The sequence below is a fragment of the Ovis aries genome, chromosome 6 (genome assembly GCF_016772045.2).
Source record: "Ovis aries strain OAR_USU_Benz2616 breed Rambouillet chromosome 6, ARS-UI_Ramb_v3.0, whole genome shotgun sequence".
NCBI classification, from domain to species: domain Eukaryota; kingdom Metazoa; phylum Chordata; class Mammalia; order Artiodactyla; family Bovidae; genus Ovis; species Ovis aries.
The window spans coordinates 85,077,669-85,147,804 of record NC_056059.1 but is presented as its reverse complement, the minus strand read 5'-3'; the positions used below and the strand labels follow the sequence as shown (position 1 = coordinate 85,147,804).

Here is a 70,136-nt window from a genome sequence, read left to right as displayed (position 1 = left end):
AGGAGCCTGGCAGGCTACAGTCCATGGGGTCCCAAAGAGCTGGATATGACTGAGCAACTTTCACTTTCATATTATATTATATCATAACCACACTTTAGATCAGCATTTCTCATTCTTTTGTCTCTTTCCTCAGGAAGCTATTGCGTCCTCCCTCCCATAACACTTACATGTAAACATTCAATCCTTTATCATGACAGAAAATATTATAGACATTATTTTCTTTAAACCTAGGTCCACTATGACTGAAATAAGCAGAAACAATGAGCACAAGACAAAAATCATGTAAATTTTGTAAAACCTGGTGAATCAAATGAAAACAATCTGAAGGTACTGATGAAAACTGTACCTCAGAAAAGCAGTTTATTATCAAAATGTCCAGCTCAGGGAATGAGTCTTGTCTCTTTGATCAAGGGGACCACCATCCACAACATTTAAACAACATTCATCAGCCTTAGGCATAGTTTATTTTAAAGAAGAAACATTGAGGTTTGGGAATTATAGGAAAATTTACCAAGAACTTCTCATAGAACCCACCTAGATAACTTACACATATTTAAAGAAAACTAAAACTAACAGAAAGTAAGAAGGTAGAACAATATGTTTCCATAGTAGAAAATGTTTTTAAATCAAGCATGTAGGCTTACAAAAGTTTCCTCAAATCTACACAGCAGCACGGGTAATAGATAAAGGTTGGTAGTCACTGTGCAATAAGAAAGACTAAAAATCTCCAGTGAAAAGTCTGGCACTCCAATATGAAAATAAATGAAAAGTACAAACAGGAAATTCACAAAAGCGAAATGGCCAATGACATATAAAGGTGGTATGGAAAATCTGGGAAATTTAAATTGTCAACAAGTAATATTCCTGCAAGTAATTTGTAGAACAAATAATCTGGGAGGACTAATTTTGAGGGAGTATAATATGGAAATACCATTGAAATAAAATTTATACACACTGTTTTATATAGTAACTCATTATCTAGTTATATGTCATGCAGAAAGACTTGTACATGTTCATGATTACACACTGAATATTCCCACTAGCACTTAAATGGCTATCAATTTGTCAACACACTAATCTACAACATAGATATGAGTTATACAGCCATGAAAGAAAACAGTTCAATTATGGGCAATGTTGTTAAATACTCCTCGTGTCACATTACTAAACAAATAAAAAGTTCCAGAAATTCTAAAAAACATAAGCATGACACTCATCTTTGGAAATAAAATTAAACACATTGTATGTAAATATATGTAAATTTGTAGACCACAGAGGAAACAATCTTTAGAATCCACTGAATTTCCAATAACTTCCAGGTGTTCAAGGCGGTTTTAGAAAAGGCAGAGGAACCAGAGATCAAATTGCCAACATCCACTGGATCATCAAAAAGCAAGAGAGTTCCAGAAAAACATCTATTTCTGCTTTATTGACTATGCCAAAGCCTATGACTGTGTGGATTACAATAAACTATGGGAAATTCTTCAAGAGATGGGAATACTAGACCACCTGAGCTCACTCTTCAGAAACCTATATGCAGGTCAGGGAAGCAACAGTTAGAACTGGACATGGAACAGCAGACTGATTCCAAATAGGAAAAGGAGTATCTCAAGGCTGTATATTGTCACCTTGCTTATTGAACTTATATGCAGAGTACATCATGAGAAAGGCTGGGCTCAATGAAGCACAAGCTGGAATTAAGATTGCCAGGAGAAATATCAATACCCTCAGATATGCAGATGACACCACCCTTATGGCAGAAAGCGAAGAAGAACTAAAGAGCCTCTTGATGAAAGTGAAAGAGGAGAGTGAAAAGTTTGGCTCAAAGCTCAACATTCAGAAAACTAAGATCACTGGATCCAGTCCCATTACTCTATGGCAAGTGGATGAGGAAACAGTGGAAACAATGCCTGACTTTATTTTCTGAGCTCCAAAATCACTGCAGATGATGACTGCAGACATGAAATTAAAAAACACTTACTCTTGGAAGGAAAGTTATGACCAACCTGGATAGCATATTCAAAAGCAGAGGCATTACTTTGTCAACAAACATCCATGTAGTCAAGGCTAAAAGGTTTTTCCTGTGATCATGTATGGATGTGAGAACTGCACTATAAAGAAAGCTGAGTGCAAAAGAATTGATGCTTTTGAACTGTGGTGTTGGAAAAGACTCTTGAGAGTCCCTTGGACTGCAAGGAGATCCAACCAGTCCATCCTAAAGGACATCAGTCCTGGGTGTTCACTGGAAGGATTGATGTTTGAAGCTGAAACTCCAGTTCTTTGGCCACCTGATGCAAAGAGCTGACTCGTTGGAAAAGACTGATTCTGGGGAAAAATTGAGGGCAGGCGAAGAAGGGAATGACAGAGGATGTGATGGTTGGATGGCATCACCGACTCAATAGACATGGGTTTGGGTGGACTCTGGGAGTTGGTGAAGAACAAGGAGGCCTGGCATGCTGTGGTTCATGGGGTCACAAATAGTCAGACACGACTGGAGTGACTGAACTGAATTTCCAATGAAAACAATTTAAATTTTTATTCTATACTTCTTCATTTCTGACCTGTCATAATAATCTTTTCATTTATTTATTATGTGATATTAAATAATTAGTGAAATAAACATATAGATTCAAAATATTCAGTTCTTATTATCTTAAGATATTAAACCATAAGATTTTCATATCATGTTATCAATGTATTAGTTTCTCTCAATCCTTGAATTGAGGACTTCCATTGGTCTAAGGGGCCCCAAGGGCTCAGTGGTAGAGAATTTGCCTGCCAATGCAGGAGATGCAGGGAGACCTAGGTTTGATTCCTTGGTCGGGAGATCTCCTGGAGGAAAAATGACTATCCACTCCAATATTCTTGCCTGGGAACTCCATGAACAGACAAACCTTGTTGGACACAACTGAGTGACTGAGCACGTACTTACACTGGTGGGTCCAATGGTTAAGATTCCAGCTTCCACTGCAGGAAGCACATGTACAATCTGTGAATTAAGATCCCCATCCCACATGCTGGGGCCAAGTAAAATAAAATTTTTTGATGCAGGATCCTTGGCTGGTGTACTGGGATAGCCCGGAGGGGTGGTGTTGGGGGGGATGTGGGAGGGGGTGTTCAGGGTGAGGAGCGATGGTGGAATTACCGTGGCGGATTCGTGTTGATGTGTGGCGGAACCGATGCAGTGTTGTGGGGTGGTTGGCCTCCAATTGAAATAAAGAAATTTAAATTTAAAAAACAAAGCTACTGGAAATTTAGCACACTCTTCAATTCGTCAAATAAGGACGCTTTTTTTTTTTTAGAACACCTTATATTTATAATTCCACTAGTTTTTAAAATCTTAACTCACATAATCTACTGATTTTACTGTGGTTTTAACAGCAGTATTATATGCATTTTGCAATAGTTAAGGGACCTCTGCTGGATTACATCTATACTTATAGTGTTTTTGAGTCATGACTACAAATACTCTGCCAGCTCTCCCTCAAGTACTCCCTCTCTTGAACTTTAGTAACTCTAGAGGCTGTCTCACAAGTGTTTCAGCCTAGCCTCCAAGGCTCAGTTACGGAGCACAACACAAACCTGTCTCTGCCTCTCTGTCTTGGTCGTTCAGCCTGTCTATGTCTCTATCTATCTATCTCACTATCTCCATTTCATCTCTCTGTCTGCCCTACTCACCGTAGGTCTGTAACATACTCCAAAAGTTTCCCATGATAAATGACCACTTGTGGAAAGATACATACACATGCCTAAGAAGTCCCAGTAGTTCCAGCCCTCCAGCAATTTGTTTCCATTAAAAGCGGTCTCCAGAGCTCTCATGGCTATAGGCCCCAGTCACCATAAGACTGGGAACCACCTGAGAATCTGATTACAGAATCACCTGAATGAGCCCCACCAACACTTTGAACTAGTGAGAGATAAAATAAAATAAGTACTGTCTTCAAAGGGCAGTTTTTGCACTAATGCAACCTAAACAATAATCATGCTTTTATCATAATATCATAGTGAGGATATATCTTAATAATGGGAAACTGTTAATGTTACATTTTGAAAGTAACTATAACCCAGAAAGGGAGTCCCCATACCATAATGGTTAAGAGGTCACACTCTGAACACAGACAGTGTGGATTTAAGTCACTGAAATACTACTACATGAATCACAATATTCATAGCAGCATTATTTACAATAGCCAAAATATGGAAGCCAAGTAAGTGCTCAACAACAGATAATTTTCTTAACATGTGGGATGTATATACAAAGGAATATTACCTTAGAAAGAATAAAGATTTGTCATTTGTAGCAACATGGATGAACCTAGAAAAGATATTGGGTGCATATATATTTATAATTGTTATATCTTCTTCTTGGATTGTTCCTTTGATCATTATGTAGTGGCCTTCTTTGTCTCTTTTCACAGCCTTTGTTTTAAAAGTCTATTTTATCGGATATGAGTATTGCCATTCCTGCTTTCTTTTGGTCTCTATTTGCGTGGTATATCTTTTCCAGCCCTTCACTTTCAGTCTGTATGTCCCTTGTTTTGAGGTGGGTCTCTTGTAAGCAGCATAGAGGGGTCTTGTTTTTGTATCCATTCAGCCAGTCTTTGTCTTTTGGTTGGGGCGTTCAACCCATTTACGTTTAAGGTAATTATTGATAAGTATGATCCTGTTACCATTTACTTTATTGTTTTGGGTTCGGGTTATACACCCTTTTCGTGTTTCCTGTCTAGAGGATATCCTTTAGAATTTGTTGGAGAGCTGGTTTGGTGGTGCTGAATTCTCTCAGCTTTTGCTTGTCTGTAAAGCTTTTGATTTCTCCTTCGTATTTGAATGAGATCCTTGCTGGGTACAGTAATCTGGGCTGTAGGTTATTGTCTTTCATTACTTTAAGTATGTCTTGCCATTCCCTCCTGGCCTGAAGAGTTTCTATTGAAAGATCAGCTGTTATCCTTATGGAATCCCCTTGTGTTATTTGTTGTTTTTCCCTTGCTGCTTTTAATATTTGTTCTTTGTGTTTGATCTTTGTTAATTTGATTAATATGTGTCTTGGGGTGTTTCGCCTTGGGTTTATCCTATTTGGAACTCTCTGTGTTTCTTGGACTTGGGTGATTATTTCCTTCCCATTTTAGGGAAGTTTTCAACTATTATCTCCTCAAGGATTTTCTCATGATCTTTCTTTCTGTCTTCTTCTGGGACTCCTATAATTCGAATGTTGGAGCGTTTCATATTGTCCTGGAGGTCTCTGAGATTGTCCTTTTCTTTTAATTCGTTTTCTTGTTTCCTCTCTGATTCATTTATTTCTACCATTCTATCTTCTATTTCACTAATCCTATCTTCTGCCTCCGTTATTCTACTATTTGTTGCCTCCAGAGTGTTTCTGATCTCGTTTATTGCATTATTCATTATATTTTGACTCTTTTATTTCTTCTAGGTCCTTGTTAAACCTTTCTTGCATTTTCTCAATCCTTGTCTCTAGGCTATTAATCTGTGTTTCCATTTTGATTTCAAGATTTTGGATCATTTTCACTATCAATATTCGAATTCCTTCTCCGGTAGATTGCCTACTTCTTCCTCTTTTGTTTGGTTTGGTGGGCAACTCTCCTGTTCCTTTACCTGCTGAGTATTCCTCTGTCTCTTCATCTTGGTTATATTGCTGAGTTTGGGGTGGCCTTTTTATATTCTGATAATTTGTGGAGTTCTCTTTATTATGGAGCTTCCTCACTTTGGGTGGAGTTCTATCAGTGGCTTGTCAAGGTTTCCTGGTTAGGGAGGCTTGTGTTGGAGTTTTGGTGGGTGGAGCTGGGTTTCTTCTCTATGGAGTGCAGTGGAGTGACCCGTAATGGGTTATGAGACATCAAAGGTTTGGGATAATTTTGAGCTGCCTGTATATTGAGGCTCAGGGAGTGTTCCTGTGTTGCTGGAGAATTTGCGTGGTATGTCTTGTTTTGGAACTTGTTGGCCCTTGGGTGGAGCTTGGTTTGGTGTAGGTATGAAGGCATTTGATGAGCTCCTATTGCTTAATGTTCCTGAATTCAAGAGTTCTCTAATGTTTTCAGGCTTTGGGTTTAAGCTTCCTGCTTCTGGTTTTCAGTTTTATTTTCACAGTAGCCTCTAGACTTCTCCATCTATACAGCACCGATGATAAAACATCTAGGTTAAAGATGAAAAGTTTCTCCACATTGAGGGACACTCAGAGAGGTTCACTGAGTTACAAGGAGAAGAGAAGATGGAGGTAGTTAGAGGTAACTGGAATGAGATGCGGTGAGATCAAGAGAGGAGAGAGCAAGCTAGCCAGTAGTCACTTCCTTACGTGCACTCTAGAGTCTGGACCGCTCAGAGGTATTTACAGAGTTATACGGGGAAGAGGAGAGGGAGGAAGTAGACAGAGGTGACCAGGAGGATAAGAGAGAGGAATGAGTAGGGGAAAGACAAATCCTGCCAGTAACCAGTTCCTTAGGTGTTCTCCACCGTCTGGAACACACAGAGATTCACAGAGTTGGATAGAGAAGAGATGGGGGAGAAAATAGACAGAGGCCACCTGGTGGAGAAAAAGGAGAGTCCAGAGGAGGAGAGAGTGGTCAAGCCAGTAATCTCGCTCTCAGGTAAACTGGGGTAGTGAAGTTTGGGTTTTAAATGTACAAAATTGACAACAAAAACCCTAAGAGCAAAGATTAAAAATCTAGAGTAGAGGTTGGATTTTCAAAAATATAATATTAAAGAAAAACAGAAGGAAAAAGGAAGAAAGAAAAAAAGAATTATTAAAAACAAACAAACAAAACAAAACACCAACAACCATCCAAAGAGTATATATGGTGTTTGCCTTAAAAAAAAAAAAAAAAGTCTTTTTTTAAAAATAGTAATACTAGGTTATAGAAATAAAAATTAGAGGAGAAATAGAAGACTTAACAATTAAAAAAAGCTCAGAAAAAAAAGAAAAAGAAAGCAAAAAAAAAGAATGATTTTAAAAATATTAAAAAATTAAAATATATCTGGCTCTTCTCTGATGTTATGGGCCGTATGGGCTCACTTCCAAGGTGGTTCCCTCTGTTTAACTTCTTCTGTTTGCTGGTTTTTAGGCTCACTAGTTCAGTCGCTGTGGGGAGGGGGGATGCTGCAAACAAATAGCACTGTCGTGTGCACACAGTATCTCTGCCCCGCTTGACCTGTCCTTTCTCGCGGCGCACAAACCGCTCCGGCTCTACGATGTTCAGCCGGGAACCGTCTGGGGCCGGCCCTAGGCTGCGTGCACTTCCCCGGTCCAAGCCGCTCAGGTTCGGAGCTCAGGCAGCCCTCAGAGGCACAAATGCAGCTGGGACTGCGCTTTGTGCCCTTCCCAGGTCCGAGTAGCTCAGGAGTTTGGCGGCGCAATCGCCACGGCTTGTCACCTTTTCCGCCGCTGCCGCTCAGCTCTCTGGTGGACCGCTGGCGCACCTCGTGAGGCAGACTGTGACTGTCCAGCACCCCCAGAAGTCTTAGCAAAGGAGCCTGCTTCCAGTTAGGTAAGTAAAGTCTCTCCGGGTCTGCAATTGCCCCTTTCCAGTCCTTACGGCTCTGGCTGCCTGTCCCCGGTGGGGATGGTCTGCAGCCGGCTTTATCCGTTCCGTCCTTTGGTCTGTGCTCGGTCCTGGCGGTATCTTATGTTCGAGCTTTTCGTGGTAGCTATCCCACAGTCTGGTTTGCTAGCCCAAGTTAGATCATTCTGGTTGCGTGGGGCGTTCCTGCCCGATTCTTGCAAAGCACTGCAGCCACACCTCCCACGCGTCCCTGCCCTGCCCCCACTTCCCAATGGCGGATGCAGGCGTCTGTGCTGCTTTTCCGCTGGGGAGTTACTGGTGGGCTTGTAATCTCTTAGTTTTAATTATTTATCTATTTTTCCTTCCTGTTATGTTGCCTCTGTGTTTCCAAGGCTCGCCACAGACTCGGCAGGGAGAGTGTTTCCTGGTGTTGGAAACCTCTCTTCTTAAAATTCCCTTCCCGGGACGCCTTCCTTGGACGGAGCTCCCTCCCACCTCCTTTGTCTCCTTTTTCGTCTTTTATATTTTTCCTACCTGTTTTTGAAGACAATGGTCTGCTTTTCTGGTTGCCTGATGTCCTCTGCCAGCCTACAGAAGTTGTTTTGTGGAGTTTGCTCGGCGTTGAAATGTTCTTTTGAGGAGTTTGTGAGGGAGAAAGTGGTCTTCCCATCCTATTCCTCCGCCATCTTTCCTAACCCCCAGTTTTCTCTCTTTAGGTGCTTATTTAATTTATATGCAAAGTACATCATGAGAAACGCTGGGCTGGAAGAAGCACAGGCTGGAATCAAGATTGCCGGGAGAAATATCAATAACCTCGGATATGCAGATGACACCACCTTATGGCAGAAAGTGAAGAGGAACTCAAAGCCTCTTGATGAAAGTGAAAGTAGAGTGAAAAAGTTGGCTTAAAGCTCAACATTCAGAAAGCCAAGATCATGGCATCTGGTTCCATCACTTCATGGGAAATAGATGGGGAAACAGTGGAAACAATCGGGCTTTATTTTGGGGGGGCTCCAAAATCACTGCAGATGGTGACTACAGCCATGAGAGACGCTTACTCCTTGGAAGGAAAGTTATGACCAACCTAGACAGCATATTCAAAAGCAGAGACATCACTTTGCCAAAAAAGGTTCATCTAGTCAAGGCTGTGGTTTTTCCTGTAGTCATATATAGATGTGAGAGTTGGACTGTGAAGAAAGCTGAGTGCTGAAGAATTGATGCTTTTGAACTGGGGTGTTGAAGAAAACTCTTGAGAGTCCCTGGGACTGTAAGCAGATCCAACCAGTACATCCTAAAGGAGACCAGTCCTAGGTGCTCACTGGAAGGACTGCTGCTGAAGCTGAAATTCCAATACTTTGGTCACCTCATGCGAAGAGTTGACTCATTGGAAAAGACCCTGATGCTGGGAAGGATTGAGGGCAGAAGGAGAAGGGGATGACAGAGGATGAGATGGCTGGATAGCATCACCGACTCCATGGACATGAGTTTGAGTAAACTCCAGGTGTTGGTGAAGGGCAGGGAGGCCTGGTGTGCTGCAATCCATGGGGTCGTGAAGAGTCAGACAAGACTGAGCAACTGAACTGACTGACTGATGGTAGTTTAGAGTATCTTTTACTAACAGTATTTTGAATTAACATTATCAAAATGGAACATATCTAAGAGATCCAGTATGAATTTTGATATTATAATGGGGTTGTGGGCAGGAAAATAAACCATCAAATTCTGCTTTGTCATTTGTTCCTTTTCATTGAAGGACTCTTGAGGACACAGTAAACATACAAATATTCTCGAGTTAAATTTTAACAGTAAGTGCAGTAGCACAAAGACATTATGCAATAGTGATAAAAGACTGGAATGCATCGTGCAGACTGTACTTGTCAGATAATCCTGACCCCTTTCATTTCCCCCTTAATTTTAAAGTAGCCCTATCAGTGTGCTTTGTAGGGTGCTATTCAGAGAACGGATGGTCAGGGCTCCCTAAGAGACCTCCAGATCCCATCCAGACACAGTGACTTAGAGAAAGATAAACATCAGCCTCCCTGGTGACTTGGTCCTGACAAAGTCTGAATCAGGAAGATCGAAGAGAAGACGGGGTCCTGCCCTTAAGTAAGCTCTGTGCATGGTAAGGTCTGGCCCTTAATGGACTCTGCTTCTAACCTGTCACTTTGCTCCTTCTGATTGAGAAGGGAGAGGGACAGTAGGAAGGAATCAAACATAAGGAAAGTGGCACGGAAAAGATTCAGCAACTTCTTTCTCCATAAAATAGAGTGGTACCTTATTTTCTAATACATAAAATTCCCCTGAGGTCTTTTGGATATTTTGAACTACTTTTATAATTTGCTATCTGATATTGTGATCTTCTCCTAATGACCTATGCTGTTTCTTTGCTGATAGACTTACTTTACATTTCCAGAGCAGATAGAGGTTAAACACTATAAATTATAATCCAGTGTATGAGAATTGATTGGGAATTCCAAAATCTGTACCTTACTTTTGTACTGGGCATAGAAACTATAGATTGACACTGTCACTCCTTTGTGGTTCATTGTTAAAGTGTTCATGGTCAGCTGAATAAATTTTATTATCACAAAGTTGGAACTTTTTCAACAGTTTATTGATACTTACAAATTACAAAAAAAGGCTTCATTTGTAAATGTAAACATCATTTGTCTATGCCATCATGTGTGAATGGTCATGATTATATTCCATAGCTGAATGAATATAGTAATAAGTATGTAAAATGTAACTATTCCTACTGATGTCAGTGCATTAATAGTTATCGTTGCTTATGATCACGCATCCTTTCTTCCTTACATGCCATATGGAAGACATTTAATGTTATCTTTTAATCTCTTGAATTCTAATGCTATAACTTTAAACTAATTGAATAAGGTATTTTTGTTACCCTAATAGGTTCTATGGAGATATGATGGCAAAAAGCCAGACACCTTAGGACCCAATATTTGTCTGTATAACTGAATTCCCCAGAATGACCTTCTTGGTAAATATTGGCAGAACAAATCCTAAAAACATGATTAACAGCTGAGCAGAGTGATAGTACTTCAATAGGAAATAAACTTATCAAGTGTTTATTATTAAGACATTCAGAAAGAAAACTTTACTTCTGTGTTTTCACTCCCAACACTAGAGGGGAGAAGGAAAATATATCATAGTTGGCACTGTATTATACGTTGGTCATATCCCTTATGCCCCAAATTAAAATATCTTCATTTTGCCTGTAATTGCTTCTAACAGTGAGTGGCTTAATGGGTTATTGTTCTACCTCTGATTGCTTTCCTTACACCTATTGGTTCTCCTGTGTAGGAGTATTTTAAATACTACTGATAAATAATAGCTCCTTATTTATTACCAGTGACTCTCCATTTTCTACAGAAATAAAATCCACAATCATTTCCATGAAGAGGTAGCATATTTCTTAATAAAATGAAGATTCTCTTTTCTTTGGTTCCACAGTTACTACCATTACCCTTTCGGTGATTTTGACACCATTCTTATCAGATTAAATGACTTCCTTAATATTTAGAGAATATATTTCTGAATGCCCCCTTTTTATGCATATGTGGTTTCTTTTACCCAGAGTGCTCTTTAAGTTCTTCTGCCAATCTTGAATTCACTTGTGAAATCCAAGTGACAAAGCATTTCTTTCATGAAGTCTTCACTTATCTCTCCAGCAGACAGGAGTTTCTGGCCGTGAGTTCTGAAAGCAATTTAAATGCAGTTTCCTGTGTGTAACCATCTGTTATCTTAAAAACATTGCTTTTTACAGTGCCTTATAAGGCCCATTTCTTGTTTTATTCTGAATTATTATTAATAATTCTACTGAAAGTCACTCAATGCTAGATCATCCAAAAACCAAAGGCTTTATAACTCATGGTGGAATCAACGGCACTTACAAGGCCATCTGCCATGAAATCCCTATGGTGGGCTTTCCTATGTTTGCTGATCAACCTGATAACATCACCTGATGGCCCACAGCATGCCAGGCTTCCCTGTCCTTCACCATCTCCCAGAGTTTGCTCACACTCATGTCCATTGAGTCACTGATGCTATCTAACCATCTCATCCTCTGTTGTCTCCTTCTGCTTTAAGTGACCACTGTCATCAGTAGGCAGATCGTTCAGACAAAATAATCAATATGGCAACAGTGATCATAAATTATGCAATTAACCAGTCAAAATTAATTGATATCTTTAGAATTAATACATTACACTAAAAAAATCAGAACACACATCTTCAGTCTTTGCAAACTGCAGGATTTCTGCTGCTTTTTCATTTTAGTCCAGTACTTTCCCCAAATAATTTACATTGATTTGCAGTTGATCATTTATTGTTTCTGCTGTTTCTGTGAGGGACAATTGTTGTGACCTCATAACCCTCCATTTTGTTGATGTCACCTTATCTCTAATTCTGTGTCAAAGTGACTGCAGACACAAGAGTCTCTCACTTGCTATTGTTTTACACTAGTTAGTCTTCTTTCTCATAGAATATAATTGATGTGTGTGTACAAGATGGGTGACAGCACTGAAAAATCAATACTAAACACATTGTATAATGTTGAAATGTTCTGCACTTTGCCTTTTCACTTGATTTCCACATCTGCTGACTATTCATGTAATCTACTTTTTAAGGAATAGGAGTTATAATTTAACTTCTGGTTGATGACTTCTGGATACAAGCCTGAGCAATAGCAAAAGTTTACAGTAGTTATTTTTAAAGGACTGCATATGAGCAAGATGTCTATGAAAAGACTCTCGCTTCTGCTGCTGCTACAGCTGACTTGTTGCTTTAGCGGTGGGAGTTGTGGAAAGGTGCTGGTGTGGCGGTGGAATTTAGTCACTGGATGAATATGAAGACAATTCTGGACGAACTTGTCACGAGGGGTCATGAGGTGACTGTTCTGATATCTTCAGCTTCCACTATTCCTAATTCCAGCAAACCATCTACTATGAGATTTGAGACTTTTCCTACAACTTTAACAAAGAGTGATTATGAGAATTTTATAGAACGTCTTATTGAGGAATGGACATATGCGGCAAAAGATTCCTTTTGGTCCTATTTGTCAACAGTGAAAAGTTTATTTTGGGAATTTTTTGATACTACTTTAAGTATGTGTAAGGACGCTGTTTCCAACAAGAAATTAATGACAAAACTACAGGAATCAAGGTTTGATATCCTTATTGCAGATGCCGTTGGACCCTGTGGTGAACTGCTGGCTGAATTACTTAAAATACCATTCGTGTACAGTCATTACACCTCACCTGGCCATATAATTGAAAAGAATAGCGGAAGACTTCCATTCCCACCATCTTATGTACCTGTTATGTTTTCAGAATTAAGTGATCGCATGACATTCATGGAGAGGGTCAAAAATATGTTATATACGCTTTATTTTGACCTTTTCTTCACAGCATATGACAATAAGAAGTGGAATCCGTTTTACAGTGAAGTACTAGGTAAGTTGGGCTTCCTGATAGCTCAGTGGTAGAGAATCTACCTGCCAAGGCAGGAGACACAGGTTTGATCCTTTGGTCAGGAAGATCCCTTGGAAAAGGAAATGGCATTCCATTCCAGTGTTTTTGCCTGGGAAATCCCATGGACAGAGAAGCCTGTTGGGCTATAGTCCACGGAGTTGAAAAGAGTCAGTTATCACTTAGCAGCAAAACGGCTAGGTAATTCATGTTTTTAGTTGGTAGAATGAAGTCTTATTTTTCCTAGTGCCTTGGAAGTTGAGTTTGTCTAAATATAAATTCACAAAAATTTATCTCAAATAAGTGAAACAGTGAAATAAAAATATAAAATGACCCTCAATCTAACAAATATTATGCAAACACTTAAATTAGAGGGTAGGGTAAAGCCCATTACTAGTATCGGATACCAGGAAGTCATTTACCACAGACTGAAGTACCTAGGACATCTGCAAGTGACTATCCAACTTACAAAACTTCTTTTTTTAACTTAAAGTCATTAAGAATCTCATAAACTGTCTTGATAAATGAAGACATGTACATTGAGAGTTATACACATATTTGTAGTATAAGTATCCAGCTAGCTTTTAGAAATTGTTTCTGCTTATGTAGAAACAGATGTATTCCAGATATACTTTATTATCCTATACTATGCTATGTATAGATATATCAAGAAACAAACACATTCAAATATCGTGGCCAAAACATCCCAAGTTCCTTTACAAAAAGTATCTAATATACACACATGACAATAGTCTCATTTGATCAAACATTTGTTGTTGTTTTCCTTTTTACTTTCAGGAAGACCTACTACCTTATCAGAGACAATGGGGAAAGCCGAAATGTGGCTCATTCGAAGCTACTGGGACATTTCATTTCCTCGTCCACGACTACCAAATGTTGAATTTGTTGGAGGGCTCCACTGCAAACCTGCCAAGCCTCTGCCTAAGGTCACCTACTCCTCCTTGCTGTTCTTTGTGAACTTTGTGTTTTCAATAGGAATATTGTGTATTCTTTATTTAGAATGTTTGATTACAGGTAGTCAGATATGGGAACCTGGGTAAAGTGAGCTTCCACCTAGAAACTGATGTATTTCTGTATCAACACAACTATCTGAATTTCATTATCATTACAGAATAAACTAGAGTACATGGGACACTTTGATAATACATCAATTAAACTGCAATTTCGTTATTCACACATAGAGAAGCATCATTCATTAAAGGACACATAGTTCTATATAAAAATATATATTTCATATAAATAAAATGATAGCAATATTATCACCTGGTGATGCCATCCAAACACCTCATCTCACTATAATACGTTACATTATAATTGTATTATAATTATTACAGGATAATTTGTATATAGCATATTCCAGAAGTGAGTGCTAATATAGGCAAATGGTGTAGGCACAGTTTCTACCACCTGACAGTCCACCTGAAATGACAGAACACAATCAAGTTGTAAAAAATGTTATAAGATGGAAAGACCAGAGTGCTAAAGAAATATTCAGCATGAATCATATAATGTATCTCTGATTCACAGACAGTTACGAGATCTGAAGGATGCTCAGGAATAAACAGAGGAATAGGGCAGGGGTGGAAGAAGATATGGACTTCTCTCGTAGCTCAGTTGGAAGAAGATATAAAAGAAAGGTAGCTGGAGTAGTAATGACAGTTGCCAAAAAGTCCAAGTTTAGTTTGGATAGGAAAAGGCTGAATAAAGAAGATGATGCTATAGAGGTAAGTTGGAGACAGATAATTGTAAAGATTGGAAACATCTAGTTGGGGCATTGGGAAGAATATTGAAAGGATTAAGAAAGAAAGAGGTGATGGCAGTGGTTTGGTCTCTAAGTTGTGTCCGACTCTTGCCATCACAATGACTGCAGACTGCCAGGCTCCTCTGTCCATGGGATTCTCCAAGTGTGAATACTGGAGCGGGTTGCCATTTCCTTCTCCAGAGGATTTTCCCAACCTGGGAATCCAACCCAGGTCTCCTGCATTGCCGGCAGACTCTTTACTGACTGAGCTATGACAGAAACCCTGAGAAAGAGATAGTCATATATTATTAAAAATAAAAAGCAAGATGTCGTCACTGGGTTGGATTGTAAATGGTAAAGAGTAGGAAGAGACCATTTAGCAGATTATTGCTAGATATAGACAATAATGAGTGAAAGCTAGAATACAGTATTCACAGATATATCACATTAACTCGTTTTTTTCTTTATTTTAAATTAATTTAATTGGAGGATAATTACTTTACATTATTGTGGTGGGTTTTGCCATACATTGACATGAATCAGGATGATTTACTTTAAATAAGTTTAAATAAATCTCTAGGTTGGGAATGAAAACATACAGTTATATGTACATTCATTTCTATTGTTGGAAATGGGCATTTATTTTAGCTAGTGCTGTGGTGAAAAGCCTTAAAACTTACAAAAATACTTTAATATTTCATCTTCTTCATCTGATAGCCAAAACCTTAAAAATTCCTGACATTTAAAATCTTTATATTAAATGCTGCTGCTGCTAAGTCACTTCAGTCATATCTGACTTTTTGTGACACTATGGACTGTAGCCCACCAGGCTCCTCTGTCCATGGGATTCTCCAGGCAAGAATACTGGCGTAGGCAGCCATTCCCTTCTCCAGGGGATCTTCCCGACCCAGAGATCAAATCCTGGTTTCCTGCACTCCAGGCACGTTCTTTACCATCTGAGCCACTAGGAAATGGTAAATTATACTAAATCAGATACAATAAAATATATTAAAGGAGATACAATAAAAATGAGATACAATAAAATATTTACTTGGAAAATAACAAATATAATGAGATCACAGTTTTCTTGAAGATTAAAAAGGCATAAGCTAGGATTACAACTTTTCGGATATATATCATAGTGGATTATTTGATTATAGGAAGAGAATAAAGATTAAAATGACAGCACACGTTTTAGCATAATGTCTTCAAAGTCCACCCATATTGTCCAAAATGGCAGGATTTCCTTCTTTCTCGTGGGTGAATAACATTTCATTCTGAGCACATGTGTCTCCGTGTGTGTGTGTGTGCATATCTGTGTGTATCTATGAAACATCTTTAAATAATTCATCCATTGGTGGGCACTTAAGTTTTTTCCCTTAGCTAATTGTGAATAATGCTGCAGTCAACATGGAGCCCATATACCTCTTCTATATCCTGTTTTTATTTCCTTTGACTGTGTACCCAGAAGTAGAATTGCTGGATCATACAATAGATCTATCTTTAACTGTTTTAGGAACCTTCAATGTATGTTCCATAAGGGTTAAACCAATTTACATTCCCACTGAGAGTGTACAAGCATTCACTTTTCTCCACATTCTCACAACACTTTTCTCTTCTTGGTTATAGACTTTCTAATAGGGGGGAGGTAATATCTGATTGTGATTTTGAAATACATTTCCCTGATGATTACTGATGTTGAGTATCTTTTCCTATACCTGGTGACCATTTGGAAATCTTCTTTGTAAAGGGTCTATTTTGTTCATCTGCCCATTCTTTAATTGAATTTTGTTGTGTGAGTTGTGCATATATTCTGGATCTTAACGCCTCATTCAATATGTGGTTACAAAACTTTTCTTCCACTCTGTAGATCACATTTTCATCTTGTTGATTATTTCCTTTGCTGTGCAGAAGCTTTTAAGCTTGATGTAGCCCCACTTGTGATTTTTTCCCTTTTGTTGTGGTCTAGATGTCCTATACAAAAACATCATTTTCAGGACCAGTGTCAAGGAGTTTCTAACCTTATATTTTCTTTTAGGGATGTTATGGTATCTGGTCTTGTGTTTAAGTCATTGATACATTTAAGTCATTGATACATTGATACATTTTGAGTTGTTTTTGTGAGTGGTCTGGTTTTTGTTTTTTTCATAGTTTATCCAGTTTTCTCAGAAAAGAAAGAAGTGACTAACATTTCCACAATTGGTGTTTTTGTCTCCCTTTGTTGCTCCCTTGTTGACTATTAGTTGAACCCTGTATGCTGTTCCATGGTCTATGTGTCTATTTGGGGGCCAGTACACTATTTGAAATATTGAAACTTTGTGGTAAATATGAAATTTCAAGGTGTGATTCTTTGGGCTTTTGGTAATGTCAACATTTTTGCAGTATTAGTCTTCTGGTCCATGTCATATGATGACTTTCCATTTATTTGTGTTTTCTTCTATTTCTACAATTTCTTATAGTTATCACTGTACAGATCTTTCACGTCAGTGATTAAATTTATTTCTAGCTATTTTCTTCCTTTTGATGCTATTGTGAATGGGATAGTTTTTCCCAGATGTTTCATTATTAGTACACAGTAAGGAAACTGAATTCTATATAGTGGGAGCAGGCATCCTTGTTTTGTTTCTGATTAGAGAAAAAGCTTTCAAGTGTTCACTGTTGAGTATAACGTTAGCTTTGGGCTTGTCATATATGTTCTTTATTACATTGAGATATGTTCCTTCTATACCCTATATGTTGAGGGTTTCCTCATGAAAGAATGTCATATCTTGTCAAAAGTTTTTTGGACATCTATTGAGATAATCAAGTTATTTTATTGTTCATTCTATTTATCCTTGCATCACAGAGATAAATCTCACATGGTCTTACTATATAATTCTTTTAATGTGCTCTTGAATTTGGCTTGTTGATATTTTGTTGAGAATTTTTGCAACAATACTCAATCTGGATATTGACTTTAGTTTTATCTTCTTGCAATGTGCTTATCTATTTGGTATCATGATCATGGTGATGACCTTGTAGGATGACTTTGGAAATGTTCCTACCCTCCTCTTTAATTCCTGAGATTTTTTGAAGAACTAGCATTAATTATTCTATAATATTTCATAGAATACATCAGTGAAGCCATCAGGCCCTGGGCCTTTCGTGTGTTGATAGGTTTTTGATTACCAATTCAATTTCTTTACTTAGTAGGACTGTTCAGATTTTCTACTTCTTCCTGATTCATTCTTGGTAGGTTCTGCTTTTAAGAAGTTCTCCATTCTTCTCATATATGTATTAATAATTTCTTAGCTTATGATTATTCATGGTAGTCATGGGATCCTATGTAATTTTTCAGTATTAGTTGTAATGTCTCCATTTCATTTCTAATCTTATTTATTTGAGTCACTTTTTTTCTTGATTACTCTAACTAAAGGTTTTCAATTTTGTTTATCTTTTTGAAAAAACAGAGAAGGACAAATACTGTAATAAATCACTTGTATACGAAATCTAAAAATGCCAAACTTATAATAACAGAGTAATATGGTAGTTGCCAGGACTGAGAGTTGGAAGAACAGGAGAAATGTTGTTTAAGGATACAAATTTGCATTTTTTAGAAAATAAATACTAGAAATCTAAGGTGCAGAACAGTGAATATGCATACATGCTCAGTCATGTCTGACTCTTCATGACCCTATGAACTATAGCCAGCTAGTCTCCTCTGTCAATGGGATTTCCCAGACAGGAATATTGGGCTGGGTTGTCATTCAACATTTGGAATTATTCTAGTATAGAAAGTAACTTTTTTTAATCAGAAAGGATCAGGACCACAAAGCAAGATAATTCAGAAAAAATTCCAGGCAAATACGGATTCACCTGGAGCCTTATTTAGTTAGAACTGAATTACTCAAAAGCTGACCCGACCTGTGCTGCAGAAAGCCCTGGGCACCTTTTCCTCAGTGGAGCAGGTGCTCCCAGGGGGACTCATTGAAGTCAAGTTGAATGTCCTTCACGGCAGTTAGACATAACACATCCGTCTGTGACATTAATTATGCAAGCTCAGGACAAAGGCATCATATGTAAAGAAACACAGCAATATGGTCTCTCAAATAAGTAACTATACAAGTGTAAATTTGGATTATAAATAGAACTCACAGAACTATTTCATAGAACTTCCAAACTATAATACTTGACTCTTCAAGTCAGTAGTTAGTATTTTAGACAGAGTTTGGAAATTATGACAAAGTCTAAGATGAAGAATAGGATTACAGAGCTGAATGAATGCCATGAACTGATTCAGATCATATATTTTTTCATAGTGCTCATAGTCAGGAAATGAAATACTAATGAATACCTAAATAATTCTCAAAAAGTCTGTCTGGAATAAATAAATGAGTTAGCAGAATTATAATAACAAAGAACCAAAGGGAGTTGAATCTGGCAAGTAACTTCCTTCCAAGAATCTATGTTAGTAATTAACATCAAGACTAATGAAGAGTCTGAAGATAATATAGTTTAATAGCATCTCCTTGTCAACACTAGTACTGGCTCTATCTTATTTCCTGCTTATACAGAAACACATTTGCACAAATATATATAATGGCAGAAATGGACCTCATATCACCCATTCTTTTCCCAGGATCTCAAGGATAAAAAATTTTTTAAAAAAATTATAAAAAATAATATAAAGTCCCTCAAAAAATCTTTAATGATTTTTTAGTGTTAAATATTTATTAGTACAACTGACCAAAGTCCAAGATGTGAAGTTAATATGTTCAAGAGAATTGGGAGAGTGGGGTGGGTGAGGGAGGGAAATCACTCTATTAGCTAACTTTATAGTATGTAATAAGAATAATGTGTACTTTCTAATATAAAACCTGTCTACACATAGAGCTCAGTAATTCCTTTTCTGGGTTTATATCCAAAATAATTGAAATTAGGATCCCAATGAGATATCTGTACAACATATTCATGAAAGCTCTATTCACAGGAGCCAAGAGGTTTAAGCAACCCAAATGTCCATCAACAGAGGAAGCAATAAACAAATATCATATATACAAACAATGGAATATTACTCACCTTTAAAAGGAAATTCTGACACATGTCACAACATGAATGAACCTTACATTAAGTGAAAATAACTAGTCAGAAAAAGACAAATACTCTACAATTCAACTTATAAGAAGTATCCAGACTAATCGTATTTGTAGAAACAAAGTAGAATGAAACTTGCCAAAGGCTAGAGAAAGAGGAAAGTAGAGTTTCGTAATGGTCATAGACTTCCAGTTTTGTCGGATGAAAAAGATCTGGAGATTGGTTGCACAATGTGAGTATACTTAACACTACTATACTATACACTTAGGAACAATTAAGAAAGTAAATTTTATGCCATGTGTATCTTACCACAATATTTTTGTAAGAAATCTCTAATCTAGAGACAATTTCTGATTTTCTCTCTTTAGTTGCTTGTATCAATCCCTTCAATAATGTATGCTATGTTGCTGCTGTTTTGTGATGGGGCAAATTCTTTTTTCACAGGAAATGGAAGAGTTTGTGCAGAGCTCTGGTGAAAATGGAATTGTGGTGTTTTCTTTGGGGTCAATGGTCAGTAACATGTCAGAAGACAGAGCCGAGGTGATTGCATCAGCCTTCGCTCAAATTCCACAAAAGGTAGATACAATAACTTAATCATGGACAACTATTTAATAAGTCTGTGAAACTCTGTAAAGAGATGATTTTAGACATTTCCTATCACTTAGTCACTTGTTCCTTTTCTTTGAAGGACTTCTGAGGACACAACACATACAGATGCTCTTGGGAGTTAAATTTTAACAATAAATGTAGTCATGCAATATTGATTCAAGTCAAACAATTCCACTTTTCATTGTTTTTGGAAGTAGGGCTTAATAATTTGTAAGTTAAGAGAACATACTTCTTCAGCAGCACTAATTAACATTATTAAAAAATTATGCTGTTGTTGCTTAGTCATTAAGTCGTCTGAATCATTGCAATCCCATGGACTACAGCATGCTGGGCTCCCCTGTCCTTCACTATCACCCGGGTTTGCCACGATTCATGTCCATTGATTTAGTGATGCTATCTAACCATGTCATCCTCTGCCAGCCCTTCTCCTTTTGCCTTCAACCTTTCCCAGATCAAGATCTTTCCAAACAGTTACCAGGTGGCCAGAGTATTGGAGCTTCCGCATCAGTACTTCCAATGAATATTCAAGATTGGCTTCCTTTAGGATTAACTGGTTTGATGTCCTTGCAGTCCAAGGGATTCTCAAGAATCTTCTCCAGCACCACAATTCAAAAGCATTAACTCTTCAGCGATGCTTAACCTTCTTTAAGGACTTCCTGGGTAGCTCAGATGGTAAAGCGTATGCCTACAATGCAGGAGACCTGGGTTCGATCCCTGGGTTGGGAAGATCCTCTGGAGAAGGAAATGGCAACCCACTCCAGTACTCTTGCCTGGAAAATCCCATGGATACAGGAGCCTGGTAGACCAAAGTCTGTGGGGCCTCAGAGAGTAGGACATGACTGAGTGACTTCACCTTATCTTACCTCACCTAACCTTCTTTACTATCCAACTCTCATATCCACACATGATTACTGGAAAAAAATATCGCTTTCATTATATGGACCTCTTTTGGCAGAATGATGTCTCTGCTTTTAATATTCTGTCTAGATTTGTCATAGCTTTTCTTTCAAGAAGCAAGTGTCTTTTCATTTCATGGCTACAGTCACCATCCACAATGCTTTTCGAGCCCAAGAAAATAAAATATGTCACAGCTTCCACATTTTCCCCATATATTTGCCATGAAGTGATGGGACCAAAAGTCATGAACGTATTGTTTTGAATGTTGAGTTTTAAGACAGCTTTTTCACTTTCCTCTTTCACCCACATCAAGAGTCTCTTTCAGTGCAGTTCAGTCACTCAGTCGTGTCTGACTCTTTGCGACCCTATGAATGCAGCACGCCAGGCCTCCCTGTCCATCACAAACTCCCAGAGTTCACTGAAACTCATGTCCATCGAGTTGGTGATATCATCCAGCCATCTCATCCTCTGTCGTCCCCTTCTCCTCCTGCCCCCAATCCCTCCCAGCATCAGAGTCTTTTCCAATGAGTCAACTCTTCGCATGAGGTGGCCAAGGTACTGGAGTTTCAGCTTTAGCATCAGTCCTTCCAATGAACACCCAGGGCTGATCTCCTTCAGAATGGACTGGTTGGATCTCCTTGCAGTCCAAGGGACTCTCAAGAGTCTTCTCCAACACCACAGTTCAAAAGCATCAACTCTTCAGCACTCAGCCTTCTTCACAGTCCAAATCTCACATCCATACATGACTCTTGGAAAAACCACAGACTTGACTACATGGACCTTTGTTGACAAAGTAATGACTCAGCTTTTGAATATGTTATCTAGGTTGGTCATAACTTTCCTTCCAAGGAGTAAGCGTCTTTTAATGTCATGGCTGCAGTCACCATCTGCAGTGATTTTGGAGCCCCCAAAAATAACGTCTGACACTCTTTTCACTGTTTCCCCATCTATTTCCCATGAAGTGATGGGACCAGATGCCATGATCTTCGTTTTCTGAATGTTGAGCTTTAAGCCAACTTTTTCACTCTCCTCTTTCACTTCATCAAGAGGCTTTTTAGTTCCTCTTCACTTTCTGTCATATGGGTGATGTCCTCTACATATCTGAGGTTATTGATATTTCTCCCAGCAAGCTTGATTCCAGCTTGTGAGTCACTGAGCCCAGTATTTTACATGAGGCACTGTGCATATGTAAGTTAAGTAAGCAGAGTGACAATATACAGCTTTTGTGTACTCCTTTCCCCATTTTGAACCAGTCTGTTGTTTCATGTCTGGTTCTAACTGTTGCTTCTTCACCTGCATACAAGTGTCTCAGGAGACAGTTAAGGTGGTCTGGTATTCCCAGCTCTTTAAGAATTTTCCACAGTTTGTTGTGATCCATACAGTCAAAGGTTAACATAGTCAGTGAAGCAGAAGTAGATGTTTTTTTGGAATTCTCTTGCTTTTTCTACGATCTAATGAATGATGGCAATTTGATCTGTGGTTCCTCTGCCTTTTCTAAACCCAGATTGCACATCTGGAAGTTCTTGGTTCATGTACTGCTCAGGCCGAGATAAATGATTTTTGAGTATTACCTTGCTAGCATGTGAAAGGAACACAATTTTACAGTACTTTGAACATTCTTTGGCATTACCCATCCTTGGGTTTGGAATGAAAACTGACCTTTCCCAGTCCTGTGGCCACTGTTATGTTTTCCAAATTTGCTGGCATATTGAGTGCAGCACTTTAACAATACCATCTTCTAGGATTTGAAATATTTCAGCTGAAATTCCACGACCTTTCTTCACAGTAATACTTCCTATGGTCCCATTTTCTTCACACTCCAAGGTGTGTGGCTCTAGATGAGTGACCACACCATCATGGTTATCCAGGTTACTAAGACCTCTTTTGTATAGTTCTTCTGTGTATTCTTGCCACCTCTTCTTAATATCTTCTGCTTCTGTTAGGTCCATACCATTTCTGTCCTTTATTGTGCCCATCTTTGCATGAAATAATCCCTTGGGATCTCTAATTTACTTGAAGAGACTTCTAGTCTTTCACACCCCATTGATTTCTCTATTTCTTTGCACTGTTCATTGAAGAAGTCCTTCTTATCTCTCCTATCTATCCTCTGGAATTCTGCATTCAGTTGAGTATATCTTTCTTTTCCTTTCCCCCTTGGCTTTCACTCCCTTTCTTTTCTCAACTATTTATAAAGCCTCCTCAGATAACCATTTTCCCTTCTGGCATTTCCTTTTCTTTGGGATGGTTTTGATCGCTGCCTCCTGTACAATGTTACACACCTCTATCCACAGTTCTTCAGGCACTCTGTATATGAGATATAATCCCTTGAATCTATTCGTCACCTCCACTGTGTAATTTGATTTCTGTCATACCTGAATGGCTTAGCGGTTTTCCCCGCTTTCAATTTAAGTCTTTCTTCAATTCAAATCTGAATTTTGCACTCAGGTGCTCATGATCTGAACCACAGTCAACTCCAGGTCTTGTTTTGTTGACTGTATAGAGCGTCTATCTTTGGCTGTAAAGAATATAATTAATCTGATTTCAGTATTGACCATCTGGTGATGTCCCTGTGTAGAGTCATCAGTTGTTGGAAAAGGATGTTTACTATGACCAGTGTGTTCTCTTAACTAAAGTCTGTTAGCTTTTGCCTGCTTCTTTTAGTACTACAAGGCCAAACTTGCCTCTTATCCTAGGTGTCTCTTGACTTCTTACTTTTACATTCCTATCCCCATGATGAAAAGACTTCTTAATTTTTTTTTTTAACTTTTAATTCTAGAAGGTCTTGTAGGTCTTGCTGAAATCAATTGACTTCAGCTTCTTCAGCATTAGTGGTTGGGGCACAGACTTGGATTGCTGTGATGTTGAATGGTTTACCTTGGAAATGAACCAAGATCATTCTGTGCTTTTTGAGATTGCACCCAAGCACTGCATTTCAGACCTTTTTGTTAACTGTGAGGCTACTCCATTTCTTCTAATGGATTCTTAACCACAGTAGTAGATATAATGGTCACCTGAATTAAATTCATTGAACTTGACCATTTTAGTTCATGGATTCCTAAGATGTTGATATTTACTCTTGCCAAATCCTGCTTGACCATGTCCACCTACCTTGATTTCATTGGCCTCACATTCCAGGATCCTATGTTATTTACAGCATCAGACTTTCACCACCAGACACATCCACAGCTAAGCATCATTTCTTCATTGGCCCAGTCACTTCATTCTTTCTGGAACTATTAGTAATTGCCCTCCACTCTTCCTCAACAGCATATTGGACACCTTCTGACCTGGAGAACTCATCTTCCAGTGTCATATATTTTGTCTTTCCATACTGTTCATGTGGTTCTTATGGCACAAATACTGGAGTAGTTGTCCATTCCCTCCTCCAGTGGACCACAGTTTGTCAGAACAATCCGCTATGACCCATCTGCCCTTGGGTAGCCGTGCAGAGCATGGCTCATAGCTTCATTGAGTTACACAAGGCGCTTTACCATGACAAGGCTGTGATCTATGAAGGGGATTAATAAATTATAAATAAGCCAAAATATTTATCTTAGGTGATTGACTGCATACGTTTTCTTCTTTGTAATCAAAATGTGTAAAATTCTAATAATATAACTTCCCATTTTAACTACTTGGTATAAGTAAACTCTTTTATAGCAGTCAAAAATAAATCAGTAAATATTGACTTTTGAAAATGAGCACTAGCATATAAAGAAAGCAAATGAATATGTAGGTTATGTGTAATCTGCCACTGACTTATTGTATTAGAAATAAAACCACCTATCCATGAAAGAAAAGCTATGACAAGTCTAGACAGTGTATTAAAAATCAAAGACAACACTTGCCTGGAAAAGTCCATATAGTCAAAGCTATGGTTTTTCAGTAGTCATGTATGGATGTGAGAGTTGGACCATAAAGAAGGCTGAGTGCCAAAAATTGATGCTTTTGAATTGTGGTGTTGGAGAAGACTCTTGAGAGTCCCCTGGACAGCAGGATCTAACTGGTCATTCCTAAGTTAATTAACTTTGAATATTCATTGGAAGGACTGATGCTGAAGCTGAAGCTCCAATACCCTTGGCCACCTGATGCAAAGAGATGACTCATTGAAAAAGACCTTGATGCTGAGAAAGATTAAGAGCAGGAGGGAAAGGGAGTGACAGAGGATGTGTTGCTTGGATAGCAACACCGAATCAATGCATATGAATATGAGCAACTTCTGAGAGATCGTGAAGGATAGGGAAGCCTAGCATGCTGCACTCCATGGCGTGCAAAGAGTTGGACACAACTTAATGACTGTAAAGCAACAACAAAGCAGGGTTTTTTTTTTTTTAATATTTGAATTGTTCATTGAAAATCTCACTTGTCTCTGCCATCATGTGTACATAATTAATACATCAAACGTAGGTATTCCTATTTATGTCTTTGTATTACTAGTTACCATTACTTCATATGTCTTCATTTCCTTACATGTCATATGGAAGGCATGTAATTATACGTATCTTAGTCAATTTAGAAATTATTAGTATAACTTTGAAGTTCAACTCATAAAATAAAGTATTTCCTTTACTTTTAACAGGTGCTATGGAGATATGATGGCAAAAAACCAGATAACTTAGGACCCAACACCCAGTTGTATAAATGGTTTCCCCAGAATGACCTTCTTGGTGAGACTTGTCACAACAAATAATGAAAACATGAGTAACAGCCGAGCAGAGTGAGAGTGCTTCAACAGGAAACACACTTACAAAGCAATTATTAAAACACTGAAAAGGAAAACTTGACTACTTTATTATAATTTTCTTTGCTATGAGAAAAAAAGGAGAACACATAACAGTTGTCAGTTTATTCTACATAGTCACATCCCTCACAGCCAGAATCTTTACTTCAGCTGTAATTACTTCTCACAGTGAACTTTTCAATGATTTCCTGGATTGTTGTTCTGTCTCTGAATTCTTTCCTTATACTTATCATTTCCATTCTGTAGAGGTATGTTAAATGCTACTAAAAAGAAGAACTCTTCTGCCATTACCAATGACTCTCAATTTCCTATTTAAAAAAATGCACAATCATTTTTGTGAAGCAATAACACACTTCATGATAAAATTTAGCTTTTCCTTCCTCTGGTTCCAGTGCCACTACCATTATCCTTCTTTTCCCCTGACACCATTCCTATCAAACTAAATGACTTCACTATATCTTTAGGTGAATAAATTCTGGCATGCCCTCCTCTTTCTTTGCACATGTGGTTTCGTTCACCCAGAATGGTCTTTCAAGTTGTTCACCTGCCAATCCTGGATTCATTTGTGATGTTCAAGTGACTCAGCTCTTCTTTCACAAAATCTTCATTTACCCCTTCAGCAGACATAGCTGTTTCTTCCCTGAGTTCTGAAAGCAAGTTAAAAGCACTTTCAATATACATAATAATGTTATCTAAAAGATACTGCTTCTTCCAGTGCCTTATAATACCCATTTCTTATTTTATACTGTTATAATTAATAATCTTCCTGAAATTCACTCAATCCTAGGCCATCCAAAAACCAAAGCCTTTATAACTCATGGTGGAAGCAATGGTGTTTATGAGGCCATCTATCATGGGATCCCTATAGTGGGCACTCCTTTGTTTGATGATCAAGCTGATAACATCGCTCGAATGAAATCCAAGGGAACAGCTGTCAGGTTGGACTTGGAAACAATGTCAACAAGAGATTTGCTCAACGCATTGAAGGAAGTCATCAATAATCCTTCGTAAGTGTATATATATATATATGTATGTATATATATATATTTTTTTTTTTTTTTCTTTACTAGCCAATCTTTCTAGAGAAGTTCTAATCTGAAGGCGAGGGAGGCAGCCATGAGTCCTCACATAAGCACTATGAGGTGTAAGATTTGCTCAATGTTTTGAAAACAGACAAAAATAACGGGTTGCGAATGTCAGATTAAGTATTTTTCATGGTTTTATGGAAAAGGTTTGTCAGTGTTTTAAAGATAGTGGAGAAATTTTGAAAACTTAATCATTAGAATGAGAAGAACCATTGAAATTCTAATGGATTTAGAAGCATTGAAAACAAAGTTATTGTAGGGAACCATGAACAATATGGATACTCATCTGCCCACTTTACTTTCTTTCAGCATGTGAACTTCTCAAATGTTTTAAACTCTTAAAAGATGGTTTATTTTCAGTAAACCACCGTGACATAATCCATTTCAAATTCCAATTACATTTACTATTTTCCAAGTTTTCCATGCTAATATTTTGACTCCATCTCTGATAAATAATAAACAGCTATAACTTTCTACCACCCAGTTTCAAATATGTATATCCTATTTATAAATGTGGGTATATTCTTGGTGTGGTTTGTTTGTTTGTTTGTTTGTTTGTTTTACTGTGGTCATTTTGTCTTGTTTGGAAGAATTATAAAACCTAAACATAATTGACTTGGGAAGGATATGTTGATAAAAAAGTGAAAGTGTTGATTTCTCAGTTGTGTTTGACTCTTTGGACCCCATAGACTGTATCCCACTAATCCTCAGTCCATGGAATTTTCCAGGCAAGAACATGGGAATAGGTAGCCACTCCCCTCTCCAGAGGATCTTGCTGACCCAGGGATCAAACCAGGTCTCTGCATTGCAGGCCAATTCTTTACATCTGTGCCCACCAGGGAATCCCATATGTTGGGATATTCCTTTTTTAAAAAAATGTTACACAATTCTTACAGGTTATTTTCCATTTAAAGTAATTAACAAATAGTGGTTAAATTTCCAGTGTTGTATAAAACCTCCTTGAGCTTATGTTATTCCCAGTAATTTTGCCTCCTACTCCCCCACCTGTGTGTTTCTACTCCCCCAAATCTGGTATCCAATAGATTGTTCTCTGTATCTGCTAGTCTGTAATAATATTTTGATCCCATCATTCATAAATGGTAAACAATGAGAATTTTCTAATTTTCTCAATTACAACTATGTAGATACAGCTTATAAATGTAAACACTATAAATATACTGTAAATATAAACACTATATTCAGAGTTCTTTTATTTGTGCTCATTTTTGTCTTATTTGGAATAGGGAGTTATGTTGGGATATCCCTATTTAAAAAACACATTTTCTGAAAACAGAAGTATTTTATTTCCAAATCACTTCAGGATATACATGAATTTCAATGACACAATTATATTAATATCACAAATATGATGTATATATTCCCCCTTTTTGTCATAATGACTCTGTAAAGAAAGCATTTTGAGAATGTGTCAGTAATGGCAGCAAAATGCATTGTGTGTTTTATAAGCAGTGTTATTTAAATTTAATTTTAGCACAGCTGTTGTCCTACGTGAGCAGCATAAAAGCACTTTTTTCTTTTTTTGAGAGAAACAAATCTTTCAATTGCTGTTTTTATGTAAATGTACATATCTCTAGGATATTTATATGCCTTTTTAATTTTTAATAATGTAATGTTGGTGTCAAAAATGAAAATATACTGAATGTTCATGATATGCTACATGTTGTATTTAGTAAAACAGTGTTACTACACATTTTAAGTAACTTCTTTATTGTAGTCTATTCCTCTTGTATTAAAAATATATTTCCAGGATTACTGCAGTCTTTGCAAAAACCCAGTGCTCCTCCTGTGTTTTTGACAGTAAAGGGAGAAAAGTTACTTCCATTGTTATTACTACACTGCCATGTTATAGCACTTTGTGATTTAAGGTTCATGAGCTATATCTCTTTATTCTTCCTTCTTGGCTATTAGTCTGCCATTATTTCAGTAATAGAAACAAGTGTGTCTGCAATGCCTGAGAGTGAAATGTTGAGCCTTCTCCAGAAGGCTCCTGACAAAGAACCAGAACAACAATACAAGAACCAGAACATCAGTACTAGTAAGCATACACTGAGTGTCTACTGCATGCTAGGAATGCCTCTAAGAATCAATACAATATTCTCAAAATAACTAGATAAGATACTATTCCTAGCCATTTTATATAACAATGAAAATCTGAGAAACAGATTCTATCATAATTGAGCCCTCCAAAGTAAAATTAAAAGTTTAAAACATAAAAATGTTTTAAAATGTTAGTAAAATTAATTTTCTTAAAAAATCAGAGGAACAGAAGGATAAAAAGCAGCCAACAAAGTAAGAGTCAGGAATCAAACTGAGTCAATCTACTTCCACACTCTCAACCACCACTTCACTAATGTAAGACCAGCCCTATCTGGACATGTCTCCAAACCTCATCCCTGATTTACCTGCTATATCTAGATTATAACATTTTGAAATACATCTACCAGGTCTATTAACAATTCTTTATGAGATAATTCAAACTTTGGACAAACATATTACGAATTTCTTTTCTTTCCCTTTGGGACAGCTTGTTCCATTCTTTAGAATGCACAATCTTGTTCTTTCCCATTTTCTTTCTTTTCTTTGTAGCTTGAAAACTGTGCATTTAAGGAATCCTAGCCCATAAGCTAATATCTCAATAATCACCTCGGAGAAAATTATCTGTTTTTCTTCCACTCTGTGTTGCAGTCTGTTACCATCTGCAAGGAATTTTCACATATTTATCTAGTATAGCTCATTCCATAAATGATAACGGTTTGATTTTCCTTCAGCTACAAAGAGAATATGATGAGATTATCAGCCATTCAACATGATCAGCCTATGAAGCCCTTGGACAGAGCAGTCTTCTGGATCGAGTTTGTCATGCGCCACAAAGGAGCCAAGCACTTGCGGCCAGCTCTCCATGACCTCACCTGGTTCCAGTACCACTCTCTGGATGTCATTGGGTTCCTGCTGGCCTGTGTGGCAACTGCCATATTTGTCATCACAAAGTGTTGTCTATTTTGTTGCTGGAAGTTTGCTAAAACAGGAAAGAAGGGGAAAAGAGACTAGCTGTATCTGAGACTCAGCGCAGGTGTCCCCAACCTCTGAGATCGAATGCCTGATGATCTGAGGTGGAGCTGATGCAATAATAGAAATAAAGTGAGCAATACATGTAATGTGCTTGAATCGTCCCAAAACCATTGCTTCCTATCCCAGTCCATGGAAAAATGGTCTTCCATGAAACTGGTTCCTGGGGCCTAAAAGTTTGGGTACTGCTGCTCTAGCAGTTCTGCCTCATAAGTAGAACTCCTCCATAAAATGATGTGGGTATGTATTGAAATTTATTATTTTAATGCAAAAGTATACTAAAAAGATGTGGTTGAATTTAACTGTTTTTCACATCTTGGGTGTAGAAACCAGAGCAATAAAAGTCTATTCACAGTATCCATATTACTTTGTAGATATTCAGAATTTTATCTTCATTTTTGTATAGAATTTTATAGCTTTTCCTTGCTATAGAGATTGTTCAATAATTGGAATTCTTTTGAAAGATTCACCCTTTAATTTTACTAGTGAGACCACTAATAGTTCTTCATTTTTACTGTGCATCCAGCCTCAACAACACTTCTTACCTAAAGCCATGGCAAGACACTTGCCTTCATCCAGTTAAACTCATTTGCCTTTGGAGTGAAATGTAGCAACTGCTACATGCTTCCATCTATAAAACTGAGATATTTGCAAAAATCTTTAATTTCATGACTTAATTCTCTTTTTGTCACCCACCTTTTATTCATCTATTATTTTCACTCCCATAACCAGCTTTTGCTAATGGATATAAGTTCTCAACTGTATGTTAAGAAAATAATTACCTGAACTCTAAAGAGACTTTTGAATTTTCATTCTCTCCAAAGCTACCTGAATATATCTATGATCTTATCTATATCTATATACATATCTAAATCTATGTATATTTTTACAATTCAGGACAGAGCACCACTTAGCTACTTGCAGATATGATGAAAAATTCAATGGGTTTGCTGAACACAGACTGAATTATTTACTATTATATTATAATATGAGCTTCCCTGGTAGCTCAACTGGTAAAGAAACTGCCTGCAATGCAGGAGACCCCAGTTCAATTCCTGGGTTGGAAAGATTCCCCTGGGGAAGGGATAGGCTACCCACTCCAGTATTCTTGGGCTTCCCTGGTGGCTCAGACAGTAAAGAATCTGCCTGCAACGTGGGAGACATGGGTTTGATACCAGGTTGGGAATATCCCCTGGGGAAGAGAATAGCTACCCACTCCAGTACACTGACCTAGAGAATTCCATGGACAGAGGAGCCTGGGAGGCTACAGTCCATGGGGTCCCAAAGAGCTGGATATGACTGAGCAACTTTCACTTTCATATTATATTATATCATAACCACACTTTAGATCAGCATTTCTCATTCTTTTGTCTCTTTCCTCAGGAAGCTACTGAGTCCTCCCTCCCATAACACTTACATGTAAACATTCAATCCTTTATCATGACAGAAAATATTATAGACATTATTTTCTTTAAACCTAGGTCCACTATGACTGAAATAAGCAGAAACAATGAGCACAAGACAAAAATCACGTAAATTTTGTAAAAAATTGGTGAATCAAATGAAAACAATCTGAAGGTACTGATGAAAACTGTACCTCAGAAAAGCAGTTTATTATCAAAATGTCCAGCTCAGGGAATGAGTCTTGTCTCTTTGGTCAAGGGGACCACCATCCACAACATTTAAACAACATTCATCAGCCTTAGGCATAGTTTATTTTAAAGAAGAAACATTGATGTTTGGGGAATTATAGGAAAATTTACCAAGAACTTCTCATAGAACCCACCTAGATAACTGACACATATTTAAAGAAAAATAAAACTAACAGAAAGTAAGAAGGTAGAACCATATATTTCCATAGTAGAAAATGTTTTTAAATCAAGCATATAGGCTTACAAAATTTTCCTTAAATCTACATGGCAGCACATGTAATAGACAAAGGGTTGGTAGTCACTGTGCAGTAAGAAAGACTAAAAATCTCCAGTGAAAAGTCTAGCACTCCAATATGAAAATAAATGAAAAGTACAAACAGGAAATTCACAGAAGCGAAATGGCCAATGACATATAAAAGGTGGTATGGAAAATCTGGGAAATTAAAATTGTCAACAAGTAATATTCCTGCAAATAATTTGTAGAACAAATAATCTGGGAGGACTAATTTTGAGGGAGTATAATATGGAAATACCATTGAAATAAACTTTATACACACTGTTTTATATAGCAACTCATTATCTAGTTATATGTCATGCAGAAAGACTTGTACATGTTCATGATTACATACTGAATATTCCCACTAGCAGTTAAATGGCAATCAATTTGTGAACACACTAATCTACAACATAGATATGAGTTATACAGCCATGAAAGAAAACAGTTCAATTAAGGGCAATATTGTTAAATACTCTTCATGTCACATTACTAAACAAATAAAAAGTTCCAGAAATTCTAAAAATATAAGCATGGCATTCATCTTTGGAAATAAACATATTTTATGTAAATATGTGTAAATTTGTAGACCACAGAGGAAATGATCTTTAGAATACACTGAATTTCCAGTAACATCCAGGTGTTCAAGGCGGTTTTAGAAAAGGCAGAGGAACCAGAGATCAAATTGCCAACATCCACTGGATCATCAAAAAAGCAAGAGAGTTCCAGAAAATGTCTATTTCTGCTTTATTGACTATGCCAAAGCCTTTGACTGTGTGGATCACAATAAACTATGGGAAATTCTTCAAGAGATGGGAATACTAGACCACCTGACCTGACTCTTCAGAAACCTATATGCAGATCAGGAAGCAACAGTTAGAACTGGACATGGAACAGCAGACTGGTTCCAAATAGGAAAAGGAGTATGTCAAGCCTGTATATTGTCACCCTGCTTATTTAACTTATATGCAGAGTTCATCATGAGAAAGGCTGGGCTCAATGAAGCACAAGCTGGAATCAAGATTGCCAGGAGAAATATCAATACCCTCAGATATGCAGATGACACCACCCTTATGGCAGAAAGTGAAGAAGAACTAAAGAGCCTCTTGATGAAAGTAAAAGAGGAGAGTGAAAAGTTTGGCTTAAAGCTCAACATTCAGAAAACTAAGATCGCTGGATCCAGTCCCATCACTCCATGGCAAGTGGATGGGGAAACAGTGGAAACAATGACTAACTTTATTTGTCTGCGTTCCAAAATCACTGCAGATGATGACTGCAGACATGAAATTAAAAGACACTTACTCCTTGGAAGGAAAGTTATGACCAACCTAGATAGCATATTCAAAAGCAGAGACATTACTTTGTCAACAAACATCCATGTAGTCAAGGCTAAAAGGTTTTTCCTGTGATCATGTATGGATGTAAGAATTGGACTATAAAGAAAGCTGAGTGCAGAAGAATTGATGCTTTTGAACTATGGTGTTGGAAAAGACTCTTGAGAGTCCCTTGGACTGCAAGGAGATCCAACCAGTCCATCCTAAAGGACATCAGTCCTGGGTGTTCACTGGAAGGATTGATGTTTGAAGCTGAAACTCCAGTTCTTTGGCCACCTGATGCGAAGAGCTGACTCGTTGGAAAAGACTGATTCTGGGAAAGATTGAGGGCAGGCGAAGAAGGGAATGACAGAGGATGTGATGGTTGGATGGCATAACCGACTCTATAGACATGGGTTTGGGTGGACTCCGGGAGTTGGTGATGAACAAGGAGGCCTGGCATGCTGTGGTTCATGGGGTCACAAATAGTCAGAAATGACTGAGCAACTGAAATGAACTGAACTGAACTGAACTGAACTGAATTTCCAATGAAAACAATTTAAATTTTTATTTTACATACGTCTTCATTACTTGACCTTTCATAATAGTCCTTTCATTTATTTATTATGTGATATTAAATAATTAGTGAAATAAACATATAGATTCAAAATATTCAGTTCTTATTATCTTAAGATATTAAATCATAAGATTTTCATATCACGTTATCAATGTATTAGTTTCTCTCAGAATCCTTGAATTGAGGACTTTCCTATTGGTCTAAGGGGCTCCCCAGGTGTCTCAGTGGTAGAGAATTTGCCTACCAATGCAGGAGATGCAGGAGACCTAGGTTTGATTCCTTGGTCGGGGAGATCTCCTGGAGGAAAAATGACAATCCACTCCAATATTCTTGCCTGGGAAATCCCATGAACAGACAAGCCTTGTTGGACACAACTGACTGAGCACGTACTTACACTGGTGGTCCAATGGTTAAGATTCCAGCTTCCACTGCAGGAAGCACATGTTCAATCCCTGGTCTGTGAATTAAGATCCCCATCCCGCATGCTGGGGCCAAAAGTAAAATAAAATTTTTTTTAAAAAAGCTACTGGAAATTTAGCATACTATTCAATGTGTTAAATAAGGACTCTTTCTAGTTTTTTAGAACACCTCATATTTATAATTCCACTAGTTTTTAAAATCTTTACTGTGGTTTTAACAGCAGTATTATATGCATTTTACAATAGTTAAGGGACCTCTGCTGGATTACATCTATACTTATAGTGTTTTTGAGTCATGACTACAAATACTCTGCCAGCTCTCCCCTCAAGTGATTCCCTCTCTCTTGAACTTTAGTAACTCTAGAGGCTGTCTCACAAATGTTTCAGCCTAGCCTCCAAGGCTCAGTTACGGAGCACAACACAAACCTGTCTCTGCCTCTCTGTCTTGGTCGTTCAGCCTGTCTATGTCTCTATCTATCTATCTCACTATCTCCATTTCATCTCTCTGTCTGCCTACTCACCGTGTAGGTCTCTAACATGCTCAAAGTTTCCATGATAAATGACCACTTGTGGAAAGATACATACACATGCCTAAGAAGTCCCAGTAGTTGCAGCCCTCCAGCAATTTGAGCCATTTAAAAGCGGTCACCAGAGCTCCTCATGATTATAGCCCCAGTCACCATAAGACTGGAACCACCTGAGAATCTGATTACAAGAATCACCTGAATGAGCCCCACCAACACTCAGAACTAGGAGAGATAAAAATAAAATAAGTATTGCTCTTCTAAGGGCAGTTTTTGCACTAATACATAACCTAAACAATAATCATGCTTTTATCATAATATCATAGTGATGATATATCTTAATAATGGGAAACTGTTAATGTTACATTTTGAAAGTAACTATAACCCAGAAAAGGGAGTCCCCATACCATAATGGTTAAGAGGTCTCACTCTGAACACAGACAGTGTGGATTTAAGTCACTGAAATACTACTACATGAATCACAATATTCATAGCAGCATTATTTACAATAGCCAAAATATGGAAGCCAAGTAAGTGCTCAACAACAGATAATTTTCTTAACATGTGGGATTTATATACAAAGGAATATTACCCTTAGAAAGAATAAAGATTTGCCATTTGTAGCAACATGGATGAACCTAGAAAAGATCATTCATAGTGAAATATGTCATCCATAAAAATACTATATCACTTATATGTGAAATCTAAAAGTAATACAAATGTATCTATATATAAAATAGAATCAGCTTCATAGACATAGACAATAAATTTATGGTTACCAAACTGGAGAAGGGGAAGAACAAATTAGGAGTATAGTGTTATAAATATAAACTATTAAACATAAAATAAGCAATAAGAATCTGTTGACTAGCACAGAGAATTATACCCAATATCTGTAATAAATGATGATGAGTATAATCTACAAAACATCCTGAATCATGATGCTATGCACCTAAAACTCAGACAAAATTGTAAAACTATACTAAAAGATACATAGAGAGATGATACATAGATAGGTTTACATTACAAACCAGGGGCTATTAAACCATGGCCTCTGAGCCAAATCATTTTTGGGGGTCTCCAAAATCACTGCAGATGGTGATGAAATTAAAAGATGCTTACTCCTTGGAAGAAAAGTTATGACCAGCCTAGATAGCATATTCAAAAGCAGAGACAGGAGGGAGGGAAAGATGGCGGAGGAATAGGGCGGGAAGATCACGTTCTCCCTCACAAATTCCTCAAAAGAACATTTCAACGCCGAGCAAACTCCACAAAACAACTTCTGTAGGCTGGCAGAGGACATCAGGCAACCAGAAAAGCAGACCATTGTCTTCAAAAACAGGTAGGAAAAAATATAAAAGACGAAAAAGGAGACAAAGGAGGTGGGGAGGGAGCTCCGTCCTGGAAAGGGAAGCCCGTCCCAGGAAGGGAATTTTAAGAAGAGAGGTTTCCAAACACCAGGAAACACTCTCCCTGCCGAGTCTGTGGCGAGCCTTGGAAACACAGAGGGCAACATAACAGGAAGGAAAAATAGATAAATAATTAAAACCAAGAGATTACAAGCCCACCAGTAACTCCCCCAGCGGAAAAGCAGCACAGACGCCTGCATCCGCCATTGGGAAGTGGGGGCAGGGCAGGGACGCGTGGGAGGTGTGGGCTGCAGTGCTTTGCAAGAATTGGGCAGGAACGCCCCACGCGCAACCAGAACGATCTAACTTGGGCTAGCAAACCAGACTGTGGGATAGCTACCACGCAAAAAGCTCGAACATAAGACACCGCCAGGACTGAGCACAGAACAAAGGACGGAGTGGAAAAAGCCGGCTGCAGACCATTCCCCACCGGGGACAGGCAGCCAGAGCCGTAAGGTCTGGAAAGGGGCAATTGCAGACCCGGAGAGACTTTACTTACCTAACTGCAAGCAGGCTCCTTTGCTAAGACTTCTGGGGTTGCTGGACAGTCACAGTCTGCCTCACGGGGTGCGCCAGCGGTCCACCCAGAGAGCTGAGCGGCAGCGGCGGAAAAGGTGACAAGCCCCGGCGATCGCGCTCGCCAAACTCCTGAGCTACTCGGACCTGGGAAGGGCACAAAGTGCAGTCCCAGCCGCATTTGTGCCTCTGAGGGCTGCCTGAGGGCCGAACCTGAGCGGCTTGGACCAGGGAAGTGCACGCAGCCTAGGGCCAGCCCCAGACGGTTCCCGGCTGAGCATCGTAGAGCCGGAGTGGTTTGTGCACCGCGAGAAAGGACAGGTCAAGCGGGACAGAGATACTGTGTACACACAACAGTGCTATTTGTTTGCAGCATCCCCCCTCCCCACAGCGCGACTGAACTAGTGAGCCTAAAAACCAGCAAACAGAAGAAGTTAAACAGAGGGAACCAACTTGGAAGTGAGTCCACACGGCCCATGACATCAGAGAAGAGCCAGATATATTTTTAATTTTTTAATATTTTTAAAATCATTCTTTTTTTTTGCCTTTTGCTTTTTTTTCTTTTTTTCCGAGCTTTTTTTAAATTGTTAAGTCTTCTATTTCTCCTCTAATTTTTATTTCTATAACCTAGTATTACTATTTTTTTAAAAAAAAGACTTTTTTTTTTTTTTTAAGGCAAACACCATATATACTCTTCGGATGGTTGTTGGTGTTTTGTTTTTTTGTTTTTTTTAATAATTCTTTTTTTTTTCCTTTCTTCCTTTTTCCTTCTGCTTTTCTTTAATATTGTATCTTTGAAAATCCAACCTCTACTCCAGATTTTTAATCTTTGTTGTCAATTTTGTACATTTAAAACCCAAACTTCACTACCCAAGTTTACCTGAGAGCGAGATTACTGGCTTGTCCACTCTCTCCTCCTCTGGCCTCTCCTTTTTCTCCACCAGGTGGCCTCTGTCTCTTTTCTCCCCCATCTCTTCTCTATCCAACTCTGTGAATCTCTGTGTGTTCCAGACGGTAGAGAACACCTAAGGAACTGGTTACTGGCAGGATTTGTCTCTCTCCTACTCATTCCTCTCTCTTATCCTCCTGGTCACCTCTGTCTACTTCCTCCCTCTCCTCTTCCCCGTATAACTCTGTAAATACCTCTGAGCGGTCCAGACTATAGAGCGCACATAAGGAAGTGACTACTGGCTAGCTTGCTCTCTCCTCTCTTGATCTCACCGCATCTCATTCCAGTTACCTCTAACTACCCCCTCCATCTTCTCTTCTCCTTGTAACTCAGTGAACCTCTCTGAGTGTCCCTCAAGGTGGAGAAACTTTTCATCTTTAACCTAGATGTTTTATCATCGGTGCTGTATAGATGGAGAAGTCTAGAGGCTACTGTGAAAATAAAACTGAAAACCAGAAGCAGGAAGCTTAAACCCAAAGCCTGAAAACATTAGAGAACTCTTGAATTCAGGGAACATTAAGCAATAGGAGCTCATCAAATGCCTTCATACCTACACTGAAACCAAGCTCCACCCAAGGGCCAACAAGTTCCAAAACAAGACATACCACGCAAATTCTCCAGCAACATAGGAACACTCCCCTGAGCCTCAATATACAGGCAGCTCAAAATTATCCCAAAACCTTTGATGTCTCATAACCCATTACGGGTCACTCCACTGCACTCCAGAGAGAAGAAACCCAGCTCCACCCACCAAAACTCCAACACAAGCCTCCCTGACCAGGAAACCTTGACAAGCCACTGATAGAACCCCACCCAATGTGAGGAAGCTCCATAATAAAGAGAACTCCACAAATTATCAGAATATAAAAAGGCCACCCCAAACACAGCAATATAACCAAGATGAAGAGACAGAGGAATACTCAGCAGGTAAAGGAACAGGAGAGTTGCCCACCAAACCAAACAAAAGAGGAAGAAGTAGGGAATCTACCGGAGAAGGAATTCCGAATATTGATAGTGAAAATGATCCAAAATCTTGAAATCAAAATGGAAACACAGATAAATAGCCTAGAGACAAGGATTGAGAAGATGCATGAAAGGTTTAACAAGGACCTAGAAGAAATAAAAAAGAGTCAAAATATAATGAATAACACAATAAATGAGATCAGAAACACTCTGGAGGCAACAAATAGTAGAATAACGGAGGCAGAAGATAGGATTAGTGAAATAGAAGATAGAATGGTAGAAATAAATGAATCAGAGAGGAAACAAGAAAAACGAATTAAAAGAAACGAGGACAATCTCAGAGACCTCCAGGACAATATGAAACACTCCAACATTCGAATTATAGGAGTCCCAGAAGAAGAAGACAGAAAGAAAGATCATGAGAAAATCCTTGAGGAGATAATAGTTGAAAACTTCCCTAAAATGGGGAAGGAAATAATCACCCAAGTCCAAGAAACACAGAGAGTCCCAAATAGGATAAACCCAAGGCGAAACACCCCAAGACACATATTAATCAAATTAACAAAGATCAAACACAAAGAACAAATATTAAAAGCAGCAAGGGAAAAACAACAAATAACACACAAGGGGATTCCCATAAGGATAACAGCTGATCTATCAATAGAAACTCTTCAGGCCAGGAGGGAATGGCAAGACATACTTAAAGTGATGAGAGACAATAACCTACAGCCCAGATTACTGTACCCAGCAAGGATCTCATTCAAATACGAAGGAGAAATCAGAAGCTTTACAGACAAGCAAAAGCTGAGAGAATTCAGCACCACCAAACCAGCTCTCCAACAAATTCTAAAGGATATCCTCTAGACAGGAAACACGAAAGGGTGTATAAACCCGAACCCAAAACAATAAAGTAAATGGCAACGGGATCATACTTATCAATAATTACCTTAAACGTAAATGGGTTGAACGCCCCAACCAAAAGACAAAGACTGGCCGAATGGATACAAAAACAAGACCCCTCTATATGCTGCTTACCAGAGACCCACCTCAAAACAAGGGACACATACAGACTGAAAGTGAAGGGCTGGAAAAAGATATACCACGCAAATAGAGACCAAAAGAAAGCAGGAGTGGCAATACTCATATCCGATAAAATAGACTTTAAAACAAAGGCTGTGAAAAGAGACAAAGAAGGCCACTACATAATGATCAAAGGAACAATCCAAGAAGAAGATATAACAATTATAAATATATATGCACCCAATATAGGAGCACCACAATATGTAAGACAAATGCTAACAAGTATGAAAGGGGAAATCAACAATAACACAATAATAGTGGGAGACTTTAATACCCCACTCACACCTATGGACAGATCAACTAAACAGAAAATTAACAAAGAAACGCAAACTTTAAATGATACATTAGATCAGTTAGACCTAATTGATATCTATAGGACATTTCACCCCAAACAACGAATTTCACCTTTTTTCAAGTGCTCATGGAACCTTCTCCAGGATAGACCACATCCTGGGCCATAAATCTAAACTTGATAAATTCAAAAAAATCGAAATCATTCCAAGCATCTTTTCTGACCATAATGCATTAAGACTAGATCTCAATTACAGGAGAAAAACTATTAAAAATTCTAACATATGGAGGTTGAACAACACACTTCTGAATAACCAACAAATCACAGAAGAAATCAAAAAGAAATCAAAATATGCATAGAAACTAATGAAAATGAAAACACAACAACCCAAAACCTGTGGGACACTATAAAAGCAGTGCTAAGAGGAAAGTTCATAGCAATACAGGCATACCTCAAGAAACAAGAAAAAGTCAAATAAATAACCTAACTCTACAACTAAAGCAACTAGAAAGGAAGAGTTGGAGAACCCCAGAGTTAGTAGAAGGAAAGAAATCTTAAAAATTAGGGCAGAAATAAATGCAAAAGAAACAAAAGAGACCATAGCAAAAATCAACAAAGCCAAAAGCTGGTTCTTTGAAAGGATAAATAAAATTGACAAACCATTAGCCAGACTCATCAAGAAGCAAAGAGAGAAAAATCAAATCAATAAAATTAGAAATGAAAATGGAGAGATCACAACAGACAACACAGAAATACAAAGGATCATAAGAGACTACTATCAGCAGTTGTATGCCAATAAAATGGACAACGTGGAAGAAATGGACAAATTCTTAGAAAAGTACAATTTTCCAAAACTGAACCAGGAAGAAATAGAAAATCTTAACAGACCCATCACAAGCACAGAAATTGATACTGTAATCAGAAATCTTCCAGCAAACAAAAGCCCAGGTCCAGATGGCTTCACAGCTGAATTCTACCAAAAATTTCGAGAAGAGCTAACACCTATCCTCCTCAAACTCTTCCAGGAAATTGCAGAGGAAGGTAAACTTCCAAACTCATTCTATGAGGCCACCATCACCCTAATACCAAAACCTGACAAAGATGTCACAAAAAAGAAAACTACAGGCCAATATCTCTGATGAACATAGATGCAAAAATCCTCAACAAAATTCTAGCAATCAGAATCCAACAACACATTAAAAGATCATACACCATGACCAAGTGGGCTTTATCCCAGGGATGCAAGGATTCTTCAATATCCGCAAATCAATCAATATAATTCACCACATTAACAAATTGAAAAATAAAAACCATATGATTATCTCAATAGATGCAGAGAAGGCCTTTGACAAAATTCAACATCCATTTATGATAAAAACTCTCCAGAAAGCAGGAATAGAAGGAACATACCTCAACATAATAAAAGCTATCTATGACAAACCCACAGCGAACATTATCCTCAATGGTGAAAAATTGAAAGCATTTCCCTAAAGTCAGGAACAAGACAAGGGTGCCCACTTTCACCACTACTATTCAACATAGTTCTGGAAGTTTTGGCCACAGCAATCAGAGCAGAAAAGAAATAAAAGGAATCCAAATTGGAAAGAAGAAGTAAAACTCTCACTGTTTGCAGATGACATGATCCTCTACATGGAAAACCCTAAAGACTCCACCAGAAAATTACTAGAGCTCATCAATGAATATAGTAAAGTTGCAGGATATAAAATCAACACACAGAAATCCCTTGCATTCCTATACACGAATAATGAGAAAGTAGAAAAAGAAATTAAGGAAACAATTCCATTCACCATTGCAACGAAAAGAATAAAATACTTAGGAATATATCTACCTAAAGAAACTAAAGACCTATATATAGAAAACTATAAAACACTGATGAAAGAAATCAAAGAGGACACTAATAGATGGAGAAATATACCATGTTCATGGATTGGAAGAATCAATATAGTGAAAATGAGTATACTACCCAAAGCAATTTACAAATTCAATGCAATCCCTATCAAGCTACCAGCCACATTTTTCACAGAACTAGAACAAATAATCTCAAGCTTTGTATGGAAATACAAAAAACCTCGAATAGCCAAAGCAATCTTGAGAAAGAAGAATGGAACTGGAGGAATCAACTTGCCTGACTTCAGACTCTACTACAAAGCCACAGTCATCAAGACAGTATGGTACTGGCACAAAGACAGACATATAGATCAATGGAACAAAATAGAAAGCCCAGAGATAAATCCACACACATATGAACACCTTATCTTTGACAAAGGAGGCAAGAATATACAATGGAGTAAAGACAATCTCTTTAACAAGTGGTGCTGGGAAAACTGGTCAACCACTTGTAAAAGAATGAAACTAGATCACTTTCTAACACCATACACAAAAATAAACTCAAAATGGATTAAAGATCTAAATGTAAGATCAGAAACTATAAAACTCCTAGAGGAGAACATAGGCAAAACACTCTCAGACATAAATCACAGCAGGATCCTCTATGATCCACCTCCCAGAATGCTGGAAATAAAAGCAAAAATAAACAAATGGGATCTAATTAAAATTAAAAGCTTCTGCACAACAAAGGAAAATATAAGCAAGGTGAAAAGACAGCCATCTGAATGGGAGAAAATAATAGCAAATGAAGCAACTGACAAACAACTAATCTCAAAATATACAAGCAACTTCTGCAGCTCAACTCCAGAAAATAAACGACCCAATCAAAAAATGGGCCAAAGAACTAAATAGACATTTCTCCAAAGAAGACATACGGATGGCTAACAAACACATGAAAAGATGCTCAACATCACTCATTATTAGAGAAATGCAAATCAAAACCACAATGAGGTACCACTTCACACCAGTCAGAATGGCTGCGATCCAAAATCTGCAAGCAATAAATGCTGGAGAGGGTGTGGAGAAAAGGGAACCCTCCTACACTGTTGGTGGGAATGCAAACTAGTACAGCCACTATGGAGAACAGTGTGGAGATTCCTTAAAAATTGCAAATAGAACTCCCTTATGACCCAGCAATCCCACTTCTGGGCATACACACCGAGGAAACCAGAATTGAAAGAGACACATGTACCCCAATGTTCATTGCAGCACTGTTTATAATAGCCAGGACATGGAAACAACCTAGATGTCCATCAGCAGATGAATGGATAAGAAAGCTGTGGTACATATACACAATGGAGTATTACTCAGCAGTTAAAAAGAATTCATTTGAATCAGTTCTGATGAGATGGATGAAACTGGAGCCGATTATACAGAGTGAAGTAAGCCAGAAAGAAAAACACCAATACAGTATACTAACACATATATATGGAATTTAGGAAGATGGCAGTGACGACCCTGTATGCAAGACAGGGAAAGAGACACAGATGTGTATAACGGACTTTTGGACTCAGAGGGAGAGGGAGAGGGTGGGATGATTTGGGAGAATGACATTCTAACATGTATACTATCATGTGAATTGAATCGCCAGTCTATGTCTGACGCAGGATGCAGCATGCTTGGGGCTGGTGCATGGGGATGACCCAGAAAGATGTTATGGGGAGGGGAGGTGGGAGGGAGGTTCATGTTTGGGAATGCATGTAAGAATTAAAGATTTTAAAATTTAAAAAATAAAAATAAATAAAATTAAAAAAAAAAAAAAAAAAAAGCAGAGACATTACTTTGCCAACAAAGGTCTAGTCAAGGCTATGGTTTTTCCAGTAGTCATGTATGGATGTGAGAGTTGGACTGTGAAGAAGGCTGAGCGCCGAAGAATTGATGCTTCTGAACTGTGGTGTTGGAGAAGGATCTTGAGAGTCCCTTGGACTGCAAGGAGATCCAACCAGTCCATTCTGAAGGAGATCAGCCCTGGGATTTCTTTGGAAGGAATGATGCTAAAGCTGAAACTCCAGTACTTTGGCCACCTCATGAGAAGAGTTGACTCATTGGAAAAGACTCTGATGCTGGAAGGGATTGGGGGCAGGAGGAGAAGGGGACGACAGAGGATGAGATGGCTGGATGGCATCACTGACTCGATGGACCTGAGTCTGAGTGAACTCCAGGAGTTGATGATGGACAGGGAGGCCTGGCGTGCTGAGATTCATGGGGTTGCAAAGAGTCGGACAAGATTGAGTGACTGAACTGAACTGAACTGAACTCTGAGCCAAATCCTGGTGGCACCCATTTGTGATTCTGCCAGTGAGGTTAAATTTATATAACACGAAATTCATCTTTTAAGCATTATAAATTGTATACTTCAGTTAATGAATTACACTATGTGCAACTATCACCTCTATCTAGATCCAGGGTCTTTTCATCTCCCAAAAGCAACTATGTACCCATTAGATAGTTACTTCCCACTCACTCATCTCAGCCCTAGCAAACTGACATCTACATTCCATTGAATATATTAAAGAAGCAGAATGTAGAGAAATTTCACAACACTTTGAACCTCCTTCTTCTTAAAATGGCACCATGACATATTCCATGGACCAGCTCTTACATGAAACAAGAATAACTAAAGGAAATTGTGCTTTAAACAGCTATTTAAAGTGTCTAGAAGTTGTCCTGAAGACATACAGTAAAGACACATTTATTCCAGAAAAACATTAGAACAGTAAAACCACCGAAATCCTGCGCCATTTAAACCTCAAATGGCTCCTTCTCTCACTATCCTTAATCAGAAAAATAGATTCCACTCTAAGTAGGTTCAGAAAGAACACACAGCTCTCACTCCTCACAACTCCTTTTGAGTGCTATAGCATCTTCTTAGAAGGGTCAAGCCACTTGAATTACACACACACACACACACACACACACACACGCATATCTCAGCTGTGTGTTACAGAGGCTAAGTTCCAGGCAAGAGTGGTCAACAAGGTTCTCCTTCTTCCTCTCAGCCACACTCAAACGGCAAAGATTCAATTTAGGTACAGCATATTGAGTACAGTGAATTGCAGATAGTCATTTCCTCAGCTCATTCATAGAACGCAGCTTCCATAATGAAAGAGGCAAACTAAAAATAGACACTATTATTTATACCTAAAAGAAGGATGTAAGAGAGATAGAAGTGTGCCAGTGTCCATATCCCCAGCTCTGGAAGCCAAGGTTCAGAGAGTTTGATCAGAGGGAGATTCAAAGCATAAAACACAGAGCTCCAAGTTATTCTCAAGGCACTCATATTTTTTTAATATAAATTTATTTATTTTAATTGGACATTAATTCCTTTACAATATTGTATTGGTTTTGCCAAACATCAACTCATTTTATTTGAATCAGACTGTGGGAAGGTCAGGGCTTCCCTGATAGCTCAGTTGGCAAAGAATCTACCTGCAATTCAAGAAAACCCCAATTTGACTACTGGGTCAGGAACATCCGTTGGAGAAGGGATAGGCCACTCACTCCAGTATTTTGGGGCTTCCATTGTAACTCAGCTGTTAAAGAGTCTGCCTGCAATGAGGGAGATCTTGGTTTGATCCCTGGGTTGCGAAGATCCCCTGGATAAGGGAAAGGCTACCCACTCCAGTATTCTGGCCTGGAGAATTCCAGGGACTACAGTCCCTTGGGTCGCAAAGAGTCGACATGACTGAGCAACTCGCACTTAGTGGGAAGTTCAAGCCTATGAGTGCCCACAAGCTATGAAAGAATTTGTTGCTAAGAAGCTAAGAGGAAGCTGGTTGCTTTAAGACAGATAGAAGCTAAACCACTGGGAAGTTACCAGAAACCCTAGAAAACCAATGGAAGACAGAGCTGAGAAGAGCCTTTCTGAGGTCAGAACACACATCAGACACTGACTTCCAAAGTATCCCTGAAAAAATATCTGAACTTTTTGGAGTCAGATACTGGAGCAATTTATACTTCAAGATGTTATCCAAAACTATAGCACAATCACCCAACAACTAGTGAGGGGTAACAGTTAAAAATAGAGACAGTCAAAAGAGTGTCCCACTATAACCGCTATCAGCCCAGGGAATGTGAGTATGCCAAAGGCTGCACCTTCCAAGCAGTCATATCATAGCTTTAACACAGTAGAGGAAAAAGACTTCACTAAAATAGTCCATTCAGTTACTGAACGAATAGCAGGAAAAATACATGGACCTGGAGAGGATCAATATTCAAACTTGCTATACTGTTATTACCTAAACGTTACCGTTTAACAAAAATTTCACCATACATATAAATAAAAATGGAAATGTGACCTCCGTGTGGGGGAAAAATGCAATAGAAACTGACTATGAGAGAGACTAATAGTTCAAACAGGGGAAAACTTCAGATTAGCTATTGCAAATTGTGTCCAATGACCCAAAGGAAACTATGAGAAAAGCAAAACACTCAAGAAATGATAAACTAAATATACACATTAATGTGTGTGTATGTGTGTGTGTGTGTGTGTGTATATACACACACATATACATATATATAAACCATCGCAGGCTTCCCAGGTGGCACTAGTGGAAAAGAACCTGACGGCTAATTCAGAAGACATGAGAGATGTGGATTCAATCCCTAGGTTGGGAAGATCTGCTGGAGTAAGGGCATTCAACCGTCTCCAGTATTCTTGCCTGGAGAATCCAATGGACAGAGGAGCCTGGTGGGCTACAGTCCATGGGGTCACAAAGAGTCAGACATGACTGAAGTGACATAAGACGCACCCAGGCAAATGACCGTGAGACCATTGTGAATCCTTATATTACACCTAAATGGAGGACTTTGAATTCCTAAAAGCATGCAACCCACCTTCAGTAACCATTCTTAAGACAGAAAGAGAAGTATAAAGATAATGTCCCATCCAACAGAATCTATACGTCAGAGATTGTTGTTTCTCAGTCATTCAGTCACGTCTGACTCTTTGTGACCCCATGCACTGCAGCATGCCAGGCTTCCTGTTCTTCACTATCTCCCAGAGTTTGCTCAAACTCATGTCCATCAAGGCGGTGATGCCATTCAACCATCTCATCTTCTGTCACCCACTATCCTCCTGCCCTCAGTCTTTTTCAGCATCATGGTCTTTTCCAATGAGTCAGCTTTTCACATCAGGTGGCCAAAGTATTGGAGCTTTAGCTTCAGCATCAGTCCTTCCAATGAATATTCGGGGTTGATTTCCCTTTAGGATTAACTGGTTTGATCTCCTTGCTGTCCAAATGACTCTAAAGAGGCTTCTCACAGTTGAAAAGCATCAATTATTGGATACTCAGCCTTCTTTATCATCCAACTCTCATATGCATACATGACTACTGGAAAAACCATAGCTTTGACTATATGGACCTTTGTCAACAAAGCAATGTTCTGCTTCTGAATGTGCTGTCTAGGTTTGTCATAGCATTTCTCCCAAGGAGCAATCATGTTTTAATTTCATGGCTGTAGTCACTACCCACCGTGATTTTGGAGCCCAAGAAAGTAAGAGATACAAAGTAGAGGATAGAAATCATGTTTTCAAAAGTATCAAATGAAAATTTTAGAGTTGAAAATTACAATACTGGAAAAAATTCACTAGAGGTAGTCAGTAGTCAAGTTGAAGCCACAGATGAAAAAGCCAGCAAATTCAATATAGATCAATAAGATAATAGAATCAAAAGAATACAAATATAAAAGAATAAAGAGAAATGAACACAAGGGTAGCAAACTGTGGGATATAAACCAACACAGTAACATACACAAAATAGGAGTGCTATAAGGAAAATAGGCAAAGCAAAATATTCAAAAAATAATGGCAGAAAACATCCTAAATATGATGAATGATATCAGTCTACATATCCCAGTGTTTCAATCAATTCCAAGGAGGATAAACATGGGAGAGTCATACACAGACACTAGTGAAATGTTGAAGACTAAAGATAGAAAATCTTAAAGCAGTAATGGAAGATAATATATCCATACTAGTAAACTCCAATAAGATACTACTTATATCTCATCAGAAACTATGGATGCTCTATGTCAGTGAAATGATATATTCAAAGTGTTGAAAGACAAAACCATCAGCCAAAAATTCTATGTCAGATAAAGCTATCTTTAAAAACTGAGGGCAAAAAATAGAAAATCCTTTGCCCATCCCACCCACACCCATCCCCACCACCACCATCACCCCCTGGCTCCCCTGTGTCCAGAAGATCCTCTGGTGGAGACAATGGCAATCCACTCCAGTATTCTTGCCTGGAGAATCCTATAGGAACCTGGATGGCTATGTCCACAGGGTTGTAAAGAATCAGACATGACAGAAGCAACTTGCCAGGCACGTGCATATTGTATATTATACATGCACATATATGTTTGCCTTATCAAAAAACAGACACTTCAAAACATCTTTGCTAAAGTACTCTAAGCTCTTTTCCAAAAATCACCTAATATATGCATTTGACAATATTGTCACTTCCTCTAAGATTTGTTTTTGTTCTCCTTTCAGGAAGACCCACTACAACATATGAGACAATGATTGGAAAATGGCTGAAATATGGCTCATTCGAACCTACTGGGATTTAGAATTTCCACTCCCAGTGCTACCAAATTTTGAATTTGTTGGAGCCCTCCTCTGCAAACCTGCCAAATCTCTGCCTAAGGTATTCCTGTTTTGCATTGTTTACTTTGCATTTTCAACAGAAATAATTCTGCTTTCTTAATTTAGAATGTTTGATTAGAGTGAGTTGGATGTGAGAAGCTTGATAAAATTACCAGCCAATTAAAAACTCTAAGAAATTCCTATACCAACTCAAGTGTATGAATTTAATTATCATTACAGAATCAAATGGGATACCTGGGAATTTTGAGAATATATGAAAAAAAAATGAAAGTCTTCATTATTCAACAGATAATAAAACATCAGACATTCATTAAAAGAATAATTGTTCAATGATTAGCATATTCCAGAAGTGAGTGCTAATATAGAGAAATGGTGTAAAGCCAGCTTGTGCCACTTGGCACTCTACCTGGAAAGCCAGAATACAAGAAAGTCATAAAAATTTCATGCTCGGTATCATAAGGAAATTCCTACCCTGGTGGCTCAGATGGTGAAGAATCTGCTTGCAATGAGGGAGACCTGGGTTCAATTCCTGAATTGGGAAAATTTTTAGAGAATGGAATGGCAATCCACTCCAGTATTCTTGCCTGCAGAATCCCATGGACTAGGAGCCTAGCAGGCTGAAGTCCATGAGATCGCAAAGAGTGGGACACGACTGATCGACTAACATTTTCACTTTCACACAGGCTATTGAAATATCCAGTAGGAATTATGGAAATTATCTCTGAAGCACTGATAAGTAAGGTGAAATCTGAAGGATGTTCAGGGATAGGTAAAAGGGATAGGGCTGGGGTGCAGACATGAAAGAAAAGCAGGTAGAATAGTAATGACAGTTTCCAAGAAGTTCAAGCTTAGTCTAAATGGAAAGAGGCTGAGTAAGAGGCAGATGATGTTGAAGAAATAAGTTGAAGAGAGATCATCATAAGGAATTTGAAATATCTAGTAGAAGAATTGGGAGAAAGTTAAAAGAGTTAAGAAAAGAAGAGATAGGATCACATTTTATTTTTAAAAAAATCACAGGATGTAGTCACTGGGTTGGATTGCAAAGGGCCAAGAGCAGAAGGGACACCATTTAGCAGGTTTCGTGAGATATAGGCAACAATGATGGAAACTAGACTGCGGTGTTCACAGAGATATAACCACTCACTCTTAAAATCCTAGAGCCAACCTCCCATTGTTGTTGTGGGAAAATTTTTTAGTACATTTGAAACTTCCAAAATGTGACTGGCACATATTCAAGGATCTAGAAGAAATGCTAACTGTTGTTATTACTATTATATTTTTTTACTATTAGATATCATCTATAAACTAATGTGTGCTAGCCACCTGTGCCTAATTAATTGAATCAAAATTGATTTTCAATTACAACACGATTGTCATTTTTCCTGATTAGTCTAGTCAGAGATTCTCATTTCTTTTTATCTTTTTGAAGAGACAGAGAAAGACATATTCCATATGATATCACTTATATGTAGAATCTAAAATAGTCAAAGGTAAAAGCAGAGAGCAATATGCTAGTAACCAGGAGCTGGCAAAATCTGGTCCACTGGAGAAGGAAATAGCACTTCAGTATTCTACCTTGAGAACCTCAGGAACGCTATGAAAAGGCAAAAAGATAAGACACAGAAAGATGAACTCCCAAGGTCAGTAGGTGCCCAATATGCTACTGAAGATCACTGGAGAAATAGCTCCAGAAAGAATAAAGGGATGGAGCCAAAGCAAAAACAACACTCAGTTGTGGATAGGACTGGTGATGGAAGTAAAGTACAATGCTGTAAAGAGGAATTTTGCATAGGAACCTGGAATGTTAGGTCCATGAATCAAGGCAAATTGGAAGTGGTCAAACAGGAGATGGCAAGAGTGAACATTGACATTCTAGGAATCAGCAAACTAAAATGGACTGGAATGGGTGAATTTAACTCAGATGACCATTATATCTGCTATTGTGGGCAGGAATTCATTAGAAGAAATGGAGAAACCATCATAGTCAACAAAAGAGTCTGAAATGCAGTACTTAGATGCAATCTCAAAAATGACAAAATGATCTCTGTTTGTTTCCAAGGCAAACAATTCAATATCATGGTAATCCAAGTCTATGTCCCAACCAGTAATGCTGAAGCTCAAATTAAATGGTTCTATAAAGACCTACAAGAACTAACACCTAAAAAAGATGTACTTTTCATTATGGGGGACTGGAATGCAAAAGTAGGAAGTCAAGAAACACCTGGAGTAACAGGCAAATTTGGCCTTGGAGTACAGAATGAAGCAGGGCAAAAGCTAATAGAGTTTTGCCAAGAGAATGCACTGGTCATAGCAAACACCCTCTTCCAGCAACACAAGAGAAGACTACACATGGATGTCACCAGATGGCCAACACTGAAATCAGATTGATTATATTCTTTGCAGCCAAAGATGGAGAAGCTCTATACAGTCAGCAAATATAAACCAGGAGTGACTGTGGCTCAGATCATCACAGTGGAAGTGAGAAATAGACTCAAGGGACTAGATCTGATAGACAGAGTGCCTGATGAACTAGGGATGGAAGTTCGTGATCTTGTACTGAAGACAGTAAGCAAGACCATCCCCAAGAAAGAGAAATGCCAAAAAAGCAAAATGGCTATCTGAGGAGGCCGTACAAAAAGCTGTGAAAAGAAGAGAAGCCAAAAGAAAAGGAGGAAAGGAAAGATATATACGTTTGAATGCAGAGTTCCAAAGAATAGCAAGGAGACATAAGAAAGCCTTCCTCAGTGATCAGTGCAGAGAAATAGAGGAAAACATTAGACTGGGAAAGACTAGATCTCTCTTCAAGAAAGTTAGAGGTACTAAGGGAACATTTCATGCAAAGATGGGCTCAATAAAGTACAGAAATGGTATGGACCTAACAGAAGCAGAAGTTATTAAGAAAAGGTGGCAAGAACACACAGAAGAACTGTACAAAGAAGATATTCACGACCCAGATAATCACAATGATATGATCACTCACCTAGAGCCAGACATCCTGGAATGTGAAGTCAAGTGGGCGTTAGGAAGCATCACTACAAACAAAGCTAGTGGAGGTGATGGAATTCCAGTTGAGCTATTTCAAACCCTGAAAGATGATGCTGTGAAAGTGCTGCACACAATATGCCAGCAAACTTGGAAAACTTAGCAGTGGCCATGGACTGGAAAAGGTCAGGGTTCATTGCAATCCCAATGAAAGGCAATACCAAAGAATGCTCAGACTATCGCACAATTATACACATCTCACACACTAGCAAAGTAATGCTCAAAATTCTCCAAGCCAGGCTTCAGCAATACATGAACCATGAACCTCCAGATGTTCAAACTGGATTTAGAAAAGGCAGAAGAACCAGAGATCAAATTGCTAACATTCGCTGGCTTATCAAATAAAGAACAGAGTTCCAGAAAATCATGTATTTCTGCTTTATTAACTAGGCCAAAGCCTTTGACTATGTGGATCACAACAAACTGTGGAAAATTCTGAAAGATGGGAATACCAGACCACCTGATCTGCCTCTTGAGAAACCTATATGCAGGTCAGGAAGCATCAGTTAGAACTGGACACAAAACAATAGACTGGTTCCAAATTGGAAAAGGAGTATTTCAAGGCTGTTATGTTGTCACCCTGCTTATTTAACTTATATTCAGAGTACATCATGAGAAACACTGGCCTGGAAGAAACACAAGCTGGAATCAAGATTGCTGGGAGAAGTATCAATAACCTCAGATACACATATAACACCACCCTTATGGCAGAAAGTGAAGAAAAACTAAAGATCCTCTTGATGAACGTGAAAGAGGAGAGTGGAAAAAGTTGGCTTAAAGCTCAACATTCAGAAAATTGAGATTATGGCATCTGGTCCCATCACTTCATGGGAGATAGATGGGAAACAGTGGAAACAGTGTCAGACTTTATTTTGGGGGCTCCAAAATCACTGCAGATGATGACTGCAGCCATGAAATTAAAAGACATTTACTCCTTGGAAGGAAAGTTATGACCAAGTTAGCCAGCATATTAAAAAGCAGAGATATTACTTTGTCAGCAAAGGTCCATCTAGTCAACTTATGGTTTTTCCAGTAGTCATGTATGGATGTGAGAGTTGGACTATTAAGAAAGCTGAATGCTGAAAATTTGATGCTTTTGAACTGTAGTGTTGGAGAAGACTCTTGTGAATCCCTTGGACTACAAGGAGATCCAACCAGTCCATCCTAGAGGAGATCAGTCCTGGGTTTTCACTGGAAGGACTGATGTTGAATCTTGGAAGGACTGATGCTGAATCTGAAACGCCAATACTTTGGCCACCTGATGCGATGACCTGACTCATATGAAAAGACCCTGGTGCCTAGAAAGATTGATGGCACGGTGTAGAAGGGGACGACAGAGGATGAGATGGTTGGATGGCATCACCGACTCTATGGACATGAGTTTGGGTAAACTCCCAGTGTTGGTGATGGACAGGGAGGCCTGGCTTGTTGTGGTACATGGGGTCACAAAGAGTCGGACATGACTGTGTGACTGAACTGAACTGAAGAGAAGGTAAAGTATAGAGATGAGAAAATGATAAATCATTCAAATTATAATTTTTCTTAGTGTTAATAGGGAAATGAAATACTACTGACTTATTTTTTAAAAGTATTCAGAACATCTCCCTGGAATAAATTAAAGAAATGATTTAGCAGGACTATAATAATAAACAATTTAATATGGGTTGCTATGTTGCTATGTGGTCTTCTTCCAATAATCTATGTAGTAACCAATGACAATATTGATGAAGAGTCTAAGTCTAACACTGTTTTACAGTATCTCCTCTTCACCACTGTGTGTTGCCTCTGTCTCCTTTCTTTCCTAACTCATACACACAAGTGCACAGATACACATAACACTAGAAATTCACCTTATACCAAGGACCTCAAGAATCTCAGGGATGAGGTCTGTTAAAAAAACAATCATTATTGAAAACACTATGGAGTTTCCTAAAAAGCTTAAAAATTGAATTTACGTATAGTCCAGCAATTACACTTCTGGGAATGTATTCACAAGAATTCAAACTAGGATGCCAACGAGATATTTGTACATCATGTTCATGAAAGCACTGTTCACAAGAGCCAAGAGGCTGAAGCAACCCAAATGTCCTTCAACCAATAAAGCAATAAACGATTATTCAACCTTTAAAAGGAAATTCTGAAACACCACACAACTTGGATGCACCTTCCCCTGAGTGCCATAAGCCAGTCCAGAAAGACAAGTACCATAAAATTCAAAAGTATATATAGCTTGGTCATATTTGTAGAAACACAAAGCAGAGTGATGGTTGCCAGAGCATTTCTTAATGACATAGATTTTCAGTTTTGCCAGGTGATAAAGTTCTGGTTATTGGTTGCACAATATGAATACACTTAACACTACTGAACCACACATTTAGGAATGGTTAAGATGGTAGCATCTTTTTAAAATCTATAACTCTAATAATTCCAGACCATATCTGATTTTTCTCTCTTTAATTGTTTGCAGCAATCATTTCAATATTGGTTGTTATGCTGTTGCTCCTTTGTGATGAAGCAAATTCTTTTTTCACAGGATATGGAAGAGTTTGCCCAGAGCTCTGGAGAAAAAGGTATTATGGTATTTTCTTTGGGGTCAGTGGTCACTAACATAAAAGAAGAAAAGCCAATATGATTGCATCATCTCTTGTCCAGATTCCACATAAGGTAGGCAAAGTAGCTTAATAGTGAAAAACTATTTAATGACTTGTTTCAATAATGTAAAAAGTCAGATTACAGACAATTTCTGCAAGAAAGGTAAACTGCTATGACAGCTCCAACTTATCTCAGATATTTATAAAAGCCAAAATATTCATAGCAAGTGCTACAGTAGTACAGAATGTCTTTTATTAACAACACTGTGGATTAACATTATTATAAAGAAAAATATTTAAAGATAAGTGTCAATTTTGGTGTTATAATGGGATTGTGGACTGAAAGGTAAATCACCAAATTCTGCTTTGTCATTTGTTCCTCTTGAATGAAGGGCTCCTGAGGACAGTACACATACAGATGTTCTCAAGAGTTAAATTTTAACAGTACGTGTAGTAACACAATGATATTATGCAATAATGATAAAAGTCTGGAATGCATTATGAAGAATGTATTTGCTCTGGCCCCTTTCATTTCTCCTAAATTTTAGAATAGCCCTACCAGTGTGCTTCTCAGGGTCCTATTCAGAGAAAGGATGGCCAGGTCTCCCCAAGTTGCCTCCAGATACCCAACCAGCACAAAGACTTAGAAAAAGAGAAATATCAGCCTCCCTGGTTGACTGAACCCTGCCAAAGTCTGAAGCGGGAAGATTAAAGAGAAAGTGGGAAGATAGGGCCTTGCCCTTTAGTAAACCCTGTGCATTGTAAGGTCTGGCCCTTAATGGATTCTGCTTCTAACCTGTCACATTGTCCCTCCTGATAGAGAAGGAAGAAAGGATTATAAGAAGGAGTGAGGCACGAGGAAGACTGGCATGGAAATATTTAGCAGCCTCTTTTTCCATAAAATAGAGTGATACCTTATTTTCTAATGTATAAAATATCACTGGGGTCTTTGAATATTTGTGAACTACTCTTTTAGTTTGACATCTGATATTGTAGTCTTCTCCTAATAACCTATGCAATTTTTATAAACTTACTTTATATTCACATAGCAAATAGAGGTTAAAAACTATAAATTATAATCCAGTGTATGAGAATTGATTGAGAATTCCAAAACTGGTACCTTACTTTGGTACTGGGCATAGAAACTTCACTTCCACTTTTCACTTTCATGCCTTGGAGGAGGAAATGGCAACCCACTCCAGTGTTCTTGCCTGGAGAATCCCAGGGACGGTGGAGCCTGGTGGGCTGCTGTCTATGGGGTCACAGTGAGTCAGACACGACTGAAGCGACTTAGCAGCAACAGCAGCAGCAGCAGCATAGAAACTAAAGGATCGTTACTGTCAGTGCTTTGTGTTTGTTGTTAAAGTATTCAAGGTCAGATGAATAAATTTTATTATCACAAGGCTGGATATTTTCAATAACCTTATTGATATGTATAAATTACCAACAAGCTCTTCTTTTCTAAATTTAAACTATTTCCAAACCTAGTAAGTGTGGTAATACTCTGGGCTCATGACAAAACTTACTAGTTTTCATTTTTCTTGGAAGTAATGCTTACAATTTATAATCTAAGAAGGTATGCTTCCTAAGTAGCATTAACTTATTATTGCCAAATTATAAATGAACAGAAAGAGTTGTTTCTCTTAAATGGCTAATTACACATGCATTTTCCTTATATATCAAAAGAGTGAAAGATATCTATCAAAAGATATATTAACAAGTGAATATAAGTTAACTCTCTTCTGTAGCACGTTAGTGAATATCATATTTGAAAATGACAGTTAGTGTATTAAAGTGAAGTCACTCAGTCGTGTCTGACTCTTTGTGACCCCATGGACTGTAGCCTACCAGATTCCTCCATCCATGAGATTTTCCAGGCAAGAGTACCGGAGTAGGTTGCCATTTCCTTCTCCAGAGGATCTTTCCAACCCAGGGATCGAACCCAGGTCTCCCTCATTGTAAGCAGACACTTGACCATCTGAGCCACTAAGGAAGTAAATATATATATATATAACAAATGTCCAAGTGTTATAAAACTTAGGAATTCTGAAACTTTGTCAATAATGTGTGTAAAACTATGAGAGTTGAGGGTAGAAGACATAAAATTTAAGAAATTAAGAAAACTAAGAAAATTAGATATAAAAATTAAGAAATTTAGAAGAAAATAAAGCTATAAAGTATATAGATTATTAGAAATTCCCCAGTCTTTTTACATTAGAATAAAGACCATCTAGCAATTATTTTAAATATCTAAATTTGGCATTGAAAACTTCATTTGTCTATGGCATCATGTGTAGAAAGTCATGATTATATTCCATACCTGACTGAACATAGTAATAAGTGCGTAAAATATGGGTATTCCTACTAATGTCAGTGCATTAGTAGTTGTCAAGACATAAGATCTCTTGTACTTGCTTCCTGACAAACCATGTGGAGGACATTTAACTAGTTGTCTTTTCATCTTTTCAGAAATCTAATACTATAACTTTAAACTCACTGAATAAGATATTTCCTTTACCCCAACAGGTTCTACAGAGATACAATGGCAAGAAACCAGACACCTTAAGACCCAATACTTGGCTGTATAGCTGAATCACCCAGAATGACCGTCTCAGTAAAAATTGACAGAACAAATGCTAAAAACATGAAAAACAGCTGAGCAGAGGGATTTTACTTCATTAGCAAACAAACTTATCAACAGTTTATTTTTGAAACACTCAAAAGAAAACTTTAGCTCTGTATTTTTACTGCCAACCCTAGAAGAGGAAAGGAGAAAATGTGACAGTTGGCACTGTATTACACCTGGTCATGTCCCTTATGTTCAAGATAAAAAGTATCTATACTTTGCCTGTAATTACTTCTCACAGTGAAATATTCAGTAACTTCATGAGTTATTGTTCTATATATTAATTCTTTCCTTACATCTCTATTTTCTCCTGTGTTCAGTTCAGTTGCTCAGTTGTGTCCGACGTTGTGATCCCATGGACCGCAACATGCAAGGCTTCCTTGTCCATCACCAACACCTGGAGTTTATCCAAACTCATGTCCATTGAGTCGGTGATGCTATCCAACCATCTCATCCTCTGTCATCCCCTTCTCTGCCTGCCCTCAACCTTTCCCAACATCAGGGTCTTTTCAAATGAGTCAGCTCCTTGCTTCAGGTGGCCAAATTATTGGCATTTCAGATTCAACATCAGTTCTTCCAATGAACACCCAGGACTGATCTCCTTTAGGATGTACTGGTTGGATCTCCTTGTAGTCCAGAGGACACTCAAGAATCTTCTCCAACACCACAGGTCAAAAACATCAATTTTTCAGCACTCATCTTTCTTCACAGTCCAACTCTCACATCCATACATGACCACTGGAAAAACCACAGCCTTGACTAGAGACCTTTGTTGGCAAAGTAATGTCTCTGCTCTTTGATATTCTGTCTGTCTGATTTGGCCATAACTTTCCTTCCAAGGAGTGAGTGTCTTTTAATTTCATGGCTGCAATCACCATCTGCAGTGATTTTGGAGCCCCCCCAAAATAAAGTCTGACACTGTTTCTACTGTTTCCCCATCTATTTCCCATGAAGTAATGGGACCAGATGCCATGATCTTCATTTTCTGAATGTTGAGTTTTAAGCCAACTGTTTCACTCTCCTCTTTCATCAAGAGGATCTTTAGTTCTTCTTCACTTTTTGCCATAAGGGTGGTGTCATCTGCATATCTGAGGTTACTGATATTTCTCCCAGCAATCTTGATTCCAGCTTGTGCTTCATCCAGGCCAGCGTTTCTCATGATATACTCTGCATAGAAGTTAAATAAGCAGGGTGACAATATACAGCCTTGACGTACTCCTTTTCCTATTTGGAAACAGTCTGTTGTTCCATGTCCAGTTCTAACTGTTGCTTCCTGATCTGCATATAGGTTTCTCAAGAAGCAGGTCAGGTGGTCTGGTATTCTCATCTCTTTCAGAATTTTCCAGTTTGTTGTGATCCACATAGTCAAAAGCTTTGGCATAGTCAATAGTGAAGAAATATATGTTTTTCTGGAACTCTCTTGCTTTTTGATGATCCAGTGGATGTTGGCAATTTGATGTCTGGTTCACCTGCCTTTTCTAACACCAGGTTGAACATCAGGAAGTTCACGGTTCATGTATTGCTGAGGCCTGGCTTGGAGAATTTTGTGCATTACTATGTAGGGGTATTTTAAAAGCTACTGAAAAATAACAGCTCCTTTTTTATTACTAGTGACTCTCATTTTTTGCAGGAAAAAAAATCCACAATCATTTTTTCAAGGCAATTACACATTTCATGGGAAAATATTTTTCCTTTCTCAGGTTCTACTGTCACTACAATTACCTTTCCCATGGCCTTGACACCATTCCTATAAGATTAAATGACTTCACTATTTCTTTAAGAGAATATATTTCTGAATGTTCCCTTTTTATGCGTATGGTTTCTTTTACCCAGAATGTTCTTTTAAGGTGTTCACCTGCCAATCATGAATTCATTTGTGAAGTTTAAGTGACAAAGCACTTCATCTATGAAGTCTTCACTTACCTCTTCAGCAGACTTAGGGGTTCCTTGCTTTATGTTCTGAAGCAATTTAAACGGGCTTTCATATGTATAATCATCTGTTATCTAAAAGACACTGCTTATTTCAGTTACTTTATAATGTTCATATCTTATTTTATTTCTCAATATTATAATTAATAATTTTACTGAAATTCATTCAATCCTAGGACACTGAAAAACCAAAGCCTTTATATAGTAGAACAAATGGCATTAATTAGCCAATGTACCATGGGATCCCTATGGTAAGACTGCTTATGTTTGTTGATCAACCTGATAACATCCCTCAAATGAAGGTCAAGGGAGCAGCTGTTAGATTAGACTTGGAAACAGTGTCAAGATCAGATTTTCTTAATGCATAGAAGCAAGCCATTAATAATCCTTTGTGAGTATAATTTTTTCTTTACTAGATACTATTTCTAGAGAAGTTTTCATAGGAAGATCAGGAAGGCAGCAGTGAGTCTTCATATAAACACAATGAGGAGTAAGATTTGCTCAATACTTTGAAAACAGTAATCAGTAACTTATTGTTAGGGTCACAAAAGTTTTTCTAGTACTTTTAGGGAAATAGTTTATCAGAGTTTTAAGGATAGTGGAGAAATTTTGAAAGAGCTAATCATTAGAATGAGATGAATCACTGCAATTGTAACAGGAGGATTAACAAAGGTAACAGGAAATATTGAGAACAAGATTAGAGCAGGAACAATTAATATTATGAGTACTCAGCTGCACAGTCACAGATTTCTTTTAGCAAATGAGCTCCTCAAATGTTTTCAACTCTTCTAAGATTGTTTATTTTCAGTAAGCCACCATGATTTGGTCAATTTCAAATTCCCTTTACATCTAAGACATCCCAATTATGTACTATGATTTTGACTCCATCACTAATAAGTGGCAAAAAGCTAGAACTTTTTGATTTACCCAATTACAACAATGTAGATACTATTTCTAAGTGAAAATACATTCTGATTTTTTTTGTTGTGCTTGTTTTGTCTTATTTGGAAGAATGTAAAATCAAAAAGCAATTGACTTGAAGAGATACATTGGGATATTCCTGTAGAAAAATCAGATATTTTGAAACCAGGAATATTGGGTTATCAAATCATTTAAAGATATACATTAATTTCAGCAATACTCTTATTATTAATATCATAACTGTGATGTACCTATTTTTCCCCATTTGTTTCATAATGACTTTGAAAAATCATTTTGTGAATATATTGGTAATAATAGCACAATCAACATTTCTCTCTTAAAATCAGTGCTATTTAATTTTTACTTCAGTATAAATATTAGACTAAATGAGTACCATAAGAAGCACATTTTATTCTTTTTTTTAAGAGATACAGTTTTCATATGGTGGTTTTTATTAGAAGTACATCTCTCTAGAATCTTTTACATTTCTTAATCTTTAGTACTGTAAAGGTGGCGTCCAAAAATGAAAATAAATTATTACCTGATATATACTGAATGTTTATGAAACTTTACACTCAGTACTGAGTCTTTTGCATATACTCAGTAACTTCTCATTATAGTCATTCCCTGCATACATGCAAGGAGTGTCAACTCTTTGCAACCCCATGGACTGTAACCCACCAGGCTCCTCCATCCATGGGATTCTCCAGGTCAGAATACTGGAATGAGTTGCATGGCCTCTTCCAGGAGATATTCCCAATCCAGAGATCAAACTTGTGACCCCACTATCTCCTGCATTGCAGGCGGATTCTTTACTGGTGAGCCACCAGGTAGCCACAAGTCTTTTCCTAGGGTAAAACAAAAATGTTTCTGGTTTATTGCCCTCTTCCCAAAAACCCAGTGCTCTCCTGTGTTTTCTACAGAATGTGAAGAGAAGTTAACTCAATAGTTTTCACTACAGTGCCATGTTGTAGCATTTTTTGATAGAGTTCCTGAGCCATATTTCTTTTTTTACCCCTTCTTCCTTGTCTGTTAGTCCATCATCATTTCAACAGTAGAAACAAATGTAACTGCAAAGCCTGGAAGTGAAATGTTGAGCCTTCTCCAGATTCTAAAGTGACTGACAGTAAAAGCAATAAAACTAGCAAACATTTTCTAAAAGGCTATTATATTTTAGGAATACCTCTAAGAATCAATTTATTATTCCTCCAAAGACTCAGATAAGAAACTATTCCTATGCACTCCTTTTAAAAAGGAAAAAGTAAGGAAGAGAAAGAATTAAAATGTAGGCAACAAGATAAGTATCTTCAAACCAACACAATCCACTTCCACACTTTCCACCTCTCAGTTCAGTTCAGTTCCGTTCAGTCGCTCAGTCGTGTCTGACTCTTTGCGACCCCATGAATCGCAACACTCCAGGCCTCCCTGTCCATCACCAGCTCACGGAGTTCACTCAGACTCACGTCCATCGAGTCCGTGATGCCATCCAGCCATCTCATCCTCTGTCGTCCCCTTCTCCTCCTGCCCCCAATCCCTCTCAGCATGAGGGACTTTTCAAATGAGTCAAATCTTCGCATGAGGTGGCCAAAGTACTGGAGCTTCAGCTTTAGCATCATTCCTTCCAAAGAAATCCCAGGGTTGATCTCCTTCAGAATGGACTGGTTGGATCTCCTTGCAGTCCAAGGAACTCTCAAGAGTCTTCTCCAACACCATAGTTCAAAAGCATCAATTCTTCGGCACTCAGCCTTCTTCACAATCCAACTCTCACATCCATACATGACCACAGGAAAAACCAGAGCCTTGACTAGACGGACCTTAGTTGGCGAAGTAATGTCTCTGCTTTTGAATATACTGTCTAGGTTGGTCATAAATTTTCTTCCAAGGAGTAAGCGTCTTTTAATTTCATGGCTGCAGTCACCATCTGCAGTGATTTTGGAGCCCAAAAAATAAAGTCTGACACCGTTTCTACTGTTTCCCCATCTATTTCCCATGAAGTGATGGGGCCAGATGCCAAGATCTTCGTTTTCTGAATGTTGAGCTTTAAGCCAACTTTTTCGCTCTCCTCTTTCACTTTCATCAAGAGGCTTTTAGCTCCTCTTCACTTTCTGCCATAAGGGTGGTGTCATCTGCGTATCTGAGGTTATTGATATTTCTCCTGGCAATCTTGATTCCAGCTTGTGCTTCTTCCAGTCCAGCGTTTCTCATGATGTACTCTGCATAGAAGTTAAATAAGCAGGGTGACAATATACAGCCTTGACATACTCCTTATAGGCTAAACCCAAACTTAGCTCAAATGGTAAAGAATCTGCCTGCAATGCAGGAGACTGGGGTTTGATACTGGGTCAGGAAGTTCCCCTGGAGAAGGGAATGGCAACCCACTCCAGTATTCTTGCCTGGAGAATTCCATGGACAGAGGAGCTTGGAGGGCTATAGTTCATGGGGTCACAAAGAGTCAGTCACAGCTGAACTGATAAAACTACTGCTACTACTACCAAAAATAAGGTCAGTATTAATTCCTGCTCAGTAACAACCCCTGATCAGCTCTGGGTGGATACATCTCTGAACCTCATCATGGATTTGCCTCCTATTTCTTGATTATGATTGTATTTTAAAACTTGTCTCTTAAGTCTGTTAACAAAACCTTACTGGATAACTCAAGCTTTGAACACTCAGATCATGTATTTCTTTTCCTTTCTCATTTCTTTTCTATATTCTTCTTTCCATCTGTGAGCTCATCCCATTCTTTGGGTTATAAATTTGGGTTATAAATTCTCTGGGTTATAAATACTTCTCCTCTCCCATGTTCTCTCTTTTCTTCATAGCTTGAAATCTTTTCATTTAACAAATTTTATCCCATAAGCTAAAGTGTCTGAAGAAAATAATCTATCACTCTTCCTGTCTATGAGGCACATATTTCTTCTATCTGCATGGAAATTTCACATATTTATCTTTTCTAATTCTATCTATAAATTGATATTGCATTGTTTTCCATTCAGGTATAAAGAGAATGCTATGCGGTTATCAATCACTCAGCCCATGAAGTCCCTAGACTGAGCAGTCTTCTGGTTTGAATTTGTCATGCACCACAAAGGAGCTAAGCACCTGCAACCAGCCACCCATGACCTCAACTTGTACCGATACCATTCTCTGGATGTGATTGGGTTCCAGCTGGCCTGTGTGGCAACCGCTATTTTCCTTGTCATAAGTTGTTGCTTGCTTTGCTATCAAAAGTTTATTAAGACAGGGAAGAAGAAAAATAAGTAGATTTTGAGACCTCAGGCTAGTAGGCATGATAGGGAAGATTATTCCATTTAATTCAACTACTATGGATCAAGTTATGCCAAGATTATTCTCCGCATTTAACAAGAAGTGAGTTTTCCTGATTTACCCCAAGATTTTATTCTTTCTTAAACATATTGTGTTTGTTAATCCATTCAGCTCCATGGATGGAAATAATTCTGTGCAGTTTTTGATAAATACTTAAATATTCCTCTTGAAATCGTCAGTTCTGTTCATGAAAACAAAGAAAAGTGGTAACTGAAGATATGAGTGGATTATATTAAATTTACAATTCTAACTTTATAAATCTTTCAGTGATCAATTCTGCTTTTCATACCAATTTACATATAATTTCATAACTATGAAAAAATGAGACTGGCTAGGATCTCAGTCTGTTGATTTAAAAAGATTGAACAGACTGTTTTCACTATGTATTTTCAGAAACATCTTCTGCATTAAAAATTCAAAAATATAAGATAGATGTCCTTGTCAAAGAAAAACAGAGCTAGACACATTGAAGAACAACAAGACAAATTTTATTCAAACTGCTAAATAAAGGGAGAGACAGAGATTCCAGTATAAACTGAGGTTCTGCTTCAAATTAGGCACAGGTGACTGAGGTCTTTAAAGGGTGAATAGATAAAGAACAAAGAGACTATGGGGGAAGTGAGAGAAGGGAAAAAAAAAGGGATGAGGTGCTATGTAGAAATGGAAAATTACAAAAAGGGCAAGTGGTGCCTTATATGCTAAGTCGCTTCAGTCATATCCAAATTTTTGTGACCCCCATGGCCTGTAACCTGTCAGGTCTCTCTGTCTGTGGGATTTTCCAGGCAAGAATACTGGAGGGGTTGCATTTCCTTCTAAAGGGGATCTTCTTGACCCAGAAATGGAAGCTGCATCTCTTTATGTCTCCTGCATTGGCAAATGGGTTCTTTACTACTAGCACTACAAGGGTAAGTGGGAAAAATACTAAAAATGGTTTGCCAAGGTACATTAGACAATGTACGTTTTGTGGTTTGTGGGATCACATTTTCTTAAACAAAACTCAGCATAATGGTTGGGGCTATCTTTACAGACACAAGCTACAATCCAGTACAGGTTGAAGTGAGGCTGAAGTTGGCCAAGTCTCTTAACACAGTGTTTAAGCAGCTTCTTTGTTCTGTATAGGAGTTTAGAGTTCAAAAACCTCAAGAAACACAAAACATTTTTTCATGTAAATTTTGTTTCTTTCAGAAATTCTGAATGGTGCTAACTGGCTTGCTACCTAAAAATAAATAGTAAAATATTTGGTTAAAAGAAGAAAGACATTTTCCATAGAAAGCCTTGATTACATTGAATTACTGTTCCCCCTTAATAATACCCATGATGATTTGTTGTTATTCAGTCAATAAGTCATGTCCGACTCTTTGCAACCCCATGTGCTGCAGCACAATAGGCTTCCCTGCCCTTCACTTATCTCCAGGGGTTGCTCAAACATAAGTCCATTGAGTCAGTGATGCTATCCAACCATCTTGTCCCCGGTTGCCCCCTTCTCTGCCTAGCCTCAATCTTTCCCAGCATCAGGGTCTTTTCCAATAAGTTGACTCTTTCAAACCAGGTTGCCAAAGTATTGGCGCTTCAGCTTCAGTGCCAGTCCTTCCAATGAATATTCAGGACTGATTTCCTTTAGGACTGAGTGGTTGGATCTTCTTGATCTCTAAGAAACTCTCAACAGTCTTCTCCAACACCACAGTTTGAAAGCATCAATTCTTTGTCCCTCAGCTTCTTTATGGTCCAAATCTCATATCTGTACATAACTACTGGAAAAACAATGGCTTTGACTAGATGGACCTGCCAGCCAAATGATGACTCTGCTTTTTAATACTCTGCCTAGGTTTGTCACAGCTTTCCTGAAAAAGACCAAGCATCTTTTAATTTCATGGCTATAATCACCATCTGCAGTGATTTTGGAGTCAAAGAAAATAAAATCTGGAAGTGGTCTGAAGATGGCAGAGGAAAAGGACAGGGCAGAGGACACTGGAGGAGGACACAGGCAGAGGACATCAGACATCCAGAAAGGCAGCCCATTCTCTTCGACAGGAGGGATGGAGAAGCCTTGAGACCACTGTAAGAATAAGACTGAAAGCCAGAGGCAGGAGGTTTAAATCCAAAACTTGAGAACTCCAGAAAACTCCTGACTCCAGGGAGCATTAATTAACAAGAGCTCATCCAAAAGCCTCCATACCTACACTGAAACAAAGCTCCATCCAAGAGCCAACAAGTTTCAGAACAAGACATACCAAGCTAATTCTCCAACAATGCAGGAACATAACCTGAGCATTAAAATACAGGTGGTGAAAAGTCACACCAAACCCATAGACACTTCAAAATTCACTACTGGACACTTCATTGCACTTCAGAGGCAGGAGATCCAACTCCACTCACCAGAACACTGACACAAGCTTCCCTAACTAGGAAACCTTGACAAGCCACTCATCCAACCTCACCCACAGGGAGGAAACTCAAAACTAAAGAGGAACCACAAACTTTCAGCCACCCCAAAGGCCATCCCAAACACAGCAATCTGATGAAAAGGCAGAGAAATATTCAGCAGGTAAAGGAACATGATAAATGCCCACCAAACCAAACAAAAGAGGAGGAGATAGGGAGTCTACCTGAAAAGAATTCAGAATAATGATAGGAAAAATGATGCAAAATCTTGAAAACAAAATGGACTTACAGATAAATAGTCTGGAGACAAGGATTGAGAAGATGCAAGAAATGTTTAACAAGGACCTAGAAGAAATAAATAGTGTCAATCAATAATGAATAATGCAATAAATGAGATCAAAAGCACTCTGGAGGGAACCAACAGTAGAATAACTGAGGCTCTGCCACAGATAGGATAAGTGAGGTGGAAGATAGAGTGGTGGAAATAAATGAAGCAGAGAGGAAAAAGAAAAAAGAATTAAAAGAAATGAGGACAACCTCAGAGACTTCTGGGACAATGTCAAATGCCCCAACATTTGAATCATAGGAGTTCCAGAAGAAGAAGACAAAAAGAAAGGCCATGAGAAAACACTGGAGGAGATAATAGTTTTAAACATCCCTAAAATGGGGAAGGAAATAACCACCCAAGTACAAGAAGCCCAGGGAGTCCCAAACAGGATAAACCCAAGATGAAACACCCCAAGACACATATTAATCAAATTAATGAAGATCAAATACAAAGAACAAATATTGAAAGGAGCAATGGCAAAAGAACAAATAAAGGGATTCCCATAAGGATGCAGCTGACCTTTCAATAGAAGCTCTTCAGGCCAGAAGGGAATGGCAGGACATACTTAAAGCGATGAAAGAGGAAAACTTACAACCCAGGTTACTGTACCCAGCAAGGATCTCATTCAAATATGAAGGAGAAATCAAAAGCTTTACAGACAAGTAAAATCTGAGACAATTCAGCACCACCAAATCAGCTCTTCAACAAATGCTAAAGGATATTCTCTGTACAGGAAACACAGAAAAGGTGTATTAGCTCTAACCCAAAACAAAAAAGTAAATGGCAAAAGGATCATACCTATCAATAATTACCTTAAATGTAAATAGATTGAATGGCCCAACCAAAAGGCAAAGACTGGCTGAATGAATACAAAAACAAGACCCCTATATATGCTGTCCACGAGAGACCCATCTTAAAACAAGGAACACATACAGACTGAAAGTGAAGAGCTGGAAAAAGATATTTCACACAAATGGAGACCAAAAGAAAGCAGGAGTAGCAATACTCATATCAGATAAAATAGACTTTGAAATAAAGGCTGTGAAAAGAGACAAAGAAGGACACAACATAATGATCAAAGGATCAATCCAAGAAGAAGATATAAAAATTATAAATCTATATGCACCCACCATAGGAACACTATAATATGTAAGGCAAACACTAACAAGTATGAAACAGGAAATTAACAATAACACAATAATAGTAGGAGACTTTAATACTCCACTCACACCTATGGATACATCAACTAAACAGAAAATTAGCAAGGAAACACAAACTTTAAATGCCACAATGGACCAGTTAGATCTAATTAATATCTATAAAAAGCCTCTTGATAAAAGTGAAAGTGGAGAGTGAAAAAGTTGGCTTAAAGCTCAACATTCAGAAAACGAAGATCATGGCATCTGGTCCCATCACTTCATGGGAAATAGATGGGGAAACAGTGGAAAAAATGGCAGACTTTATGGTTTTGGGCTCCAAAATCGCTGCAGATGGTGACTGCAGCCATGAAATTAAAAGACATTTACTCCTTGGAAGGAAAGTTATGACCAACCTAGAGAGCACATTAAAAAGCAGAGACATCACTTTGCCAACAAAGGTCCACCTAGTCAAGGCTATGGTTTTTCCAGTGGTCATGTATGAATTTGAGAGTTGGACTGTGAAGAAAGCTGACCACTGAAGAATTGATGCTTTTGAACTGTGGTGTTGGAGAAGACTCTTGAGAGTCCCTTGGACTGCAAGGAGATCCAGCCAGTCCATTCTGAAGGAGATCAGTCCTGGGTGTTCTTTGGAAGGACTGATGCTAAAGCTGAAACTCCAATACTTTGGCCATGTCACGCGAAGAGTTGACTCATTGGAAAAGTCTCTGATGCATGGAGGGATTGGGGGAAGGATGAGAAAAGGACGACAGAGGATGAGATGGCTGGATGGCATCACTGACTCGATGGACATGAGCTTGAGTGAACTCCAGGAGTTGGTGATGGACAGGGAGGCCCTGCATGCTGCGATTCATGAGGTCACAAAGAATTGGACACAGTTGAGTGACTGAACTGAACTAAACTGATAGGACATTTAACCCCAAAACAATAAATTTCACCTTTTTCTCAAGTGCACACGGAACATTCTCCAGGATAAATCACATCCTGGGCCATAAATCTAGCCTTCATAAATTCAAAAAAATTAAAATCATTCCAAGCATCTTTTCTGGTCACAATGCAGTAAGATTAGATGTCAACTAGAGAGGGGAAAAAAACTATTGAAAATACAAACATAATGAGGCAAAACAACATGCTTCTAAATAACCAACAAATCACAGAAGAAATTTTTTTAAAAAGCAAAATGTGCATAAAAACGAGTGAAAATGAAAACATAGCAACTCAAAACCTGTGGGATTCAATAAATGCAGTGTTAAGGGGAAGATTTGTTGCAATACAAGGTTACCTCAAGAAACAAGGGAAAAATCAAATAAATACCCTAACTCTACACCTAAAGCAACTAGAAAAAGAAGAAATGAAGAACCTCAGGGTTAGTAGAAGGAAAGAAATCATAATAAAAATGAGGGCAGAAATAAACGAGAAAGAAACAAAGGGGACCACAGCAAAAATCAACAAAGCTAAAAGCTAGTTCTTTGAGAAGGTAAATAAAATAGACAAACCATTATCCAGACTTATCAAGAAATAAAGGGAGAAGAATCAAATCAACAAAATTAGAAATGAAAATGGAGAACTCACAACAGACAACACAGAAATACAAAGGATAAGAGACTACTATCAGCAACCATATGCCAATAAAAAGGACAACTTGGAAGAAATGGACAAATTCTTAGAAACATATAACTTTTCAAAACTAAACCAGGAAGAAATAGAAAATCTTAACAGACCCATCACAAGCACAGAAATCGAAACTGTAATCGGAAATTGAAACAGTAATCAGAAATCTTCCAGCAAACAAAAGCCCAGGTCCAGATGGCTTCACAGCTGAATTCTACCAAAAATTTGAGAAGAGCTAACACCTATCCTGCTCAAACTCTTCCAGAAAATTGAAGAGGAAAGTAAACCTCCAAACTCATTTATGAGGCCACCATCATCCTAATAACAACACCAGACAAAGATGCCACAAAAAAAGAAAGCTACAGGCCGACATCACTGATGAACATAGATGCAAAAACCCTTAACAAAATTCTAGCAAACAGAATCCAACAAAGTATTAAAAAGATCATACATCATGACCAAGTGGGCTTTATCCCAGGGATGCAAGGATTCTTCAATATCTGCAAATCAATCAATGTAATTCACCACATTAACAAATTGAAAGATAAAAACCATATGAGTGTCTCAATAGATGCAGAGAAAGCTTTTGACAAAATTCAACACCGATTTATGATAAAAAAAAAAAACCCTCCAGAAAGCAGGCACAGAAAGAAGATACCTCAACATAATAAAAGCCAAATATGATAAACCCACAGCAAACATTATCCTCAATGGTGAAAAACTGAAAACATTTCCCCTAAAGTCAGGAATGAGACAAGGGTGCCCACTCTCACTACTATTTAACACAGTTTTGAAAGTTTTATCCACAGCAGTCAGAGAAGAAAAAGAAATAAAAGGAATCCAGATTGGAAAAGAAGAAGGAAAATTCTCACTGTTTGCAGATGACATAATCTTCTACATAAAAACCCTAAAGACTCCACCAGATAATTACTAGAGCTAATCAATGATTATAGTAAAGTTGCAGAATATAAAATTAACATGCATAAATCCCTTGCATTCCTATACACTAACAATGAGAAAACAAAAGAGAAATGAAGGAAACAATTCCATTCACCATTGCAATGAAAAGAATAAAATACTTAGGAATAAATCTATCTAAAAAACAAAAGACCTATATATCAAAAACTATAAAACACTGATGAAAGAAATCAAAGATGAAACAAATAGATGGAGAAATATATCATGTTCATGGATCAGAAGAATCAATATAGTGACAAATAGTATACTACCTAAAGCAAACTATAGATTCAATGCAATCCCTATGAAGCCAGCAACAGTATTTTTCAGAGAACTAGAACAAATAATTCCACAATTAGTATGGAAATACAAATAACCTAGAATAGCCAAAGCAATCTTGAGAAAGAAGAATGGAACTGGAGGAATCAACCACACTGATTTCAGTCTATATTACAAAGCTACAGTCATCAAGACAGCATGGTACTGGCACAAAGACAGAAATATAGATCAACGGAACAAAAT

The 70,136-nt window shown here is 38.1% G+C and overlaps 2 pseudogenes; both read left to right on the top strand.

Annotated features, from left to right (window-relative positions):
- The first annotated feature begins 12,229 nt into the window (after positions 1–12,229).
- Positions 12,230–30,617, top strand: LOC114115343 (UDP-glucuronosyltransferase 2B4-like; annotated as a pseudogene).
- Positions 30,618–44,704: 14,087 nt separating this feature from the next.
- On the top strand, positions 44,705–63,116 carry LOC101122280 (UDP-glucuronosyltransferase 2B31-like; annotated as a pseudogene).
- Positions 63,117–70,136: the final 7,020 nt, after the last annotated feature.